Source organism: Musca autumnalis, unplaced genomic scaffold (assembly GCF_047663935.1).
Source record: "Musca autumnalis isolate F117 unplaced genomic scaffold, ASM4766393v1 scaffold_1, whole genome shotgun sequence".
Classification (NCBI taxonomy): domain Eukaryota; kingdom Metazoa; phylum Arthropoda; class Insecta; order Diptera; family Muscidae; genus Musca; species Musca autumnalis.
The window spans coordinates 329,966,909-330,038,997 of NW_027411644.1; the positions used below are offsets into that span (position 1 = coordinate 329,966,909).

The following is a 72,089-nucleotide window of genomic DNA, read 5'->3' on the forward strand; positions in this document are numbered from 1 at the left end:
ACCTTGACATTAGACACCGGTGCAACAAAGTCCATTATTAGACCGGATTTGGTAAAAGGGAAGGTATTGCCGTTAAATGGAGTCAAGTTGCGGACGGCCACAGGCGAGACTACAACGGTGCATGGAAAGGCCTACCAAAGGCTGAGTATGGGTAGGAAATCGGTAAATTTCGATTTTATAGTGGCCGATATTGTGGACGAAGTTATACTTGGTGTAGACTTCATGATTGCCTTCGATATCAACCTGGACATAAAGCACCGTGTGATGACTTGGTCCAATGTAGAAATACCGATAAGTGTGGGCTACAACGAGAAAAGCAAACATCGCCCAAAGGCAGAATCCGGCGAGATCGATGTCCGTACGCTGAAGGTGGAAGCCGCCGACAAATGGCCCGTAGGAAAGTGGAAAAATCTCGCAACGAGGAGGAAAAAGCGAAGATGTACGTCGAGGAAAGGTCCATCGAAAAGCGGCCGTACAACAAGGAAGGACAAGTCCGATGAAGACCAGGTGGCACTTAGGAAGGTGACCACAAAGAAAGAAGGTATAACGTCAAGATTCCTGGAGAGAAAGCAACGTCGTTCAGAAGAGCAAAAGTCCAAAGCTGACGCAGTAGAGGGTACATCTAAATCGGTTGCTACCACTACGGAACGAGAACTGCGTCTAGTCAAGAGGAACAGGCTTAAGCGGGAGGCAGTGTGTTACCAATGCCCATACCACAGAGAGGGAACTGTGCCTATTCGGGACGAACAGGCTTAAGCGGGAGGCAATGTTACGAATGTAACTGATAGTTTTAAGTTAGTTTAGTTTAATTTCCGTTAATTTAAAAATTTGAATTGTAACGTAAAGTTTTATTACGCAGTTACTTTATTTAAGCAACAACAACTACCATGTAGAACTCTCTTCATTATTCTAGATGTTACTTTACCTTTCATTAATGTGCTTTTATTTTGTTTTGCCATAATCATGTAATTATCGTTTAGTTTCTACTTCTCGTATTTCGTGTATTTGTTTGTTGTTGTAATTACGTCATTACTGTGCTGGTCTACTTGTATGTATGTGAGTATGGTTGTTCGCTTAGTGCGAATGTGCGTCTGTGTGTTCGATGCACAGATTCGAGAAGTTGCCAGATTACTGGATAATTCTAGACCAAGGAGATTTTGGATATAAATAGCGGTAGGAACGGCAACATGAGTTGAGTTGTGTTTTAAGCGTTGAACTGAACAAATCGGTTAAAGAAGTGCTGCGTGCTAACTAGAGACTTGCTGTGTGCTTAGTAATTAAAGTCGGTTCCGAATAAGTGTAATAAAGTAAATAAAGCATTGTAGAAACGTAATCTAAAACGAACGAAAAGTACCCTGTTACAACATGTCCCAATACATAGGAAAAATACTCAAAAACATCATCTCAATGGACTATATTATAAAAAACTCTATGGAACTCAAAGAAAAATTAAACGAAATAAGTTTGGATAAAGACGACATACTTGTATCATTCGACGTAGTATCATTGTTTACGAATATACCGATACATTTAGGCCGCCATCAGACCATCTGCTTTTTCACATGTATGGGATCAGCTGTTCTGTATATTAGTATACCCAAAGTGACTACATACATGTGAAAAAGCAGATGGTCTGATGGCGGCCTTAGCGATTAAGAACATACTTGACAAGTGGGAAATCCTACAAAAACACACGACAATTCCTAAACGAAGATTCTTGGGGCTCTTGCAATTTTGTCTAATAGACAACAACTACTTTAAGTACGACGAAACTATATATACTCAAACATATGGTATGCCAATGGGCAATCCACTATCGCCAACAATTGCCGACATTGTTTTAGACACTCTATTGGATGAAGTATTAAAGGAATTAAGACAAAAAAACATACAAATAAAACTTATATCAAAATACGTTGACGATATATTTGCCATAATAGACAGAAAATACATGGAAACAACATTAAAACTTCTCAACTCTTATCATAATAAACTGCAATTCACTGTAGAAATGGAGATTAACAATAAATTACCATATCTAGATATGACAATCATCAGAGACAAAGACCAAATTAAAACAAACTGGTACAGCAAACCAACTTCTTCCGGCCGAATGATCAATTACAACTCAACCCAGCCGAAATCAATGAAAATAAATACAGCTAATAACCTAATAAATAAAATATTTTTCCTTAGCAATGAGGAATACGAAAATATTAATAAAAACAGAATCACAGAGATATTACTGAAAAACAATTATCCGAAACATACAATAAACAAATTAATAGATAAAAAATTGAAAAGCCTAAAATACCATCAACAAAAAAGCAATTACAAAGAATCCACACATTTTTACAGTCTCCCATTCATACCGAAATTGACAGATAGAAATGCATTAAGAACAATAACAACAACAAACGAAAGCCAAGCCACCATAGCATACAAATCAAATGACACTTTACATAGACTATTTTCAAAACGAAACAGAAGCGACAAATTAAAACAGTGCAATGTTGTTTACGAAATAACTTGCAATGGAAAAGAAGGAGAGCCATGTAATAAAGTGTACGTGGGTACAACAAAAAGAACGCTAAACACAAGAATAAATGAACATGAAGCAGATGTGAGGAAAGGAAAAGAAAGCACAGCACTATCACAACATATTAAAGAATTTGGACACAACGCTAATTTCTCAAATGTCAAAATACTGGACAGAGAACAAAGAGAAAATAAAAGATATACTCTTGAAAGTTTACGTATTCAAGAGAGAATATATAAGTCCATCAACACCAAAGAGGACAAAGACAATACTAAATTGCAATATTCTGTTGCAATCATTTAAGTTCATACGGTTCTGTGATTTAGGTTAAGGATTTGCTGCAATATTTTTTATACATTATTAGTAATTATTTTTTTTTAAATTATACAAAATCTGTGTTGTGAAGTCCCGTTTTTTATATAACAAGAATAATAATTATTGGAAATGCTATAAAAACTAATTGTAAGTAAATTAAACCAATGATCAAAAAGCTGTATAAAACAAACATTGTATTTTTGTCAATAGGATTTTCTAATAAAAACTCCTGAAGAAGTTGGAAAGTCGCCAACGAAACGTTGAGTAGATAATGAAATAAATTAGTTTTATTTATTCCATCACATAACTGACCAAATCAGCCCAGTGAAAACCACTTTATATTAATAAATAAACACGGTCATAATATCCACAGAACCCTGTTTTATTTGGTACAAATCGTACTGGGGAATAAAACAACGTCTACAAGGAGATTAGTTAAATCTAATTCCGTAACAATACTTATTTTATGTTTCTTCTTTAAACCGACAACAAATACAGTTAGTCAACTAAATTATTGCAAACGATGAATTTTTAAAAATTTAGATATTTAATTAGGAATTACTACAAGTAATTCTTTCAATAATGTTGGACAATTATGATTTACTTGATAATGACAACATCAAGCCAATAAATGCAGAAATCGGTCGGAAATAACAAAAACAACGGACAAAATGGATAGGTACCTGGTACCATGTCAACTAAATAATTGCAAAATGAATGAATGTCCAATAAAATCGTGGGATTTTCCCCGCGATTTTTTCCAATTAAGGATTTTTATGACTTTTATGTTATGTGGACATGTAGATCCATAATTTTTGATCATAAATAAATTTTTGTGTGTGTAACATAGACAGTATATTCATATTCCATATTATGGAAGATATATGTATTTCTAACCGATTTTTGTACTTCTTGGTTATATTTTGGATTGTTTTAGTGAATATCATTATCCCTAAATTAAATTTCGGTTAAATAATTCTCTTTTAAGATCTAATTGTGGTCCTTGGAGGTCCAATATACGGTTATTAAGACCTGGTACATTTTTAGTCGATCTGGCAACCCTCCTGATCGAGTTCTGCTGTAGGAAATATTCATTGTATGGGTCTATCTTGTATTGCCACTAAACTTGAGTTGCGTTGTCAGTTGTCTGCGCGACTGAGACGAAATGTTGTACCATTAATGTCAACTCAACTGGGTGGTCGATAAACATGTTATCGATCAGTGTTTTTTCAAACATGTGACCTCTATTCGCCAAAAAAAATAAAAACATTTTAAAAATAATTGCGCTTTGGATAACTCTTTTGTGTATTCTGGTCAATATTTTAATATTTTGGCTGAGTTTTCGAGCAAATTTGGAAAACAACCCAAGATTGGAATATAACCTGCCCATTGAATCTTCGGATCGTCAAGTTTTACAAAAAATGATAAGTTCGGTGGAATTATTTTTTGATGATGAAGAAAATGTACAGGACATTGCATCTATTAGAAGAAATTTGAGGAACAAGTCGAATCCATTGGAATTGCCATCTGCACTGTAAGCTGATGATCATGTGGAAAGATCTGTATAATCAGTAAATTATTTCAGGTTTAAGGCGTATTTTTGATTGCCAAAGGATGCCGTAGTTTACGTTGTGGAAACGTTAAAGGATGACTTCAAATTAAGTTACAGATCAACAGCAATACCCCCACTTTTAAAGGTGTGCGCAGCGTTGCGATTCTTTGAGGACGGAAGTTTCCAAAAGTCCCATGGAGGACAAATTGTGTGTTTCGAAGTTGACAGAGGAGGAAAAAAGGCAAAAAAAAAACATTTTTATTCAAAAACGAAATGTAGGAGGATGTTCGTCATTTGTACTTAAACTGAACCTACTGTATTTGTCACCAAATTAATTTGCAAAAGATTTGCTGCTGTCCGCTCCAAAGGCGATAAATTCACTTATTGTGATGGACCACCACCAGTGTCGTTGAAGTTTATTTTATTTTGAGGCATTTCTTTTTCAACTTTGCTTTAAAGTGAATCCAGACTCTGCCACTCTTCAGGTGTTCGTGTTGGAGGTTCATGGCTGTTCAAACTGTCCGAAATGGACCTCCACGCTTCATCCGCTGTGGCTTTGGTTTCACCAAAACTCCTGAACTCCTCGGGCTAAGTTTGGATTTTCACTCAGTTTATCAATTAATATTTCGAACTGCTGCTTTGTCGTTATTTTCACCATATTGATACACAAAATTAATTAATGATGCAAAGAATCAATAATTGTTAACAAATTCTTTATTTTTCCTTCTATTTTACTTCTTGTTTCTTCGAAAATGTTTACTGCAACTGAAAATTTGTGGTTGCTGAAAAACAGCCGCTTCGTCAACTGAGATTCGCAACTTCAGTTGAGAGTTGCCATACGTAGATCAATTGTGACAACTGGCAACGCCACTCAACGATAATTGTTATCGATGATCGACCCCGTAATTGATGTCATACCATCTTGGTAAACCAACTATAGGACGTTGTTTACATGCAATATGATCTGATACCCCTTTATCCATATGGTAACCCTCTTAGTGAGGATATCCCATGCCTAATATTGCTGATACTTGTTAGCAACTAATCCTTGTTAAGAATGAAATTCATAAAATGTCATGATTTTTAAGCATTTACCGAAAACATGGGGTATTTTGGAACCTAAATTACATTTTGAAAACATTTTCTTGGCACCTTGCATTACATGCCATAACGCATTAATTTTTCAACGGCTTTTCTTGGTTTTTCCCATTTTGGAAAGCCAACTAAATTTCCTACTTGCTAACTGTATATAATTGTAATGTTAGGTGTCATTTACGCAGCCTAGAGCACAAGGAAAAACATTTTACTGTTTTTTAATGCGTTTTTGTCACACTTAAACCACTATTACATAGCCATTTGTTAACCGATTTTAAAAATCTATGGCTTGTTCGAAAGGCATTAATCTCCCCTTTACAGTGTTATTCTTTTGGTTATTATTGTTGAACTAAGCGGGTTAATTTTTTATTTATCCATTCATTTTGGTCTTAAATAAGTCGACCAACTAATTTTTGCAAAAAACCCGACATTTTTATCACAACTATTTGTAATTTTTTAGCAATTAATGTATGAAGAAAAGTGTTCGTTTTCTCAGTTTGAAAACAATTACTTGTCAAACTGTAACTAGACCCATGAAGTCGGGAGTACCGTTATGTGGAGGCTACTCCAAAACCTGGGCCTAGTCGACAATTTGTCTGTGGGGGTTATCATGAATGAAATTTCCCCGTGAGTTTCGTCTTTCCGCCGTTGCTACTTAAGGGAGAAAGTGAAAAAATTCACGGGGAATTGCCGTTCATGATAACCCCCTGTATCATTGGGGTTCATAATTTTGTTCTTATAATATTTTTGTTAAGAAGTTACAACATATCTAAAAAATGATGTCTAAACAGAACGTCATTGTCATTTACCATCATACTTCTTCCGTAAATATCAAAATTATGCGAAAAGGGACGTTAAGTAACTTAAGTAAACCTTACCTGCTAGTATGTATTTTTATAATACGAAAACGAAAAACTTACTCCATTTAACTTACTCCAATGCAATTACATTTTGTCTTTAACATGATTCAATGTTTTATTTGTGTATTTTTGCATATAGTTTTTTCTGTAAGTATTTAACTTAATCTGTTTTTTCTCTCTCTTTTTATATTTATTTATTTATTATTTAATAACATTACCAACAAAAATAACTCTTTGTGTTTAATAATATAATTTACGTCTAACCCTTTTCCTCTGCATCATCAACGTTTTCATCTTCTCAATTTTCGTTTAATAATATTATTATCAATTTAATCATTTTGAAAAGTTCAAAGAAATAAAATAATATACGATAATATAACTATTAAATATTTCACATCTTAAATACATATTCTCTTCATTAATAATGTACGGTTAAAAAAAGAGTTTTTTGTTTTCTTTGTATAATCTATTTATTATTTACTGCTTTTAAAAATGTTTAGTTTTTTTCATTTAAAACGGATAACGGGCACTGGTGACACACAGTTTGTAATTATCCATTTCATAACCTTGTGAACGAATGGATTTTGTGTGTTGTTGTACAGGTGGTGGAGGAGTAGTCATTGGGAAATATTGGGGCATAGAATTTTGCTAGATTTTAACAACTAAAACATGCTTGGAGGACATTTTAATTTTTATTTCTGCTACCATTTCAGTTTTAATACTTGAATCCGCTTCGTTTCGTACCATTACAAATTTCGCTCTGATTTTGTTTTCATTTGCTCCCTTGTATAATGAATTTGTATCCAATAAAAATTATATGTATATCTTTTTAAGTAATTCGTACATGGGGTTCTGTTGTGGCTTCTATTTTTCTTTTGGGGTTCTTTAAAAGAATTTTTGTATTTTTGTTTCTGGTTTTCCTATAACTTCTTTCAATAATTTTTAAATAATGCATTTAATGTTGTTATCTTTTCTTTAAGAGTTTAGTTAACTATTTCAAAAAATTCACTACGAAAAATTTCATTTAATTTTGTTTATATATCAAATATATTAATTGTATCTTCAATATACTTATCTATGCAAAATGTGTTTGAAGTGTGGTTACTTATTGACTCCAGCCGACATATTCCCTCTTTGTTTACTCCTCGTCCGAATCGCCATCGCTAGAATAACCTATTTGCTGGTGTCTGCGTACAAAAGGAGCTGTGATAACTTGACTAGAGAAAAAAGAGAAGTCACACAAATGATCGTACATTCATATTTGTATTCTTACTTACGCTATTCTACGATAATGATTTAACCACTCTTCCAGCATTTGGGCAACTAGTAGAGGACGCTTGCGTAGTTTTTGCTGGGCCACCAATAATCCGCCGTCGGTAACACAAACATCAAGCCATTGGCGCATTATAGCTTCTTCTCGACCCATCTATACGAGATAAATGACAAATTTCCATAAGTGATCGGAAGATAGAAGCTCTAAAGAATGGTGACAACAATGAAGAACTGTTTTTTTTTTTTAATTTCTTATTTTTTGTAAGATTAACAACATCAACCGAAACAAAATGAGCACTTTGAATGAAGGCCATGTCTTATAAACAAACGCGACAGAAGTACTTTCCATCAACATATAAATTGTATTTTGATAGAATGAAACCATTTTGGCCTTTGGTGGCAATTTTCTAAATTTTTACAGAGTATTTAAATGAAATACTTACTTCAGATTGCTTGAGAAAATGTATTGGCAATAGTTTCGATTCACAATCCATTAATGGTAAATAAGTAACATCCTCCGGTTCATCGCGACGCAAATCAATTCGCGCATATGGTTCCATTGGTACCAATGCACTAAAATGTCCCCTGGTATAACCTAAAGCAATTGGCGATTTTATGCAGAAGTTTTGATCCCAAAATAACGGTAAATATAAACCTGAAATGTAGTTTAGTTTTACTCACAAGTTCAATACATATGGAAAACACATGAGTTTTTTATTAAAAGACGAAACCCACTCACCTTCGAATCTAGCAAATCCTATGTCTTCTCCTCGAAAACTTTTCACATACTTAACACCATAAACTATGATGGGCCTTCTTAAAATATGGGCCAAAGCAAAAATATGCAATTGTTCCAATGATGCTCCTGGCTGGCTAGCTAGCGACAGCAATGTGGACCAGTCTTCTTGCCATTGGGCCTCTTCTAATGTAAAATGTAACATAGATGCCTGCACCATTTCATACTCTTTCCAGCGAGAATAAAATCTGAGGTAGTAATAAGAAACCTAATGAGGATACAGCGAGATATGATATCCAATACACTTACATGGGTGCACATTGATGTAAACTATCTGCTAATGCCCTGCGTAATATATTATCTCTATCAAAGACTCCCCAAGTGGCCTGCATAGCAGAATCTAAGAGACAGTCGCCGGCACTACGATTCCACAATACCATTAGGCGCGATCCCAGGCGTGCTGTTATCTCCAAAGACCAATTTAAGGCCGGCGGTGGATTCTCCAATTGTTTTTGGGCATCACGATCTAAAAGTTCATCATACAGCTGCTCTTGAATGGGTAAGGGCAATTCTTCAATTTCAGCTGGTAATACAAATGTGGCATGTTCCTGAACATAGGTACAGGGAAACATAGATTTTCGCATGCGCAACATATTGGCAAAATGTCGGCGAATATCGGAGGCAAGGTCGGGTGCAACATACGATGGTACTCGTTTAATACCCGGACCAGAACCTGAAATTTGTGCTAATAACATGGGCAGCATTTCTTCCCGATGAAATCGTATAGCCAGGTGGATTAACGTATGTCCCACATCGAATGCGGAGTTACGGTTGAGAGCTGCAATTTCAGTGCTGGTTAAGGATCGGGCCGGATTGCCGCCACATGAAAGATACGCTTCGACAGCACTGTAGTTATTCTCCACCACGCCTAGTGAAAATATAATAATTTATTTCAAACTTTGGATTCTAATCAGTTGAATATCTCGAATTACCTAAACAAGCATTCAACCATTGCCAGTCAACTTGACGTCTTATTTGTCGTATTCGACGTTCCTGGCGTTCTTGCATTGTATCACAGTTATTTATAGTATCAGAACCTGTAAATAGTAAAACATGTAGTGACTATCTCCAGTTTAAACCTATTTTCGGCACCGCTGCGTTCTTACCAAGTTGGTAAATATTTTGTTGTTTGTTAAAGGAATTATTCGATGAGACGGTATCATTCATTTTATCACTACTACAGGTTATATTATTTTGATTATTACTACTATTTCCAAGGACTCCTCCACCGCCACCGGCTGCACTGGCATTATTTTCAATGCTATTATTGGCAGTGGCAGAACATGCACTGTTATTATCACGAGGATTGCCACACATGGAACATTTGAGACTTTTTGGGAAATTTTCATAAGTACAAGTCTGAAAAGAAAAGAATGGTTAATACAAGAGCAATTACTGAAAAACGTTGTAACATACATTGCAGGCCCATTTTTTGGTGTAACTTGTTGCTAGTTGTGTATTTGCGGAGGTGGATGATAAGCAGGTGGTGGTGGATTGTGTCTGAACTGAAGTGTTATTGGCGAGATTATTGAGATGTATAGTCGACGATCCCTCGATTGGACTTAAACGTTGAGCGGCTGCTGCCGCACCCGCAGCACTGGCCGCACTATTGCTGGCATTCATTTCTGATTCAATATTTGTTGCTATTTGCATTTTGCTAAGCCTCTCTTGTAGGTGATGCTGGTTGTTACTCGCCTCTACTGGGGAGTAAGAGTCTATGAATGATTTTGTATCTATAATGTCGCGTTCCATTGCACTATGTGCCATTATGGGCGAAGAACGCTGACTTGACACTGAAGTGGCTCCAATTTCTCGCGAGGGACTTGTGTCTGTTGTTGTAGCTCCTTTCTTGGTATAACATTGAACACAACGTATACTGCGGGGCCAATTCATATAAGTACACATTTTACACGACCACTTGCAATCGGTATCAGTTTTAGTCACCACATCGTCAGACACATTATGGGTATCCTGACGTGAACAAGCAATCAAACCCACTGGCTGGGAATCAATAACTTCCGCTACGGCACCATGAGCCTCCCCTTCGCCAATATAGGATGTTTGGGGTGGGCTTAGTCTAAAAGAAATAAAAAAAAAACGATTACTATTACTCGGTAATTGACATAGATGGGCGTTTAAATACATACCGAAATATATCCTCATTAACCATAGGTTTTACGCCTTTACACATGGTACATTTTATGGCGGAGGGGAAGTTTTCATAGGTGCAATAGTCGCAAGTCCATTTCTGTTTCTTCAAATCGGGGTCGCACATGTTCAAATGTAAGCTCTCTTTATTCTTCCTTCAGTGGAAAGGACTTTCCAACAACCGTCTTTCAGACAACAGCAACGGCTTTTTGAAAGCAGTGGCTGTGCCTACGGATATTTTTATAGACTTTTTATACCAATGTGAAGTCTGTGTTTCAACGATTCAAACTTCGACAGCTTTTAAATGTCGTCTACACAACTTCCTTTTAGTAATGTTCCCAAAACTTAATAAAACTTTTGGGATGAATCGTTGACAAAGAGCTAAAATATAGAAAGAATTGAATTAAATGTCTATATTGCTTAATATTGTATACTATCTAGTAAAAGAAATTAATTCTCTATCATGGGATTACTGTGAGGCGTCCCTTTTTTACAATATACTATACATTTTATTTATCAATGTTTTGATGCAATGCAAGCAAACATTTACTTTCCCTATCCACTGTTTTTGTTGGCAAGAACTAGACAAATGATAGACTGTCCTTGTTCTATTTAAAACAGACAAGCTCTAGAAAGGAAAATGATTACGTCACAGTTTATCTTTTGACATTGCCTTGCCGCCTTGCCATTTAACAGATTGTTTATTTCACTTTTACTTTGATTTAGTTTTCATAATATATTGAGCGTGTGTTTTCTTTTTTAATTGTCCCATCTTTAGATAAAAACATTAGCTGGTAAAAATGAATGTAGTATGTTCAACAAGTATTTTGGTAGGCTCCCTAACACGTAAATGCTTTAGCATTCATTTTTATTGTGATGCAAAGTGACGTGAATGCTATAGCATGCTGGTCGGTCAATTTTTATTCGTGTACCTGAAGTTTTCGATTAATATACCTAATATAATAAATAAAAACACAATAATTACAATAAAACTAATTTCGAAAATAACTGGGTCCATTTTGGTCACCTCTCTGAATTAGTTTGCGTCAATTCAATGGCTGAATGCACAATTTTGTTATGTTGTTAATGACTTATTAACAAATTGTGGTTAGTTTTGGCAATTGATACAAATAAGTTATACAAGGACAAATGAGACTTCTCTCTTGGGTCCCACCGTGGCGCCTTGCACACTGAAGGTCTTGGGTTCGATTCCCTGGCCAGGCAAAGTCAAATTTTCAACGGTGGCAACAAAATACGCCTCAGTAATGTTGGGTGCAACCGTGGTGCAATGGTATGCACACCCGCCTTGCACGCTAAATGTCGTGGGTTCGATTCCCAGGCCAGTCAACATCAAACACTTTTCAGTAATGTTGGCGACATTTTCTGAGTATTTCAGCCTTGTATAACATCTCTACAAGTGGTGTCTTAGACACGCCGTTCGACTCGGCGATAAACTGTAGGTCCCATATCATTGAGCTAATATGAATCGGGGTGCACTCATTGATATGAGAGAAGTCTCCCCTGTCCCGCCTGGGATGTTTGTGGAACAATTATTATTATTATGTTGGCGACATTTTCTGAGTATTTCAGCTATTCGACTCGGCGACAAACCATATGATAGAGCTAATATGAATCGGGGTGCACTCATTGATATGTGAGAATTCTCCCTTGTTCTTACATTAAGGAATATTAAAATTATCATCTTATGATTTCATTGAGAATATATGACATGTAACTTATGACATTATCTGAATGTTGACTGTGTATTAATTGTATTTTGAACAGCTTTAATAATATTTTAGCCAGAAAAGACTTTTGATTCAATTTGCTATTAAACCATGACTATCTTTAGTACTATCATCGATTCTATAAAACATAAGGTATTGAATTGTGCAGATCCCGCCTAGAACTGAACTTCAACCATTATATCTCAATTTGCCAAGTAGTCAGATCGACAAATTGAGAAATTTGTAGAAGCAGAAGCAATTAACATTCATTGCTATTAATTAAATCTTCCATAATGTTCCATTTTATAAAGCCAATGTCTCCATATTTTTAATTATACGCAAGTAGAGCAGTCTCATCGGGGAAATAAGAACATTTCAAAGTTCAAAGAATTGGCTTTTAACAAAACGTCACAATTGACCTTCATAAAAGCATTGTGATTCTGCATTGACTGACAGGAATCAGAGCATCCCAATGACAACACAACGGCATGGTACCATTATATTAAGGTATTGGTTGAACAAATAACTTCCTGGTCAATTGTCGTCTTTGTTTCGAGCAAATGATTTGGATTCGAAATACGCATCTCTTCATTTATATTACTACACAAACCATTCAAACGCACTTATGACAAATCTGTTTTGTTTATAAATAAAAACACTTCCACTAAAATGGCAAAAATTAAAACGACAAGTTTGGTGTAGGCGTCTCTGTGTATATTTTGTTTTCATGTTGTTCAATTGCTTCATTCCATGTTTTGTTTTTTGGTGTGTACTTTTTGAGACTCTCATCTTTTTTTTTAATCGACAATTGGAGGTGCCCTCCGCCTTCACTTGTAAGGTAGGCAATGAATTTGAATTTGCACTTACATTTTTGCAAATTATTTGCCATTCATTCCCGTCTTCGCGTCTCAGCCTTCTAACCAAGTATTTACACTAGTCACTCACACCAATTCTCGTCTTACTTTTCGCTTCTTCTTCCTTCTCTCTGTACTCCGACCGAAACAAACTACTGCCAATAATAATATGATGAAATGTTATTTTTACTTGATTTAACAATTAATTTTACACATCATTCCTTTTAATTTGAACCAAACACAAACAAAGAGGCCAAATTCGCTATAAAAAGAAAAACACTTCAACTTTCACTTTGTACTTTGTTATTATTAGTTGGTACAAAATTTTTTTCCACTTCTTTCTTCCATTATTTTTCTTATTTACATTGCTGAAAAGATGATGTGTTACAACATTTCCCCTGTTCACGATCTTCACCATTGGATTCCTAATGAATTCACAATATTTACCCCTTCTGTGACGACAATTTTAATTATTTCATGATTGAATTTGATGTTTTGTAAAAAAAATTGGACTCGCACTCGCGTATTTGTTTTTTCCTGCCTAGTTTTTTTTCTCATTCAAAGCTTCTTCTTCTTACTAATGCAAGGTGACACGATAGCCCCTCTTCATACTGCCATAAATACAACAAGATAAGACATTTTTTGTCATCATTCTTCAGTGAATGGCTTTTTAATTTAACATAATGTTATTTTACGATATGGTGAAATAAAATTTTTTTCTTTTATACATTTTTACGTATTTAACCGAATTTACCGATCCAATTGACATGGAATTATTCTTGAATAGATCCTTGAACTCATAAATTTCGTTTCTGATACCATTAAGGGGAGTACACACCATCAGTCAAAACTGACAGTCAACGAACTTTTGCTACAATTTTCTGGCAAATAAAAACTTTTGTTTAGCTAATATTGCTTGATATACAATATGTAAAGTATTATTTAGAGATTAGGAAAGTAATTATTCAGCTAGACTTTGACATTAACAAAATAGACCTCGATGACTGTCAGTTTTGTTGGCCGGTGTGTACACTTTACATGAAATGTTCCTCCTTGGTTGCGATTTTGAATTAGCTGCAACCTGTTAATGTCATGTTCACACGAGCGTTTCAATTACGTTGTTTGCCTCTCGAACGACGTACACGAATTAACCCGTTTCCACGACATTAACAAAAACATAAACAAAATTTCCTTCATTTTTGTTTCCTTGTTTTCACGGAAATTTTAACCGAAACCACATAAAATATACATTAAATGAATAGGAAAAGCAATAGACTTTCCTTCAAATGTATCTTCTATATTTAACTACACACATTTCATACATTTTTCCATAAATTCTGAATAATTTTGCATTTTCAATATATTTTTTACAGCTGTGTTCCTTTACTTACCTGAGGTTACCATTTGTTACCATTTTTAACCTGCAAAGCGTTCCTTAACCCCGAAAAGTGACAAAACTGGAAGCAATTTTTAAGAGAGTGAGAGGCGAGAGAGAGCGAAAATGGCTTTCTCTTCTACCACAGGCTACCAGCAAAATTTCTGCAGGTAGAAAATGGCAGAACTGATTTTTCGACTTTTGTTTGACGATTATTTCACAAAATGGACGAAAAATCGAAGAAAAAGTCGAACACTGACAACACTAAATTAAAAATTGTGGAATAAAAGACGAAAATTGATTTTTTATGTTTTTTTCTGACATTGCTGCCGGATCTACCATTTTTCCGTTCCTTTACTTTTCTGGTAAAAATGTTCATGAGAGAGCAATTTTGAACAATTTTGACACTTTTCTCTTTTACCACTCTTACCATTAAAAAAGTAAAGGAACAAAGCTTATATGTTTCTATTTTTAAAATTAAAGAGAGAGACACATGTCAAAACAATGTTTATGTATACAGACTTTCAGTTATTTGTTTCCTTTTTGTTTCTGATTTTCTACGCGATTTTGAACTAATGGACAAGAAATGTGTGTGGAATTAAGAAGGAAATACATCCATCTTCCTTCTGCATCAATATAACATGTTTAGTTCATTCATTTCCATTCATCTTTTTCCTTTTTTCTAAAAATTTTTGTGTTTTCTACAAATTTTTTAATTTTGAATTTAGACATGTCATAATTATTTTTTTCGATAAATTCTCTCATTTGTTAGGGATGGGACATACTTTTTCGTCGTTCAGAGAGTATTTCTAATCGAACAACGTAGAAAAATCGTCGTTCGTTCATAGAATTTTGTGTGGGGAAATAAGTAATTTATTCGTAGTTATGGGTCGAACAACGAATAGAGAACGAACGACGTACCGTGGAAACGGGCTATTAGGGTAATGTTTCTATACATAGTTTCGTTGCATACATTAGGTCTGTACGATAACTCAAAAGTTTGTACAAATTTGTACAAACTTTTACAAAATGCTGTTCGATAACAAACTTGTTCAGTATAAGAGAACTGGGAAGTCTTGCAAGTAGTTGCAAGAACTTGCAAATACTTTTTACTTGCAAAGTTATCGAACAGGCCTATTTTGTCTAGTCTTATTTGTTCTATGTCTTTGCAATATGGCAACGCCGCCATAATTATCACTTCTCTTTTTGCAGAATAGATTGTAGTTTTTAAAAGTCTTATCTTGTTGTATTTATGTCGTTGGTCTTTGGTACTGCCAAAGACATAGAAAACATTTCGAAGAATTATTTATAAAATAAAGAAATAACAACTTAAGTTGCGAACATTTTTGCGGAAATTCACAAGACGGAAATTTTTAGTGTAGTGGAGTTGGAGTCCATGTCGAAAGCTGAACTAGTGATGGAAGATAACATAAAAAACTTTAGGATGATGAAAGAAAATCAGACTATGTGGTTTCGAGTCCTTGGCTTTCCTTTTTCACTTGCAAATAATTTCAGATCATCAAGCTTAACTCTAAACGAGAAAATTAATAAAAACAAGTAAAAAAGTATCAGTCGGCTTTGCCGACAGAGATATACCTTCAGCCTGAATATATTGAAACTTTTTTTTCCCAAAACACGTATGTATTTAGGGGGTTTTAAAAATTTTGGGCGTTTGAACAGACAAAAATGTTGATTAGGATTAAAGATCAAACGTTTTGCGGAGAAGATACAAAAAGGAATGGATCGACATTGACCATTATGGAAGTGGATCTCCAGCCACTACATATGGTGCCATAGGGGGTTTTTACACCCGTCGGGCTGTTTGCTCAAGAAGTATGGACTTGCCCCTGAAACAACTTTTACCATCGCAATTGAGGCAGCGAATGCAAGCTGCTTCAACAAAAATCAAAGTGATTCGAAAGCAGGTCTAAAAGTGAACATGTATCCGAAATTTTGTGTGGGAGGTACCGGATGGAGTGGACAAATATAGTCCATATTTGAACCTGATCTATATCTGGTAGATATATTAGGATGTGTAAAGTATGGTCCAATTCGGCCACTCTCTTCAAGAGTTATCGTACGCACAATTTTTCCGAACATTTTTGAACTTTTGTGGGGGAGGTACCTGAAGGAGTGGACCGATATGGCTTATCTTCGAACTTAAACTATGTTTGGACAAAATATTACTAAGGCCAAACTTTGGACCGAATCGGCAGACCTGTTCGAGAGTTATTTTGCCCTCCAACCTCCTCACACGGTGTCACAGGGGTTTTTTTGCAACTTTCAGGCTATTTTCTCAGGAAGTATGGACTTGCCCCTGATGAAACTTATACCGTCGTATGGAGGGCAGTGAATACAAGTAGCTAAAGCAAAAATCAAAGCGATTCGAGAGATGGTCCTAAACTGAACTTTTCCAAATTTTTGTGTGGGAGGTACCCGACGGAGTGGACCGATTGAGTCCATATTAAAACCTGATCTAAGTCTGGTACACGCTCCACGATGGGCAAAGTATGTACCAAATCGGTTACTCCCTTCAAGAGTTATCGTGCGCACAAATTTTCCGAACATTTCCGAACTTTTGTGGGGGAGGTACCGGAAGGAGTGGACCGATATAGCTCATCTTCGAACTTAAACTAAGTTTGGGCAAAATATTACGAAAGCCAAAATTTGAACCGAATCGGTTCATCCGTTCGAGAGTTATCGTGCGCTCCAGCCAGCCAGACAGACAGACAGACGGACGGACATTGCTCAATCGACTCCAAATTGTCTGAAACACATTTCGTCCAAACATACTTGGGGTCTAAAACCATTATTTCAATGAGGCACATTTTGCCCGTATGAAAGTGTATATGAGGAAAAGTCAAAATTTTTTAGTTTCCATGAAGCCAAGGTTTGCACTATTATAATACGCGAACTATTGTAGTTTGCCAGTAACTATGACTATTACTGGATTAATTTAGATGTTTTTGTACAAAGCTCAAAAATTTAGCAAAAAAATTTAATTTACGTGGTAGTTACGACCGCGTAAAGGAAAAACCATAGGTAAAAACACGTTGAATCTAAACAGGTTTTTTACATTGCTATTCGATTTCTGATTAAACCATTCAAATGACGGACATCTGTCCAAAGTAAAAGTTGGAGAATACAAAATGAAGATTACACTTCTAATGTATCACTTTCCAAAATTTCCACTGCATCCACCTTTTATGGATGCTGACATTTTGAAGCCGGATTTCAGGTGTTTTTTGTATTTTTTATGTAACTGGGACGCGCATTCGGATATTTCGAAAAACCAATTATAGGACTAAAGAACTCGCGATTTCGCATAATCTGATATGTATATTAATTATGTAGCCCACACAGCAGCAGAGTAATCTACTGCCAAAGGCCAAAATTTAGTGCGATATTTTTTCTAAAAAACCTATTTTTTGGGTACAGTATTTACAATATCGTTTTGAGTGTGTTCTAATATAAATTAGCATTTGACTTGTGTCCCTTATATCAGTGCTTTCATCAAAGCAAACAGATACATACATATACCGCATTTCGAATCCTCTCCTTTGTTTATATACATTTTTTATTGTTGCATTGCAGACGAGGCATTCTGCGTCATTAAAAATATTAATACAAAACAAAAAGTCATTTTCAAATTCTTCCCTCCACATATTTGCTGTACAACTGCAAAATCTTTTCAGTGTACCCAAAATTCAGTACAAGACTGAAGTAAAAAAATCAAAACATTTGCTCTCTTACTTTGCGTTCGGGTCGCGTGTGTGTGATTTGCCGAAAAACTTCGTAACCATATCAATACCTACGAACGGGTTTGCTTTAGACGGATTAAAAATGCAATCCGAAGAATGCATATAAATTCAATCCGAAGCACTACATCTTAAGCCGTGATTTGGATCGGAAATGGAGTGCATCCTAGCTGTGTGCTGTGGAAGCAAAATGGAGAGCATTCTAGCCGCGCGCTCTCTTGTAAAATTCATAAGTGAATTCATAGGAAAAGATGTACTCCAACAGCACTTGTACTGAACACTTTTAGTGATTCAACTGCATCCGCGGATGCAAACTTTTTGCTGGGATAAAGGAATGCCATAGCCTCCTAAGGGAGAACGCAGGCGGATTTGCAAAGAGGCGCTGGCATTACTTTATAATTTGATATTTGGGGAAGCAAGCGACGATTGATTCTGTTCTGGCCTTTACCTGTTCTGGCCCAAAATTTGTACAAATTCATACAAATTTTACTGAATGCTGTTCGATAACAAAATTATCCAGCAAAAGAGAGCGAGTTTGGAGAGATTTTTGGAGAGTTTTGTGACTGAGAACTTGCAAATTTTTGCTGGGAAAATTTGTCCCGTAAAATTTGTAAACAACTTGAAATGTTAACACTTTTGACATCGAAAATTTCAAAATTTCACTTTTTTAGATTTTAAAGCGTTGTCATATGCAATTTTAAAATTTGTGTTTTTGTTCTATTTGGTTTAAAATATGAAAAGAAACAAAAACAATTTTCACACATTTTCGGAAACAGCTGACTTTCTTGAAAGTTTTTGCAAAATGTTGTTCGATAACTTTCTGGAATTTTTCTTGCTTGAGAGAGTGAAATTCTCTGAGAGAGAGGTTGCTGGAACTGACTGAGTAATTATTGCAGGGAAAGTTATCGTACAGACCTATTGTCAACATATGGCGCTATTCCAAAAGTCGATTCGATTTTTAAAAGTCGATGGAAAAGAGGGAGATAGAAAGAATGACAAAGAAACAGCAAGAACTCAAAAGACAGTCTCGATCAACAAAATTAAACAATAGAAACAAAAGAAATTGATCATCTCCACAACAACAAAATATATTTAAATAAATTCTTGTATTGTGCTGCTTTAAACTTGAAAATTCGCTGAATTGTTACATAAAAACACTGATCAATAGTTTTTATTTGTAAACAACAAAACAAAAGATCGCTTTTATAAACAAATAACATATAAACACGAAAATCCAAAATGTGCATCAAAACAAATGAAAGAAAGAAAGTAGAGATGTGAATTGTAAATTTCTTTATACGGCTTCTGGAACATATCAACAAAAAACATTGAATTGATTTGAAACATTATAATTGAATCATCACGTATTAATTAATTCGGACATATTAGAAGCCTGAAATTTTTGTTGTGAAGACACAAATTAAGTTAAGGAAATTATCGAAATTATCATCAAATATCGTGCATGTTGTCTGAGTCTTTTGCTCTCCTTCTATTCATCGCATTTCATCCGTAAAATAACAAAGACCTTTATTGTTATTATTGTTGGCAGAGGGCTGTCAACCTCACAACACAGCTATTATCTTGCTTGCGACACCCAAAATGAGTCTAAGAACTCGTTATTTAATATTTTCAACTTTCTTTGGAAGTTGTATTGCGATCGGTTTAATTCTGGGTAGTTTAACGACTGATAGTTGGGTACGGGCAACGCCAAAGCGGGGAAATTCGTCGGTAAGTGTATGATTTGAAGATATTTAGTTAATAGTGTTTTTGTACTTTTCTGTTTTATTATTACACACAAACAAATGCTGTGGAAATTGAAACTTGTTTTAAGTAAAATTATAGCAATAAATTTGTCGACATATTCCCATGCCTTATATAAAAAGCACACATTATGGAAACACAATGGTTGGTCATTTTTCTTGTACGCCATCGAATACGGGTGGACCTCGATTATTCGGAAAAAAAATGTGTCAGGTCGCTATGGACTCATCCGATTGAGGTTGCTTCCTTCCTGAACCCGATTAAGACAAATCGAAGAACAACAACAACAACTTTTTCGAACATTTTGCATACAAATTAAAATATGGGTTCAGCAACATTTCTTTTTAAATGTTTTAAGATGCTTCTGAGTTTATGTTCCGTTTCCGTAGTTTTAAAGCGATATGTATTTGTCTTTGTTATGACCTCTTTGACATTTTTACCAAAAATTGGAGATATCCACACTTTCCGAGATATGGAAGTACTACAAGTAAAAAATTATCAGTCGGATTATCAGCCGACAGTGATACATGCTGATTCTTTGCAAATGGCTGCAAATGTCTGAATTATTGTGTTTGATAACGCCGTAATACTTAACAAATGCGAATCTATGTATTTGAAAATGGCATAATTGCGCATTTTAATGCAGGTAAAAAGCAAACTTTTGTATATCATTTTAATTTCTGATGCATTTAGTTGCATTTTCGAGGAACAATGTATGAGTGTGCAACTAAAATATTTTGACGAAGTTTAAAAACTATAAGGCATCTGACGATACGGAAGTCAGCCATACCGTCAGCCTGTATAGGATGCGAACTCTGTTTGACAAATTCATCATAAAAAGGAGAAAATGGAAGAGGGTATGGCACACGTTGAGGAAAAATAAGAAAAATAAGAAAAGAAGATGTCTTGTGAAGGAATTAGAATCCAACGGAAAATCATGAAGTAACCCCAACTTTAAGGGCCATTATTATATGTGTTCTTTTACTATCTGACGGATTTGAAATTAATTATCAGATGAAAAAACACGTACAAAATTTCTTTTTTATATTTCTTCATATAAAATCTAAATATTCTTCATATGAAATCTAAAATAATTTTCCAACTATTTTTTTTTTAGGAATCAGCTGGTGAAGTTAATTTTGGATTATTTTATGGCAGTAAAGTTTTAAATTCTGGATTTGGAGAGCGCATTACACCAGTTGAAGGTATGAAGAACTATTGTTGCTTTTTATTAATTTTCAATTTTAATATTTTACCGAATTTCTTGCAGTCTACACTTTCATACAAACCGAACCGGATTCTATGAACTTTTGGCTTTGGCTTTTCACAGCCTTAGGAGCCGGGCTTGGGCTATTAGGTTGCGCTATTTCAGCCATAGCTGCAGTTTTCAAATCGGCATCTGCCGCCAAAGGGCCCCTTAATCTGGTTGTTCTGATTGCATCAAATATATCCTCAGCTGTTACGCAAGTCGTTGCCTTTATCTGCTGGCTTGTGCAATTCATGCAATATCTACAGCATAATGTTCTGACGGTAGCAGATCATAAAAATCACTGGTATAGCAAAGGCTTAGCCTCGCTGGGCTATAGTTTTTATATGGTTGTACTATCAACTCTAGTCGTTATAATAAACATCATTATACTATTATACGCCCGACACTGCGATCGAAGAGATCGCCAACGTTTGGAGCCGCCAAGTGAAGAGAAGAATCAATGTGCTATAATGTTGTACTAGAACCATGACACGCACATCACTCTATAAATAACAACAACAACGCTTACTCGAATAATGAAAAAAAAAAATTAAGCAACAATGAGATTTATTGTTAATCATCCAAGTCCATATACACTTTTGAACATTATTCTTTACTTACTTACCCACACATCTACATGGGGTTCAACTCTGTAACATTCCTCACAAGAAAACAATTCAACAAAAAGACTTTTGTTTGCCTTTATTGCCGTAATATACACAATTACTTATCTCTATATACATAGCTAGTTACATATACGAATCTCACTATGGTTTTACATTGAAAATTCATATCTATTTTTTTAATTTTAAGCTTTGTGGTATTTATTCAGAAATATTTTCTCAAGCCTTTATTTATGCATTTATATTTAACCTTTGTATGTATTATCGCCCTTAAACTTTATCTAAGAAATACCATTTCAAAAATCTACATTGAATTAAAAGACTTTTTTTACTTAATGTATGCGAGTTTTCTAAACGGTATTTAAGTCATCTTAAACTGTTAAGTTTATTTTTTTAATATGTAATTTTTAATATATAAGAATAAAATACGAATAAATGAATTTGTTAAATGGCGTGTTTTCATTCAATCGGTCCCCCGACAAACTTCAAAGGTACTATTGATGATGTAACTACAGATGGGCTGACTTCCGAAAAGTCAGTTGCTTTGTATTCGAGCATGAAACTAGGGGTTCTTAGATTGAGTTCCATACTAGAATACTTTTATGAAAGAAATTGCAGTAGTGGGGAACACGATCTAAGAACCCCTAGTTTCATGCACGAATACAAAGCAACAGACGTTGCTCAAAGGTACTGAAAAGTATGAATGTGATATTGGAAGATATGGGGACAACTCTGCGCTTAAGGGCTTTTCGAGGATTATTTTGAATTCTATGTGATTCTTATTGCAATGATATAATTTTTGTCGCGGGCAAGTCAATGTTCCCTAGATCTAAATAATCCTACAGTGACCAACTAAAATCGCTGGTTAGTGAGATAACTTTGGAAAGGAATGACTGCCAACATTAGATCAACTTCCAAAATGGACTGTGCCAGTTCATTCCTTCAGGTACCACTTCCGCAAAAGTTCAACAATTTTGGTCTTTATTTCATGTTCCATACATATACAATGGTTCTATATTTCTGTCGGCAAGTTCATACGTCCAGTTCTGTTTGAATTTACCAAAAACAATAAAAATCCACAATGTTTATAATTTTGTACTATTTTTATCAACCGTGTAAAAGTGGAATATTGGGGAAAAGAGACAAACTTTGGTATCACCAAAGTATTAGTTTTGTGGTTTCCCCAAAAAATGTCTTATTGAAGGTAATGTTTGAAAAATGAAGTTTTTTTTGTCTAAAATGTAATTAAAACACATACATAAAAACTGTGGATCATCTTCGGTCATATCAAGTGGAATTTCACAATCGTCTTCTCCTACCTTGTAATGTATGTACAGGTTATGTAGAGCGCAACACACATTACCCCCCGTTTACACATGCAAGTGACAGTTCGAAAAATACCAATACACTCACACAAATTCACTGCCACACCAACTAACAACCTCACTGCCGACAAAATTTCCTTGTCAGTAATAAATGTAAGTGCTTTGAAAGTGACTTCAATTTTTTCCGAACGTTTACACATGCAAGTGTGAGTTCGAAAAAATTGAAGTTTCGACTATATTATGTATACACAACTGTCTGCAAGTTACTTGCATGTGTAATCATTGGGTTAATAACATTTGCGTCCTTCCATAGGTTGTAGTGGAGTTTTCTTGCACAAAGGAGACAGCGCCAACGGTTCTTCAATATATTCAATATTAGCATGTTGGAAATTTGATGGCAAGGTGGTTGTTGTCAATGATGATGATGATCGTGGTGGCCACAAGGATAATGATCGTTGTGGCCACAAGGATGATGATCGTGGTGGCCACAAGAATAATGATCGTGGTGGCCACAAGGATGTTGGGACAACATTCCAATTTTATCAAATATGACCCCAAGCACATATCACACATTTTTCGAGAATGGATACCATATAATTGTCCAAAAAAGATTCAAAAACCTGCACGATCCACGGATTTGAATCCTATGTGCAATTTATGGAGTATTTTGGAGATAAATATAAGAAGTCATAACATCTAAAATATAGGAACCCTGAAAAATGCTTTTTTGTGATGTGTATAGTTTTTACATACAAAATTTTAAATCCTTTATTTAGGTATTTACCTAATGTAAAACAAGTAAAAACGGCCACCATGAAGTATTCTGAACTAATATGGAATAGATAATTTTCTTTCCCACAATTTTAGGCGAATTGGTTTGACCACTTCGTAAACCAATTACTTACCATCTAACCTTATCTGGTCATCTAAAGTTTTGTGCAATGCTTGAAATTGGGCGGTATTGTTGTTTAGGGGCTATATCAAAACGTGGACCTATGTCCACAACTATTGGCGGAGAAGTATTTTGATCACCATGAACCATTAATGTTTAATTGCACCCAATTTATATAGAAAATGAAAATAAAAACAACATAACATAAAAACAGATATGTACATATAGCATACCTAGATAATGTTAATATATGTATGTCTCTGTTTACCTGTTTAACCCATTTCGTACTTGTTGTTCGATTTTTTGAACAGTAAACAAATTTTAAGCAAGTCTTGATATATATTTTAAGCCTCATCTGTCAGAAAATAAAAAAGTCCATCCCTTGAAAACTCCCCCTCCTCCTAGATGGTAGGGGTACATTTTTGAAACCTATATTTTTGCCAATATATGGAACCGTTTCACAATCGAAATTTCGAACACTGGTACTAATCATAAATGTCAGTGGCTATATCACAACGTGGAAATGTACTGACAAATTAGGGGTAAAAGTTATTATATCTCCATATTCTCCATTTTTGTGGGAGAGTACGGCTAAAATCCTAAAAACTCCCAAAATCGCTATAACCTATATAAAACATGGACCAAATTTCTGAAGGGAAGTTTAGCAGTCCCAAAGAAGACTAAATATGTATTAAATGACAACCATTTCTATAGGATAAAGCAGCTAAATCCCTGAAAACCTCGGAAAATCGGGTGGAATCGTTCTATTGTGTGCAATAAAAAACGTGGACCAGTGCTAAAACATTTCCGGGGAAAAGTTTTGTAGGCCCAAAGAAGACTCAATACCACTACCTAATCATTATACCCTCAGCCTTTAGGCTAAGGAGGGTATATACACTTTGATACGATAAAAATGTGCCTCATCGAAATAATGGTTTTAGACACCAAGTATGTTTGGACGAAATGTGTTTCAGACAATTTGGAGTCGATCTAGCCATGTGTGACGACCAGTCCAGGCCGTTGTTAGAAAATTCCCTGCCACAAGACGAATTCATAATTTTTTGTTACACCTTTTTCGTTTATGCTACTATTAAATGAAAATGTAAACAAAAATAAAAAAATAATTAGGGATCACGCGCTTGTTTTTGACACTTTTAATTTTTTTCTGGGCGTATTTACACAACTATGGATAAATAGTATGTGGTCTTTTAAATAGATGGCACTGAATGTTATTTAATCATCTTTATGTTTGACGCAACAGAAAAAAAGACCAACATTTTAATCATCTACGTCAATGATTAAAGCCCAATTGCTAACAATATGCAAAATTTGCACTTTGCACTTTGGTAAAACTTGAAGATTCTTGCACGTAAAGGAACAGAGCTTTTGATTCAATTTATACATGCATGCCATCTGCCGAGTCGCTCAACATCATCGTCATTAACACCACCCACGCTTGCAAATAATGTTAGTTCACACCATTTCATTACAAACATGTGATACTTCATCTTCACGATGTCACATTGAATTACTCTGCCATTTTTGAAAAAGTAATTCAACACGTAAGATAAGATTTAACAAGATCACCCATAACCTTAAGATAATTTAAAGGTGATTTTTTTCTTAAAACAAGTTATCATTACAAGTGAAATGTTGTGTCTAAAATATTCTAAAATTAAATTTTTTTATAGAATTAGCTTGTTAAGCCAAATTGACACATTCGCAAATTGACACATTCTACAACGAAATACATTTATATTGTTCACTCGGGTAAGAACTTTTCCAACTTGAAAGTACAGTCGATTCATTCTTGTAACAAGTGAATCAACATTATTTTTCTTTTTACCAGAATCTCGTGGTAAGGTCATAAATAGACCATAGAAAGGCCATCCTATTGAGGATTTGGCGATTTTTACAAACCGCGGTAGTCGCCAAATACCAATTATACGCATAAAAGCCGTAGGATACCACAGATTCCGAGCCTGGACTTGTGGTAAAGGAAAGAAGTCATCTATATAATAGGACCTTAAACCAAGTTACCATAAAATACCACAGGTCTGAACAATATTAAAGAGTGAGTACACCAACCAATATGAATAAGTGAAAAGTGTCATCTTTTATAATGTAAAGTAATTACAAGAACAATTGTGACAAAGAGAAAGTACCATCTACAGATCATTTTGGTCTTTACAAAAAAATGTAGCTTAAGAAAAGAGCCCCACCTTCTGTGATAACATAACCTTCATATTTTCACATGTGGCTGATTCACAATGATTTGTCACCTAATTAAGTAAAACTGGATAATTAAAAAAGAAAGCATAATTTTAGGCATAAATAAAAGAATTATATTATGAAAACGTAACTTTGCATATTAAAATCCAAAAAAAAGAGAAAATAATATAAATGTTAAAAAAAATAGATAAAATTCATATTAAATTACCTAAAATGATATAACCTAAAATTAACCTAACCTAATAATGAAGTGCACATGGATATCATTATCAACCTGTAGACTACATAGAAAAGTACATTCATTATAAATTGGGAAACATATATATATATATATGAAGCACTTTAATAGAAAAAAAGGAACAAACATAAATATATTAAGTTATATATATAAAAATTTCTCTATAATTTTTAATAAACAAAAATTAGATATATATAATTTTATACATTTATACATATGTACATATAACAATTTCAAACCAAAATATACAAAAAAAAAAATACAAATTATTAAATATTGCATGTTTATAAACAAATATTTATTAAAATTAATCATTTTTTTTTAATATTTTGTTGTTGAAATTGTTGTAAAAGGAATTATTATCTATTATCACATTAGCGCTAAAATAATATTAAACAAAAATACATCTATTTTTTTAGTAATATAAAAATAAGTATAAAATTTTTGTCTAAACGTTATAAAATGAACGAAAAGTTCCAATTTAATGAATATAATTTGATTGTAAATTAAAATATTAGAAATGTTTTGATTTTTGAATTCAAAATGGGTTGAATATTTGTTAGGTTTGTGGTAAGTTTCATTATAGGCCGTTTATATATAACAAGGTTAACCCAGTGGGTCTGGGTTTCAAATGTCATTTCCATTGTATATACTTCAAACAAATCCTCATAAAGAAGGTTAACCCTGCAAAAAACTATAATATAAACGCCGTATTAGGGGTATTTTCCAAATATTAGATGGCAGGAATATACCACGGATGACTGTAATATGTCATATGGGGTGGGCAAGAAGCCATCGAGGTTAACATCCAGAACCTCAAATTGGTTGGAAATCTAAACGCTATTCATTTTAAGTTGATTTAAAAAAAAGGTTATTATATTTGATTTACATCCGTTTCCTCTTTGTTTGCTATTATAAATTCAAATTGAGATCCAATTTAAATTCCCGCTATGAACAAAAACATCTATCATGGTACACAAATTTATATGGACAGTTTAGCGGAAAAAGAACCTACCCATTCCGGCGAGCTAAGCCGCAGCCAAAACATAAGTACCATGTCCGCTCAACTAGACTGTCACACATGTCCGTCCGTCTGTCTGTCTGTCTGTCTGTCCTGCTGGCTGGAGCGCACGATAACTCTCGAACGGATGAAACGATTCGGTTCAAATTTTGGCTTTAGTAATATTTTGCCCAAACTTAGTTTAAGTTCGAAGATAAGCTACATCGGTCCACTCCTTCCTGTACCTCCCCCACAAAAGTTCGAAAATGTTCGGAAAGTTTGTGCGCACGATAACTCTTGAAGGGAGTTACCGATTTGATCCATACTTTGTCTAGCGTAAACTTTCTACCAGAGTAATATGAGGTTCCAATATAGTCTCAATAGGTCCACTCCTTCGGGTACCTCCCACACAAAATTTCGGAAAAGTTCAGTTTAGGGCCATCTCTCGAATCGCTATGATTTTTGTTTTAGAAACTTGTATTCACTGCCCTCCATACGACGGTACAAGTTTCATCAGGGGCAAGTCCATACTTCCTGAGAAAATAGCATGAAAACTGCAAAAAAACCCTATGACACCTTGTGAGGTGGTTGGAGCGCGACATAACTCTCGAACAGATCTGCCGATTCGGTCCAAAAAATGGCCTTAGTAATATTTTGTTCAAACTTAGTTTAAGTTTGAAGATAAGCCATATCGGTCCACTCCTTTAGGTACCTCCCCCACAAATGTTCGGAAAAATTGTTCGTACGGTAACTCTTGCAGGGAGGGGCCGAATTGGTCTATACTTTACACATCCTAATATATCTGCCAGATATAGATCAGGTTCAAATATGGACTATGCGTGTCCACTCTATCCGGTACCTCCCACACAAAATTTCGGATAAGTTCACTTTAAGACCTAATATCGACTAACTTTGATTTTTGTTGAAGCAACTTGCATTCGCTGCCTCAATTACGATATTAAAGGTTTTTTTTAGGGGCAAGTCCATACTTCTTGAGCAAACAGCCCGAAGAGTGTAAAAACCCCCTATGACACCATATGTTGTGGCTGGATATCCACTTCCATAACAGTCAATGTCGATCAATTCCTTTTAGTATCTCCTCGCAAAACTTTTGATCTTTAATCCTAATCAAAATTTTTGTCGGTTCAAACGCCCAAATTTTTTAAAACCCCCTAAATACATACGTATTTTGGGAAAAATTGTTTCAATATACACATGCTGAGGGTATATCTCTGTCGGCAAAGCCGACTGATACTTTTTTACTTGTTTTTTTTTTTTCGTTCAAAAATGATCAAATATATCAATAAAACAGCATATAAATCAATTTTTTTACTTCTACACATATAGTATTAGCGCCAATTTCGAATACCAAATTTCATTTTACTATGGTAAAATTGATCATCCACAAGAATTGAGATAGGACACTGAAGTTTTGGAAAGACGGAATTATTATTTGGCAATTAGGGTGATCAAATCTGCACCAAAAATTATGGACATAGGTATAGCCCCCATATAACTGTACCGTCCGATTTCAGTTATTTTTAAGATTTCATCTATAAATATACTAGCAGACCCGGGTCCGCGTTCCTGGACCGTCGCATTGTTTTTATACATTTTATACATTGCCAAAGTTTGAGCTCAATCAGAATATGTTAACACGTGCCACTGGGGCCTAAAAGTTTCCAAAATTAAAATCTGACCCGATTTTCAATTTTTTTTGTTGGATTTAAAAAAATCCTACATCGATTTTTCCCTTTGAGTTAAAACCAGTCTAGTAAAATATTTAGTCATATTAAGGAATTGAAAAGAAAGTTCAACGTCAAAAGCTTGATGTCCTGATGGTATGTATGCACATATATATGTTTGAGTGTTTGATAATGATCGGTAATGATCGGTCAATCCGAACAGAAGTTATAAACAAATATTGACTTAGCATAGTACTGAAGTTCAAAAAAATTTCCAAACTTTGAGAGCTTCTCCTGCAAAACTCACTTTTTAGACTTAGCATACTATCATTTGGAGGTGTCGATATAAGAGTTTAGAAATCGCAACCTTATACAAAAAGCATCATCCTTGGTACTTACTAAGTTTATTCGAATTTTCACATAATCCTAACCAAGAATCTATTTCCAATTTCTCCATTTTATTGGCCCGCATTTTTTGATATTTTTGACAACTGCTGCAGTTTATTGCATTGAATTCTTAGGCTTCCTGCTCTGTGTGCAGCGCCAACATTATCATCATCACCAAATTATGTTCATTACTTACGGATTAATAATATTCCAATACAATCCCAATGAACGCCGAAATCTATTTGCTTTTTAATATCCACCAGTAATGAGTACTCCTCCGGAATCACTAACATCATTTATCCTTCGGATATTTTTAATTTTTGCGGTTTATTCCCATTCAGAATCGTTTGAAAAAATTTAAGGACCTGTTTATGTATGTCGATAAGAAAACGAATGCGGAAGAAAAACTACCAAATTTGAGTGTGTATTTCAAATTTGTTTTTTGTTTTGAAGCAAAAGCAAATGAAATAATTGGTATGTTCCGGAACTGCAAGAATCTACTAATTTTTACTATTTTTTCCGATAACATAAAGCCTTTACCTAATTAACTGCGTGTTGCGTGTGCGTTCAAAAAAACAAAAACAAAATACATGTATTTGTTTTTGTTTTCAATTTGAAATACATGTATTTTGTTTTTGTATTTTTGAACGCACGCGCAACACGCAGTTAATTAGGTAAAGGCTTAAAGGAAAAAATGCTATCGTAGTAAAAAATAGTAGCTTCATGCAGGTTCTGGAACAGAGCAAATATTTCAAAAACTAAAGTTTGGGTGTCTTTCATGCGCACACATTTTCGTTTCGAAATACATAAACTGGGGGTTAATCAAATTGATTGGAAATAAATATGTATGTAAATGTCTATAGAACTTTCAAAAATTACAAAAAAAAAAAAATCTGTCAATTGGTAGTGCGCATGCAATTTTTATAGATATAACCTGGATAAATATGTGCAAAATTATGAAATTTCTTCAAAATTTTGTTTGCAAAAATTTCGCGGATTTTCGCGATTCTTTTAGGTTTTATCCTTTTCTGCCATGAGACGATTCCGAATTGGTGAGACTTGTCAAAATTAGTACAGCGGTTCTTGATTTATAAGTTATTAAATTGACTGAAATTTGGCTTTCTAAGTTCAAGGTTGTCAAAAATGGCATTTTTATGCCCTCAGCCTTCAGAATAACGAGCTTATATACACTTTCATACGATCAAAATTTGTCTTATCGACATAATTATTTTAGACCCCAAAACGGCCTAACCCACATGTCCAAAAAAATCCAACAGACTGTAAAGATTTAACTGATACCTTTTGAATCAAATTCTAAAAAATGCATGTTGTATTATTTTAGAAGATGTAATCAATGCAATTTGGAATTGTTTTAATAGTTATTTCAAAAGGTCCAGGTTAGACCTTTATATTCTGCTTGATTTTTGTGGACATGTGGGTTAGGCCGTTTTGGCGCTGAACACCACAATTATGTTTGGACGTAATCTGTTTCAGACAATTTGGAGTCGTTTTGCTATCTCCTTTCCATCTGGCTGACTGCACACACAATAACTCTCGAACGGATCAACCAATTCGGTCCAAAGTTAGGCCTTCGTAATATTTTATCCAAGCTTAGTTTAAGTTCGAAGATGAGCCATATCGGTCCAATTCTTCAGGTACCTCCTCCATAAACATTCGAAATTTTTCGCTAATCACCAAATATGTTGTCAACGCCTGGAACATGTAGAAGAAGAAATTAGTGGAGACAGTCAATCCGGATACATATAACACCAAGCAAATCAATCTCAATATAGTACAAAAACCTCAGAGAGTCAAGTCACTATTAAAAAAATGAGATTTCTCCTAAGAGCTAATGTCCGTCCCCAAAGGAAATGTTTAGTTACAAATCCTCTTTAGATAGTGAAGCCAATGAACAATTGTGTTCCGATGGAATATAGTAATTAAAATATGGGTACTCATTAATACTTAAAACGTACTTTTTATTAATTTTTGTACTTTTCTAATGTATAGAAAATTAAACTGCAATTATAAGATATATATAAATTGTTTGTGTTTTTCCTGCGGAGATTAAGAGGTTTCTCCTTGTAATGTGGAGCGTTGTGATTGGGGTTGACTTCGCTGGGAATGCTCTACCGTCCACTTCAAGGTTGTGCTATTTATTTGAGATGTGTAGTCTTAAAACTGCGTTGTTTCAGTTACTGCTCGTGCATTTTAGAAGAATTTTAAAGTGCACACCGTTGCAAAATCTTCTCTGCGTTTGAAATGCACAACAGCGACATTATGGAATAGGATGCCTAAGAGATTTACAAAGCTACTGATGTTTTGGAAGTTAGCCATAGTATTCCGCATTTTTATACCCTCAGTCTTTACGGGCAAAATGTGCCCATAGAAATTATGGTTTTAAACCCCAGGTATGTTTGGACGAAATTCGTTTCAGACAATTTGGAGTCTATAGTTAGTATAAGTTCGAAGATGGACAATATTGGTCCACACTTTCCGGTAACACGATATATATCTTAAACGAAAAAAGCAAACAATTTGATCCGAACTATGGATAATATATTGTACAAATTGATTCAAACTTCTAAAATGGTCCATATCGGGCTTCTCCTTATTTTACCTCCACCACAAAAGTTCAAAATTTTTGTTTAAGTACAATTTAGGTGCGGAAGGATATTTATACCGACGCTATTCCTTGTGGAGCGATATTAAGTTTATCGTCCATGTTCATTCTTTCTGACATAGTGGTCCAAAAGCACTAATTTATACGTTTACCAACTGAAAGTACAGGGCGCGATATCTTTCGAAAAGAAAGTGGGAAGTGTTGTTTTCCCCGGAAGCAAGAGCATGCAAATGTTTGAAAGAAATATTACGATGTGCAATATCAAATAAACTGCATTTAAGGAAAAATTTTGTGTCGAGGTACTCGAAGGATTGAAACGATATATTCCATACACGATCTAGGTCCGAAAGAAATGCTATTTTTGGACTAAGTCAGTTGATCCGTTCGAGAGTTATCGTGCGCATCACCTAGACGGACGGCCATGGATAATTAAACTCCAAATCGTCTGAACCATTATTTCGATGAGGCACAATTTTGACCTAAGCTTATAGGCTGAGGGTATACACATTTATTTTTTATGTGTAGCTAAAGACCATGTGCTTCAACACCTGTAAAATTATACATCTGCAACCAAATTCATGCATTATGTCACGGAGCAAATGCGAAATTGTTCAATGCTTGGAAAAAATATTTCGAGGATCATCATTTGGACCGCATCGGCTTATCCGTCCGACAGTTATTCTCCAGCCAAATAGACGTATAGGGTTAAATTGACTTCCATCTGCCTGAAAAATACCCAGTTGTTAATAAATAGCAATTGTCTACTTTGACATAGGCATGTAACTAGTTACTTATTGATCCTAGTTACTTTACACCCAAAAATGGCACACAAAATAGCCTATAGCCTACTTTTGTCACTGAAAATTGGCTTCCTTGCTTATCATGTCAATTCACTAGTTACAGGTAATGCGGCGTGTAATATATTGACTATTTTATAGACTACCGATGGATAGTGTAATAGACAATGTTTCTCTCTTGTAATCTCTTTTCAACATGATTTGGTTTTTTTTTTTTAACAAAATAGAAAAAATATTCTGTCATTTTGTTTGTTTATTCATAATTAAAAAACATTTGGTCTGTTCCAGTACTGCAAGAATCGACTATTTCTTACCATTTTTTCGGATAACATAAAGGAAAAAATGTTATCGTAGTAAAAATAGTAGCTTCTTGCAGGTTCTGGAACAGAGCATTTATGATGCGTTTGTTGTGAAAAAATTTAAGATGCAAAAAAGAACGTGTTACCAGCTAAATCATAAGAAGGATGAATAATTTAAGAAGAATATTTATAATATATATGTGGTAAGTATTGATACATATCTTGTCACAATTCATTATCGCGATATTTCATTAAACTTTTATACAATTTATTTCAGGAACTTTTGAATGATCTGAAGGACCCAGGAGAAAAACATTCCAAGGATCAAATAAACATCAGTCGCTGTATCAAGTAGTCATACACTAGTTCCAGAATCAAGGATCAAGATCTGTATGTATACAAGATTATATTGTCCTTTGTAAAATATTTGCACTCCATTTATTAAAATAAAGCGTGGCTAATGCATATATGCATTAACCCATTTATCTGACTTCAAGTTACTAGTGTTTTTGGCTATCATTTCTGATTACCGAATTGACTGGTTACCCGTAATGCACTGAGGAGACAATTGCCTTTCACACGACTATCGAATTGGGTGGTTACTGGTAATGCAGTGAGGGGACAATAGACCCCTTCCTATGACATCCCCATGTTAAATTCCCCAGTCTATAACATTGCGAGTAGATTGGGTGGTAACTAGGGGTGTTTACCAGTAGCCAGCAAAATTGCTAGTTATTCCCTAGTTACCAGAACAACTGGGAAGGGACGGCAAAGTGAATACAACTCTGTGAGTTGTGAGCGTGAGGTTACCTTGTATCATTGTATCATGCAAAAATAAATCATTTAAAGCTGAGTACACATTGCCATTTTTGAATGACAGCTTTGTTGGTGCTTGCTAGTGTGGCCGTTCATTTTTGTCATTCATCATGCAACCACAAAATGTTTCGTGGTTGCTGGACGGTTGGATAGTTATCGATAACTGCGAAATATCGACATTCAAAACTGACAATGTGTACTGCTCTTAACACATTTTGACATCACAAATAATTAAAAGGTGGACCGATATCGCCCTCTTCGAAGTTAAACAAAGTTTGATCGATATACTAATTTGGACCGATTTAAATTTCGACAGACTGACTGACATGACTAGATTGTCTTAGAATTTTATTCCGATCAAAAATATGTATATTTCATAGGGTTGCAAAAAAGTGTTTCAACGCGTCACAAACGGAAAAACCTACTTTATATACCCTCTATACTATGGTGGTGGGTATAAAAATTTCATATCTCATCTATTTTTCAACCGAATTCATTGGTTTTTCCAATTTTCGAAAGTTTACTTGCAAATAATAAATTAACCCCCGTTTACACAAGCAAGTGACAGTTCGAAAAACACCAATACACTCACACATATTCACTGCCACACCAACTAACAACCTCACTGCCGACAAAATGTCCTTGTCAGTAATCAATGTAAGTGCTTTGAACGTAACTTAAATTTTTTTCTGAACGTTTACACATGCAAGTGCCAGTTCGAAAAAATTGAAGTTTCGACTATAATATGTATACACAACTGCCTGAAAGTTACTTGCATGTGTAAACGGGGGGGTAAATATTATAAAATAAGAAATACATTATACAGTTTGGTATCTTCTAAGTAGCCTAGAGCTCGAGGAAAAGCATTTTCACGTTTTTATGCGTTTTTTACACTTCAATCACCATAACTATATACCATAACTATATAACCATAAGCTATATAAAATATAGCTTATTTGAAGGATATTAGTCACGCATTTCCCGTTATAAAATAAAAATAGTACATCAGAACATCTGCAATTTTTTTCAACTTTTGTATAACAGTATAATTTTTCCCTGCCCATAGCTGGCTACGCCCATGTAAATAGTCGTGACAAGTTTCGCCCATTTCCACTGGTTTTGAAATATTCGACATCAGATTCCTTGGAATCTTTGCATTTTAGATATAAAGTGTCTTGGCAATATTACTGACAACAATGCGGGGTATCTTTTTTATGAAAAAATGAACCCCCATGTGAGTCACTAAACGGGCCTGTTTGGTCCCTTTTTTCAAACATGTTTAAAAACTACTTTAAATTGTGATAGTATCAGATCAAAATTTTACTATAGGTCCCCGAATACACCAAAACTCTAAATCGTACCTAAACGCCAGGAATCTGCCAAAAGTAAAATCACGTTTTAGGGTTAATGTTGTATATTATTTAAGTTTATTAAGTTTTGTCCCACAAAACTTTATTCTAGATAGAAGACGTCAAAGACAAAAATATTCTCCATAAATTTATTTATGAAAGAAAAACTGTTCTCATTTACCCATTTATATAATGTTTTAGCATCATTTTTGAAAAGTAGTAAGGTGAACGCAGACTTTCTGGGCTATGTGTAAATACATACGAATTGTAATGCTGCACATACTTTTGATTTATTTATTAATTTAAATGAATTATTATTAGGACGAAATTGTTTTATTTATATACAAAGGCAAAAATTCTAATATGGCGCTAAAAGGGTTCGCAAGGTTCCTTTTTTATTCATGATTGGAGAATTTTTCTATAGAGAAAATCCTATTCTGTGCGAATTGAATTTCCCGAAAATATTCATGATTGGGCTGAATAAAACAAATTACATTTATCTTATACTACTTTTTTCCTTATCTTATCCTTATATTTTAATTTTATAGCGATTCAATCAATTTACAATTAGTAAAACTCCAACCTCGGTTCAGTATCATCAATATTAATATTATTTGTTGCGACATTCGGTTGAGCATCCACAAAATATCTTCGAGCAAACAGCAAAGCAAGATTAATGATGTGCAAGATCATGACAACAATCACCGCATAATAGGCACCACCTAAGCTGGCATATCCTTCCGAAGTAAAATTCAGCTGCTGACGTAATGTGTCTGTAATGGCGATATTGTAACGTAAATGACTGCCAAACATTGCGGCCCACAAAGCCAACGACCAAAAACAACAACCAGCTGCAATGGCATTCCAAATATAAAGTCCAAAAATATTGAATATTCGTTCAACCGGGTGCCATTTCAAGTTGATGCAGGAACACATAAAGGCCATAAGGGAGAATATGAGCTCCAAACTTAAAAACAATATACTGCATAGGTGAATGGACGAAGGTATACAATGAGCGTGTGTTGAGGATTTGTTGGGAACCAGTGCTCTGCTTACATTGTATTGGCGATCATTGCTTTGGAATATTTTCATTGCACTGTTGTATTTACTCTGCTCGCATGGATCCAAGTCTTCACCATTGATGACACGCTTCAATTCGATTTCCCTTCGTTGTACATCGTGCTGGCAACTGTACATGCAAAGATTGATTTTGAAATCGCAGACCACTAGAAAAGACACAATTTCATTAAAGTCTAAAATAAATAAAGAAGGTTTCATCATTTACGAATATCTATTATTATTATAATTATTATAGAAATTATAAACATTGCAATTAAATGTTTTTCTAGCTAGCTAATGAAAAAAAAACTATACGAATACTTGTATCGTTTTTTCTGTGTTGTGAACAGAATATCCCTGAATGCCTGCTCCGGATTCTTTTGGTCCGTACCGGGACGGTGGAAAACGCAGGGCAAATATATTTGTGCTCGGTTTGTCACATCCGCATCTTCATCAAAATCCAATCTTCGTATATATATGCAATATACATATGACGGGAGTGGGACTATGTTGCTGCATGCTGCGTGAACACAGCCCCCAGGGAGTCGTCATCGTCAGATTACGAGACTCCCACTCAGTCTCACCAATAACAATCGCACACGCAGCATTTAATAAAAACAATGGTTGTTCCAATCCCTGAAAATGCATCATTTTTGCTACAAAAACTGCAGCTTTAGCGTTGCGATGGTTACAATGTACTAAAGCCTGGCTCTAATGACCCGTACATGGAATGCTTGGAGGTAGCAGTCAGGTGTGGAACTGCCGAGGTAGAGTTGCTGAACGTATACATCCCGTCGAAAAATAGCTGCACTCCAGGTTATAGGCCTAATATTAGACCGCATTTCGAAGGTCATAACCGTCTGGTCTTGAGGGGACTTTAATGCTCATCGTGAGTTTTGGTATTCGGTCCTCAGAAACGACCAAAGCTAATGCTGGCTGATCAGATTGATAGCTATAAGTTTTGCATAGCCAGTGAGGACACCCTACCAGAATTAGCGGAGAGTGCCACAGTTCGCCAGACATAGCCATTTTGTCACCTGGTCTGACAAATGACGTCACCTGGCAACCCGTCGTTTCTCTTGGATCAGACCTTCTCCCCATAGTTGTATCCATCAGCAGACCGTCCGACTTCATCACCTCTGAATGTCGCACTTTCGTCAATCATGGGAAAGCTAATTGGCCGAGATGCAGAGAGCTCACTAAACACCGCTTCAGAGATCTTTCTGATGTTCGGGTAGCAGAAAGGACGATGCGGGACATCTTCACTGCTGCAGCCGCTCGCCATATACCTGCTGGTCGAATACCCGAAGTGAGACCAAACTTACCAGCAGAGGCTGCCGCACTAGAAATGAGAGTGATGAGCTTCGGGAGTGACAGAGTGAAGAGAAGAGTACAACGTCGCATTAGATTTCTTCCTGCCGAGGATGAACCATCACAATTTACAATAGATGGATGTGACGGGAGTAGAGTATCTCACTAAAGTTCTCAAACGCCCTAGCGACATCCTTCCCGAAGTCTGGATAATGGGTAGGTTACCGCTACCGAAGCCAGACAAGGATGCCACCAAAAGTGAATTGTACAGACCGATTGTAAAGACCCTTGATGCCCTAGTCCTCTCTAGCGTCAGAAATAGCTATCCAGATGCCTATCATCAACATGGATTCCTTATTCCTTATAGCCGCGTGACAGAACAGTGATGGTGGCGCTTGAATTATTAAAAGCCTTTGATACCGTTAAGCACTCCACGCAGTTTGAGGATATTGAGCAGACAACCCTCTGGCCATGTTTGAAAAATTGGATAATCAATTATTTGTGTGGACACCAGTGGAATTCAGGAACAAGGAATCCAAGCCCCATAGAGTGAAACAGGGAGTTCATTTTTTTTTCAGGAACAAGAAATCCAAGCTCCCTAGAGTGAAACAGGGAGTTCCCCAGGGTGGGGTGATGTCTCCGGAACGGTTTTACCTCTATCTGAATTACAACCCCTTCAGACGGCATTAAGATCGTAATATATGTGGATGATTGTACGATCTTGGCGTCTAGTACCTTCCCTGATTACATTTGTGAAAGGCTGAACTCCTATTTGTCTGATCTTACCAACTTTTTCCAAGCGAGGAATACTCAAATATCCACCATCAAATCTACGGCCGCTCTGTTCACCACATGGACGGCACAGGTGAGAAGGGAGTTCAATGGCATGGTCGATGGTAGGTAGCAGAATTCTGACCACAAACTACCCCATTATTTTCTAGCATGTCCACTTCATCCGCGCATGCCACAGCTATCTGCGACAAGCTGAAATGTAGGAACAAGGTCCTCAGGTCACCAGCCGGCAGCACTTGGGGTGTAGATAAAGAATCCTGGTATGCGGCGCCAGTTTGGTCCGCGAAAGTAAGTGCAACGCGATGGAAAGACATTGAAACTTGTTAGAATGCCGTCCTGAGAACAGCAACAGGGTGCCTCCATTTGTCTGAATCCTTATGTATGTCGAGGTGTTTAAATCTGATACTGCTTACGTCCATTTTCAAATTTTATTTTCAAAAATTCAAAGTTTTCTTTCCATTTTTTGGTTCTTCCCTTTTCTTTTTTAATCGGCGAGTTTGTTAAATTGCGAAAAATTCCCAAATTCTTGAAATGTTTGAATGTGTACCTCGTTCTCATCTGCATTTTCTAAGTCGGTTATGTTTATATGGCGTAAGACATCGAACATACTTCGGTTATTTTTACGAAAGTTTTAGTTATTATCATCACTATTTACCTGTTACTGTAAATTTTAACGTCGAGGCCAGTTGTTGCCTTTCGATGGAACCTTTAAATAGACCATAATTCACATGACTCTGCAGACGTTCAGTTAAAACAGCAGTTGCTTCCAACTGAAATAAGTTAATCAATACGTGTAACTAATAACTATTGGAAAACTTGCGATAGACTAACTTGTCCTTACCCAATGTTCACTGGCGAATGAGAATATGGTCAATACAGTGGCACAAAATGAAACAACAGTTATGACCACAATAAATTTATGCTGCCTTGTATTTCTTTTTGTTTGGGCGGGAGGCATTGTCGATTGGTATCTGGTATCTTCCAGCTTCAGAGGTTTTCACGTTAATAATGAAATCTTCCAGTTGTTAGTCATTGCAAAATATTTTGATAAAAAACAGCTATCTTTGGTATTCATTAATATCTTATCGGCAGAGAGCCGTTCATTTCAAATCAATTACATATTAGATAAAATCATTTTCTCTCGGTTGTTCCTTGTATTTCTCTAACAACAAAAATATAAATAATAATATTGTGTCTTGAAACACTTTATTTAATAGTTCCAATGAAGTCGCACCCAGTACCACAATAAGGTTGTCATAGAGATCAAAATCCAAGGGCTCCCTCCCTCAATTTGGATGAAAAAATACAGCTATACGTTTGAAAATAATAGGAAAAACGGAATGGAAAAGGATACAATCGAAAAAAAACTAGTATGTCCTTTAACGTTAGCTATAAATCCGTTCAAAATGTGTGTACAAATGTTATATTAAATATGTATTTCAATTTGAAGACATGATTTAGGTGGGAGCTTTAAATGTTTATATTTCGCATTCGGATCAGCTGGGTTGTTGTTGTTGTAACAGTGTTTTTATTTTATGCCTCTAGTACGTTATTTTTTCTGCTAAATCTGGCTCTGGATCTATCTCCAACTCTACGAATGTAGCTGCTTCGATGGGATGTAACCACAGATCTACTGGACTTAATTTAGTAGGTTTGATAGGGCTGTTGAAAAGTCGCAGTGTGTCGTGCGGGTCTGTGCTGTGTGATGGGGCAGATGTATTGCACAGTGTCATCCATCCTTGCCTTATGGGAATTCAGACGGCTTCACATTCCCGAGCCTAGTTGAGCCAAAACTACTCTGGCTTGTTGTGGCGGCTGACACTCCTCAGCTGCGATGGATGGGGGATGTTCTCCGAGGACCGCATTCACATGATAGTTTTTTTTTACATCAGCGACTGCAGCCGTGTGAATGCTATTTAAACCAGCTTGATAGGCGGCTTGTTGATCTAGAGGTTCTCTCTTGTAATGCTGGACCTCCTGACATGCCTGGGTGGGGGATCCTTTCCACCATATTGTGATTACGATGGCTCTCACGGTAACATCATGGCAAGTACGGTAACAAAAGAATACCATTGTGTTGCAGTACAGGAAGAATCTTTGTTTCCTCCTGAAGATGGTCCACTAAAGACATGAAGAGGCACCCTGTCATAGTTCTCAGGGTGGCATTCTGACAGGTTGCCATATTTTCCCATCGCGTTGCACTTTTATTAGAGGACCATACTGACACTGCATAGCTTACCACAGACCGACCTATCGCGTTGTATGTGGTCAACAAGGTTTCTTTATCTGCACCCCAAGTACTGTCCGCTAAGGACCTGGTTCCAACATCTAAGCTTGTTGCAGATACCTGTGACACACGCGGACGACATAAACTTACTATCGAATGTAAATTTTGGGATAGTTTGTGGTCCGAATTCTGCCGCCATTGACCACGACATTCATCTTTGTTCTCACCTCTTCCGTCCATTTGGTAAACAGAGTGACCGTAGATTTAGTGGCGGATATTTGCATATTTCTCACGTGGAAAAAGGTGGTAAGATAGGTCAAATAGGAGTTCAGCCTTTTCACAAATGACATCACGTACCTGACGCCAAGATCATACAATCATCTACACGTTACGATCTTAATGCCAGCTGGAGGGGTCGGAATGCAGGAGAGGTAGAGTTTAAACAGTTCCGGAGATATCACCCCACCTTCTTATTCCTGAATTTCGACTGGCATACGGACATATAATTGATTATCTAACGTTTCAACTGAGCCGGAGGCTTGTCTGCTTGATGTCCTCAAACATAGTGGAGTGCTTGTCAGTATCAAAGGCTTTTGATAAGTTAAGCGCCACCAACACACGGCTTGGTCTGGCTGAGTCCTCGACTAATATGTGTGGAGGTGGCGTGCAGCGCTGTTGTTGTTACTTACGGAACCCGTGCTGATGATTGGCAACTGGATAGCTATTTCTAATGTTGGGGAGGACTAAAGACTCAAGAGTATTTGCTACGGCCGACAAAAGCCAAATCGGCATGTTCGATTTAATATTGGTGGCATCCTTGCCCTGTTTCAGTAGCGGGACCACTCTGTCCATTTTCCAGACTTCGGGAACGATGTGGGTGGCTATCGACAGGTTGAGAACTTTAGTGACACACTCAACTCTCGGCACATCCAGCTGTTTCAGCATTAGCATGGAGATTCCATCAGGGTCCAACGCTTTGGATTATTTAGCGTTCACGATGACATTCTCAACACCATACGATGTAAATTGTGGTGGTTCATCCTCGGCAGTAAGATATCTAATGCGATGTAGTAACTTTATCTTCAGCCTGTCACTCTCGGGATGCCCGACAAACTGTCGGCTGAAATAACTTGTGCACCTCTCGGATCAGTCAGCATAACGGGCCACCCTCTGCCTACGTCGGTGATCTGCTCCAAGACAAAATAACGGGATGTCAGGTAGCGTCATTTGTCGGACCAGGTGACACAACGGTTATGTCTGGTGAACTGTGACAATTTCAGCTAATTCAGGTAGGGGCGTAATCTATGGCCGTGCAAAACGTAGAGCAATCGATCTGCTCCACCAGCGTTTCCGGGCTCCGAATGCCTCAATTTATGATAAGCATTAAAGTTCCCCAAGAACAGACGGTTATGACCTTCCAAAAGTGAGCTAATGTTGGGCCTAACGTGGAGTACAGTTATTTATCGGCGGGATGTGTAAGTTCAGCACCTCTACGTTGGCAGTTCCACACCAGACATCTACTCCCATACATTCCATGTACGGGTCATTAGAGCCAGGCTCAAGCGAGATAGATATGTATGGAATAGACTGGTGCAATAGGAAAGCTAGTCTCCCACCTCCACTTCTGGTGCGATACTTCCTCAGTACGTTGTAACCATCGCAACGGTATAAGCTGCAGTGGTTTTTGAGCCTGCAGTTGTTGTTGAGTTTACTGCTCTCCCATGACCATCATATTCTACCAACTCATAAAATCCATTTTCCTGGATTGCAACAACAACGGCTGAGGTTAAGTGCTGGGTGTGCGGCTGTTGGGGGGATTGCCGGGGAGTCGCGTAATCTGACGACGACTCTCTAGTGGTTGTGTTCACGCAGCATGCAGCAACATAGTTCCACGGATGGACAAGTCCGGAACAACCCTTAACCACCCACTCCCGGCATCTTTTGCTTGGTTTTAGCGGAAGATGCGGATGTGATAAACCGATAACAAATATAATGGTCCTGGGTTTCCTCCGCCCCGGTACCGACCAAAAGAATGCGGAGAAGGCATTCTGGGATATGCTGCTCCCAACTCAGAAAAACGATACAAATACAAACATGTTTACACTGTGCGCAGTGGAAAAAATACCGATCTAGCGCGCCAAAAATGAAAAAAATGCATACGCCGATTTAGAAATTATTGGTGGAGTGTTGATGTAGGGTGTCCACAGAATCTAACGACAGTTCAAATAATTTGTTTTACATCAAACGTCAACCTGTGCAGACAGTTCTCCGTCGGAATATTTTATACTCCCAACGTAGACGAAATGCCAAGTTTCAACTAATTCGGTTGGATAACGTGGTTATAACCTTCAAAATAACCGAAATCGGCGGAACCGTTCTATGGGGGCTATATAAAAACGTGGACCTATACCGAAAATTCATATAGGAATGTACATATTTATAACCCCAATGGAGACTAAATGGAGACTAAATAAAATAAAGCTAAGCCATTTCGTTGGGATAATGTGGTAGAAATCTTTAAAATACCGAAAATCGGCAGGTACCTTTATATGGGTAAAAATACAAATTTACTAAATATAATAATAAATTAAGTACAATTGCCAATCTAGAGCTGTTCTTATCTTATGGACAAACATACAATACTACATGTCAGTCCGGTATCGAAGAGTCCGCCGCCGTGCGATTGGTATTAGCTGGGTAGTTAGTGCTTGCACACCCCAGCATTTGTTTTGTAATTCTGTACAAGGTACGTATTTTAATTCGAAATTCAAGATCAATATTCGGATTAGATATTCAATTCATTTGCCTATTTAGGGTTGAAATTTTGCAACAAAATGATGATCAATCGATCTACTTCCCAACATTTTAAAGATTTTATGCAATTTTAGGTAAACAATTAGGCAACAAAAATGTCATTATTAATTTAAACTAATTGAAATGTCATTAAAGACTGCGGGTATTCGAAACCCAAATTCTGTGTGAAAGTCTATTGGGTTGCTATCAGTGGGTGGTGGTTGGTCTTTATTTGCGGAAATGATCGATTTATTGCTGCTGCTGTGGTTAACAAAAGCAACTGTAAGACAAAACCAAAACAAATGAATTTTGGGAGACATACAAAGCGATATGGGCTCATGTCACCATGGATTGTTGGTTGGTGGTAGTGGTGGTGAATAATCTCAAACATTTTCTCATAATGTCTTATTTCCCAAAATAAAGATCAAATGATGACATAATTTGTGCTCACAAGATAAACAAAACTGACTGCGAGGTGCAGCCACACAAGTCGAATAGCCAGCCATACACAACTACAAGAGAAACAGGATGACCGGAAGAGAGCACAAAGAGAATAAGGAAGTAAACATCATTGCGGATGACAATAGAATTGCCTACAATCCCTGATTGAGACACACACAAGAAAGTCACCAACCATCCCATATGGATGATGGATGAAGAAATAAATGTCAAAATCTGATACATTTTTTTGTTTCTTCTTCTAATTTTTATCTCTGATCACTTTTCCTTGTACAGGATAATTGATTTGTTTGCAAAATATTTAGTGTTGAACAAAAAAACTGAATCTTTTTTGTAGCTGTTACTTCCTCTCCTGATTTTTTTCGAATTGACTTCCCATGACTGTGAGGCGACATCATCTTGTGAGGTTAATTAGTAACAACAAAAATTTGTTGTTTTCCAATGAATTGATGATTTTATTCTATTGGCCACCTTCACACTCTTTACTGTCACAACAACGGTATTTTTCTAAAAAAATTGTTGTGACATATAAATTTTTTAAGAAAAGTGATTTTTAGTTTTTCATTCACCTCCATGGAAATTGAAAATGATGAATTACTTACAGAAAATTTGAGGCATTAACTGAAGAATCGTAAAGCCATTGCATGCAATGCACATGGGCAGCACATGCTATACACCTATGTACAATAATCACACATATGCAGACATATCGATAGCGATCGATCTTTTTTCATAGAGTGCCACAGTAGAATACATAATAAATATAAGATCAAATAATCAGATCCTAATTGGTCAAAGTGTCCAGCCCCACGATTCTAGTTCTATGAAAATTTGAAATGAAAAATATTTCCTTTATAAAAAACTTCAGTTCACATTTTCATAGAAACAGAAGTGAGCACCAGTACTTATCATGGTTTTCCTTTCATCTCTGGTGCACAGTGACATATCTGTGATGTTACATGTGGACCTACTTTAAAGACTCAATAACTTTTAAAACCAAGTTTAACAATACGCTAAAAATATTAACAATGAACGTTACATTCCCCTCGGCTAATGTTGACAACCCGCACTGAGCACTAGTATATATTTGGAAAGTTCAGGTGACATAACTACACCCAAAAGACAAGAATTTGGTTTAGTTTCATTGTTAGACGATAGATAAAACATCTCGTCTCCAGATAAAAGATTATCAGATTTCCAATCTGATCGCCACTCTACGGGGCTTGAACTTCTTGTTCCTGAATATCGCGTACGACTGGTGTCCGTTAAATTTGGTCGGAGGGTTGTCTGCTCGATGTCCTCAAAAGCTTTTGATAAGTTAAGCGCCACCATCGCTGTTTTATCACACGACTCTGGTCGAGTCCTCGACTAATATGTGTGGAGATGGCACACAGCACTATTTCTGACGCTAGGAAAGGCTGAATCCTCAAGGGTCTTTGCTACGGCCGACAAAAGCGAAATCGGTCACCTTTGCTGGCATTGTTGCCTGGCTTCAGTAGCGGGACCACCCTGTCAACTTTCCAAGCTTCTGGTACAAGGTGGCTAATGATAGATTGAAACACTTATTAAATAGTCAACCCCGGGTTCATCGAGTTGCTTTGGATGATTTAGAGTTTCTGATGACATTCGAAATATCATTGGTGATTCAACCTCTGCCGGAAGAGATCTAATGCGACGTTGTCTGCGTAGTCAGCGTAACGTCTCCAAACGTGACTAAGGTCCTATCTTTCACTAAATGGGGCTTGAACTTCTTGTTCCTGAATTTCACGTAAGACTGGTGTCCACACATATAACGTTTCAAACTTGACCGGAGGGTTGTCTGCTCAATGTCCTCAAACAGCGTGGAGTGCTCGACGTATACAAGGCATTTGATAAGTCAAGGGCTACCAATTTTAAATCACACGGCTTGCTCTGGTTGAGTCCTCGAGTAATATGTGTGGAGATGGCATGTAGCGCTGGTGTCGCGCTGTGCTGCTTACTGAACCCATTGTGATGATCGGTAACTGTACAGCTATTTCTGACGCTAGGGAGGACTTAAGCCTCAATGGTCTTTGCTACGGGTGACAAAAGCGAAATAGGTCTGTACGATTCACCTTTGCTGGCATTCTGGCATGGCTTCAATAGCGGAACCACCCTGTCAACATTCCAGGTTTCTGGTATAATATGGGTGGCTAAAGATAGATTGAGGACACTAAACCCCGGGTGAGATTATCGAGTTGCTTAAGCATTACCATTGAGGTTCCGTGTGCGCGCAACGCTTTTGATGATTTAGCGTTCCTGATAACATTCGCAATATTATCCAATGTAAATTGTGGTGGTTCATCCTCGGTAGGAAGAGATCTAATGTGGCGTAGTACTCTTCCCTTCGCCCTGTCACTCCGGGGTGCTCGACAAAATGTAAATTGAAATAACTTGCGCACCTGTCCGAATCAGTCACCGTAACGTCGGCAAACGTGGCTGACGTCCTATCTTCTCTCCAGGGTTCGAAATTGACTTAACCGTTGCCCACAATTTACTTATTTCGACTCCAATGTTCAACTCTTCAGATGATTTAACCTGTTTAAGCTGTTAAGTTCCAGTGTTAGCTCACTCAGTCTGGGGTCACTAGGGTTGGCACGACGAAGCTCATCACGCTCAGTTGCTAATCCCATGGCCTCCGCTGGGAAGTTTGCAGTGATGATGTTTCGAAACGTGTTTTCCGCTACCCGAACACCAGAAGGATTGGGCAGATCTCTGAGGCTGTGAGTTGTGAACTCTCTGAAACTCGACCAATTAGCATTCCCATGATCGATGAAAGTGCGTGCGGGGATCGGGTAATCTACTGAATGAGACAATAATGGGAAGATAGTCTTATCCAAGAGAAACGACGGGTTGCCGGGTGAAGTCATTTGTCAGATCAGGTGACCTGATGGTTATGTAATGCGAACTGTGATAATCTTCGCTGATTCCCATAGGCTCGTCCTCACTGACCGTGCAAAGCATAGAGCTATCAATCTACTCAGCCAGTACTATACCCCTCTGGTCGTTTTTGAGAACCGAATGCTATAAGTCATGATGAGCATTATAGTTAGACGGTTATGAACTTCAAAAAGCGGGCTAATGTAGCACGGAGTACAGCTATTTATCGCTTGAGACAGGCTAAAGCGAGAGAGGTCTGTATTGAACAGGCTGGTGCAATAGGAAAGCTAGTCCCCCATCTCCACTTCTGGTGCAATACTTCCTCAGTACGTTGTAACCATCGCAATGCTATAAGCTGCAGTTGTTGTTGTGCCTGATTTCCTGCACCCCCGCGACTTTCATATTCTTCCGACTCATAAAATCTACAATTTGGTCGATCTTACATCCAAGTTCATTGCAATTAAATTGCAAAACGGATGCATTTTCAGGGATTGCAACAACAACGGCTGGTGTTATGCGCTGGGTGTGCGGCTGCTGTTTGGGGGGACTGCGGGGGAGTCGGAAGACGACAAATTCGGGGTGTATTCAGGCAGCATAAATGGACTTGTCCTGAACAACCCCTTCCGACATCTATTGCATCTCACCGAAGTTTGAGTGTGGTGGATGTGGTAGTGGGTTTTCCTCCGTCCCGGCACGGACCAACAGAATCCGGGCAGGCATTCCGGGATATGCTGCTCCAAACACAGAAAAACGTTACAAATACAAACATGTGTATACTGAGGTGGCAACCACTGGCCGGAACATGGGTACTGTGTGGTTCCGTGTTAATCCGCTATCGAAAAACTCGCTGCCGTGGCACTGTGGGCGAAATCCAAATCTAGCGGAGCAAAAGTCCGAAAACTGACCTTATGTTATATGGAAATAATTAATGGCATCATGTTCTAAACATCTTGCGGCACCCGAAAACATTAAACAAATATGTATTTTATTGTAGTTGGCTGTTATAGCGGTACATACATTGGGAGTTTTTATTCGTGATTGCTAAATCGACTTTTTGGTATTTGTTCTGATCGTCAAAAATTGTGGGAAAAATTAAAGTAAAGAGTGCATAATTGAATTTTTTCCAACAGTTTGGATGTGCTGATTTAAAAAGAAAGTGATTGCTTAATTATTTACTGTTGTAAATATTCAAAAAATAATCTTTAATTATTAAGACAAAACTTTTCGACTTTAAGTATCTTATATAAAGTACAACTAACCGGGGATAACCGGGGATCACTTCCGAATATTGTTTTTCTTAAAATACATACTCCGAGGTAATTACTCCGAAAATTCCGACTGCTACTATTTGCAACTCTTCATTTTATCGCCATTTTATTTTGAAGTAAAAAAGTCGTTTAGTTTGGATATCATTACATGGAACCTATACCAAAACGTGAAGCTATGCCTCCACTTTTTTTGGGAGAAGTTTTTTTGGCCACTGGTTACCCTAAATGCCAAAAAACAGCTAAGTCGGTCAGAAAAATTTGTTAAAAACTTTAAAAAAAGTAAAATCGGACAATACCTATATATGGAGGCTAAACCAAAACGTGGATCTATGTCCCCAATTTTTGTGGAGAAGTTTTTTTACCTCAGGGAATCCGAAATGTCAAAATACAGTTGATTCGGACAGAAAATTTAGCAAAGTTATTCAAAACGCCGAAAATCGGGCGGTACCGCTATATGGGATCTACACCAAAATGTGGGGTAGTCGATATAATTTCTTCTTGGATAAATCTATGCTTCTAGACATAGTGACCCAAAAGATCAATAAATTCCTACGTTGATCAACTAAAATGACGACAATACTTCCTGAGATATGGGCCCATAGAAATTGATATACATACTTACCATTCGGAATCCCTCAGAAGCGCCTTAAGCGTTTCTCATAAAATTGATTTTAAATATACTAAAATAATTAACTAATTTCCTGAAAATGCATACGTCACCTGTTTTCTCCCTGCTGCATACAGAAACACATTTTCAACTCCTTCCAAATATTTTCCCATAACACTGTGTGTAATTTTTTGAGTCATGTTTTATTAACCATATTCTGACACCGCAGTATGATAGAACACCAAAAATGAGAAGACACGTGTCTCGCCGTTTTTCCCTATCTCATAAACTTTTGCGGTTATAGGCCTCTAAAGATTTGAGGCTTTTATGAAGAAAGGGTCATTTAGTCAGGACTATATCTTCCAAACCGCTAGGAAATTTGAATTTATCTCGGAGGCAAAGTTGTAGCTCTTGTCTTAAAGAACAAAAATTGTGAACACATATAATCCATCAACCTTCAAGGTCAAAATCGCCATGGTCAAATTTCTTTTAATTTTTTTTCTCAAGTTTTGTTATACAGCTTTCAAACTGATCAAATTTGAAGCAAACAACCAACTACAAAAATGTACCTCGGATCTCAATAAACATCTTTCTAGAATATACGAACTCTGTAGAAATGGATCTTAATGGTCAAAATAGCAAAACAGTTTCAATTTTTATCCTCTTTTCTCGGCTTCTGCTCCATAGATACTAAACCGTTCAAAATTCAAGAAGACAATCAACCACAATAGTGTAGCAAAGGCATCAATAAATAACTTTCTGGAACATGCGAAATGTCTATGAACGGTTCTTAATTGTAAAAATAGCAAAAATCGTTTGAAAATATCCAATTTTGTATACTTTTTTCTCCGACTCTGGTCCAAAGATACGCAACCGCCCAAAAATTAAGGATGCCGTCAACCACAAAAATTTACCTAAGATTTCAATAAACAACTTATTAGAACATATGAACATTCTAGGAATGATTCTTAGGGCTGAAATTCACGAACAATTAACATATTTTTTACATTCCCCCTGCTCAGGTTTGGAAATAACAAATTGTTAAAAATTCAAGGAAATTTGAAAGGTTTGTTATTTGCGGACCTGAACAGAGAGAATGATCTAAAATAATCAAATTTTGAGCTTGAAGAATCGTTCCTAGAATCTTCATTTGTTCGAGAAACTTCTTTGTTGAAATCTAAGGTACATTTTTGTATCCTTAATTTTTGGGCGGTTGCGTATCTTTGGACCAGAGTCGGAGAAAAAAGTATAAAAAATTGGATATTTTCAAACGATTTTTGCTATCTTTACCATTAAGAACCGTTCATAGACATTTCGCATATTCCAGAAAGTTGTTTATTGAAGCCTTTGCTACAATATTGTGGTTGACTGTTTTCTTGAATTTTGAGCGGTTTAATATCTGTGGAGCAGAATCCTAGAAAAGAGGAGGAAAATCGAAATTGTTTTGCTATTTTGACCATTAAGATCCGTTTCTACAGAGTTCGTATATTCTAGAAAAATGTTTATTGAGATCCGAGGTACATTTTTGTAGTTGGTTGTTTGCTTCAAATTTGATCGGTTTGAAAGCTGTATAACAAAACTTGAGAAAAAAATTTAAAAGAAATTTGACCATGGCGATTTTGACCTTGCAGATGAAGGTTGATGGATTATATGTGTTCACAATTTTTGTTCTTTAAGACAAGAGCTACAACTTTGCCTCCGAGATAAATTCAAATTTCCTAACGGTTTGGAAGATATAGTCCTGACTAAATGACCCTTTCTACATCAAAGCCTGAAACCTTTGGATGCCTATAACCGCGAAAGTTGATGAGATAGGGAAAAACGGCGAGACACGTATCTTCTCATTTGTGGTGTTCTATCACACTGCGGTGTCAGAATATGGTTAATAATTTTCGTGTTGCACAGTGTAATATTAACCACATGATTCAAATAGATCACTTGTATACAAATGTATGTTTATTTTTGTTTGCCCAATATTTGTAAATAATTTCCCACACTGTTGGAGATTTCGCTAATAGAGATACCAACGGTACACAGATATTTCGCAAATCCTCCCGATGATGTATCAATTTCTTGTTTACTGATATTGGTCAAAATGAATATAAACAAATCTCTAAAGATTCTATTCATTTCCAAGGAGTATCGTATTGCTGTCTTCAATGGAAGACAAAGTCCAAACAAAGTGACATTGTCTGGACCCAGTATGACATGGGCACAACAACGAAGAAACAAGTCATTTGAATTCAACCAATATTCAGTAAAGATCTGAATTGGCCACAATGAAACAAAACAAATCAAAACAAACATCGACTCTTGGTGGTCTCCGGAATGAGGCTCCATTTACAATAGAAAATGAATTGAAATGTAAGGATTCCAGAATGAAGTTTCCAATTTTTGCCAACTAACCAAACGACATAATTACTGGCTAGTAACAAAGACCGACCACACACAATCTGCACTGCGATTCCAAGACAACAGCTCACCTCCTATTTCAGGACAATTTCAATGCAATACGAAGACAATTGCACTTGTCAGCTAGCCAGCCAGCAGCTCTCACTTGGAAGTGAGTTCAAATTGCCCAAAACAATGAAATGCCTGGGGACCGAGAATGGCCAACAATGGTCAGTCCCGCTGTGACATAATTTTTCCTTTAAAATTGAAATCGAAAAGATGTATTAATACAAATATCAAAAATCTTTGACTGCAAAAACAATGCAATTTTGCAGAAATTTTAAGAAAACAAAAACAACAATAAAATATTTTCAATGGCAATCGCTAAGAAAAAAATGGAGAGCAAATGAAAATGGGCACTCTGCATGGGTTTTTATTCACTCGTTTGTATTCCAAGGGATGATTTGAAACAACCAACAATGCAGGCAGGCGGGCACAGTGTTTCAAATTGAGAAAAAACACAAAATACTTATATCGAAAAGAGATTTAAGGACAATGTGTAGTGGAGTATATTCTTCAGGAAGCAGTAATGTGAATGAATAATTTTACGAATGGAAAATAAATATGTTTCAGAAAGGAGTGGATCGGTATAGTCCAAATTCGAACTTGATAAAAGTGTGGGAGAAATATTACGATGTTTAAGAATTGAACCAATATCCATCACTCCTTTCGATATGCCTGGTGAGCATGTCAAGAAGCATGGACTTGCCCATGGAAAATATTGTATAGCTACAAAATTTCAATTTTCGAACAGCTCTTTACTGCATTTAAGCGAAAATTTTGAAGGCACTCGAAAAAAATATTACCATTTGCAAATTATGGACGACATCGGGTACACTCATTTCCAAATTTTTGAACTTTTGTGTGGGAGGTATACGACGGAGTGGTCCAATGCGATGCAACTTTGAACATAATATAAGTTTGGCAAACAAGACGGACGGACACCAGAGCTTAATCGACTCCAAATTATCTGAAACAGATTTCATTATATTAAAGTGGACAAAGGATATGTCCACTTTAATACAAATGGCTGAGGGTATAAAAATATCGAAGCTAAACACTGTGAACAAATTACTCTCTTCGGTGGAAGCAAATATGTATGAGTACATGTGTGTATGTATTCATTCAATATTCAACTCACTCACACAGTGACATAACTCCTAGGGAGTATTTTAGTTTTGCAACGAAAACAAAATACTGCTAGGGTGGTGGTGGTAACATTCACAAATTTCTTGAGCAAAGTGCGCATTCATGAACTCTACAGACACAACAACAGCAACAACAACTTTTACAAGAGAAACGGGAAAACAACCCCCCCAGGATATAACCACTTATCTTCTTATATAACAACAGCAACAACAATAAGTCAAACATTCGCACATCATACCGAGCTCTAAAGAAAGGACATAGTCGTATATTTATTTGTCTTATGAATATGACGATGATGGAGGAGAAGAACAATGGCTCTGCACTCGTAACCGAACAAAGAGACAGCAATACAAATGTCAAGTCCTTTTTAATTGGAAAATTTATTGGTTAAAATTGAATTTTTTATTTTTTGTTTGTTTTTGTTATTGCGAGAATGGAAGATCGTGCAAACGAACCTCTGAGCTATTGTCTGTGCCAGTGATTTGTAGCCCTTCCATGTAGCCACCGTGTCTGGTTAGGTTTGTTGGTGATCATCGTGTTTTCTAGGATAGCGAATTGTGTGGTTGCAGAGAGAGAGTGTGGTCGCTTATTAAGAACACCCATGGCAACTTCGATTTCGTTATAATTGTTAACAAATGAATGGAGTTATTACGTAAAAAAGGTAGACGATGTTTGAATTGTTTAATTCTTGCTAACAACCAGATTAGTCTTGTTTTATTAGCCTCTTTTGGGCACATTTTTGGCTTATAAAAATGTCCATTTAACAAAGGGATATTGATATGTGTGTGGTCTTAACATGCTACACGACCACTATAAGAAATTATTACATGTTGTGGATCTTTAAAAAATAAAATTTTGAATGAAATCATATTTGAGAAAATAGTAAAAATTGGGTTGAGTTCCATCATCACTTATAAAAAATCTCAAAACACCGCTGTCGGAATTGGGTTTATGCTTGTTAAAACCAGGGTTTCGGAGTCAAGCCATTTTTGGTTCGACTCCAGTCCAGTTCATTTCACTCCGGATTCGACTCATAGGTTAATTATACCCTCAGCCTTTATGCTAAAGAGGGCATCGAAAATGTTCGGAAAGTTTGTGCGCACGATAACTCTTGAAGGGAGTGACCGATTTGGTCCATAATTTTTATAGCGTAAACTTTCTACCAGAGTAATATGAGGTTCAAATGTGAACTCAATCGGTCCACCCCTTCGGGTACCTCCCACACAAAATTTCGGAAAAGTTCAGTTTAGGACCTGCTCTCGAATCGCTTTGATTTTTGTTGTAGCAACTTGTATTCACTGCGCCACATACGACGGTACAAGTTTCATCAGGGGCAAGTCCACACTTCCTGAGAAACTAGCCTTAAAGGTGCAAAAAAACCCCTATGACACCGTGGGTAGTGGTTGGAGCGCATGATAACTCTCGACGGATCTACTGAGTCGGTCCAAAATGTGGCCTTCGTAATATTTTGTGCAAACTTATTTTAAGTTCGAAGATAAATCATATCGGTCCACACCTTCATTCAGGTGCCTCCCCCAAAAAAGTTCAAAAATATTTGGAACAATGGTGCGCACGATAACTCTGGATGGGAGTGAGCGATTTGGTCGACACTTTACACATCCTAATATATTTACCAGATATAGATCAGATTCGAATATGGTCTATATTTGTTTTGTTCAGTCCTTCGGGTACCTCCCACACAAAATTTTGGATAAATTCACTTTAAGACCTGTTCTCGAATCACTTTGATTTTTGTTGACGCATCTTGCAGTAAACGTTTTTTCAGGGGAAAGTCCATACTTCTTGAGAAAACAGCCCGAAAGTTGTAAAAACCCCTATGGCACCATATGTAGTGGCTGTAGAGCTCGAACAGAATACTGCGTTCGTTCACACTTTGGAAATCGTAATATTCCTTCGAATATTAGATGAAATTCGATGGTAGTGCTTATAGGTCCACTGCTTCCGGTACCTCTCCCACAAATATTTCAAAATATTTGCTAAATTGATAAGCGCAATATCTCACAAACGTAGCAACCGATTTGGTCCAAATTTTCGATCTCGAAAATTTTTGTCCAATCTTATGTTCAAATTTGGGCCCTATCGGTCCAATACTTGGGGTACCACTCATACAAATGTTCAACACATTTTTGTAGTTGAGGGTTTGTTCGAGGATCCTTTGGACATTTTTTCTGAAGTTTCCCTAGCGGCCCTATATTATGCTTTTCGTAGGCTAGTATGGTACAAAAGCCCTATCTATCGATATCCCCCGCACATTTTTGAGCATTAATCCAATCCATATTTCTGTCGGTTCATACGCCCATACATTTCTTTTTTTGGAAAAAAAGTATTTCAATCCACACAGCTGAGGGTATATCTCTGTCGGCAAAACCGACCGATACTTTTTTACTTGTTTTTTATACAACTCGAAATAAAAAAAAAATGTAGCCATTCACATTCAATATGCCTGATGAGTTGAATTAAACCACAAGCGAAACGATCGTAGCAATTGGTTGGACTTCGCTAGAATTCACCTTTTCAATACAAAACTCCTCATGTCTGATAGCTGGATTAAAATTCAATTAATTAAAAACTTTCTTAAATAATGACATTCGTCCTAATAGGACAACAATAAGTAAAACTTTTCAACTTTTTCCTATATTTTGGACCAGACATGCTAATCGGTAGGACCTTTCATTCGTAGTGTCAGTCACTCACTACAGATCATCGCCCAGACGAAACGGCTGAAGCTAGAAGCTTGAAATTTTGTGTATGTGTTGTTGCCAGAGTGTAGGGTTGAGATAAGGCTGGATTTTTGGAAATTCGAACTAGAAGGATTTGAAATGTAGTACAATTTTTTTACATTTCAAATCCTTCTAGTTCGAATTTCCAAAAATCCAGCCTTATCTCAACCCTACACTCTGGCAAAATATGGTAGCCTTGTGTTAGGCAAAGGGAAAGAGCTAGAATTCTGAAATTTGGAATGAGGGTCATTAATGTAGAGCTAGAAAGATGTACAAAAGCGTTTTTGGAAATTCGACTTATAAGAGTTCGAAAAGTTACTAAATTTAGTACCAATTGTATATGTATATTGAACGGATATATGTAGCTATAATCATGAAATTCGGTATGGAATCAAGGGAAGTGTTGTTGATATAAGGAAATGGTTTTGGAAATTCGTACTCATGTGTACGAGAAGTACTAAATGGTACTGAATTGAGAGAGCTGAAAACTGAGAGCTGGTAACTTGAAAATTGGAATTAAGATTATTTGAGATATTTGTACTTACATATGTATACATAAAGTACTAAATGTTACTAAATTTGGTACAATTTGGAATGTCGGATTGAGGAGTGTCAGATTGAGATATGGAGGTAGTTTTGAAAATTCATATTTACATATGTTGGATGAACGGATAGATGAACGGATAGAATTATGAAATGCGGACTTAAAATTACGCTTGAAGTGTTGGATAAAGATATGGATGTACTTTTGGAATCCGTACTTATGTTTATGAAAAGTAATATAAATGGTATTAAAATTGGGTGAAATAATAGAGCTCGGGCTGGATTCTTGTTCTATTAATATTTGAAATGAAAAACATCTTCTTTATATTTTTTCATTTGAAATGTACTTATTCATAGAAACAGAATTGAGTCCCTGGTATCCTGAAATTTGGAATTAAGTATAGGATTGAGATATGGATGTAGTTTTGGTAATTCGCAATTAAATTGGTATAATATCGATTTAGCTTGAACGGATAGAGATGGAATCTAGAAATTTGGAATTCAGATAACTGTTGGAGTGTTGGAAATTCGTACTTATGTGTATGAAAAGTACTAAACGGTACAAAATTTGGTACACTTTGGATTTAAGGGTACGTAAAGAGGCATATTTCTGAAATTTGGAATTCAGATTACTATTGGAGTGAAGCATTGAGATACAGAGGTAGTTTTGGAAATTGTACTATATGATACTTACTTATCAACTTAGCTGACCCATTACAGAACATTTGTTCCATAGACCGAACTAAGAAAAGATCTCCAATTCTCTCTGTTTATTGCTTCGCTTTCTGGAATACCGCGCCTAGTCATCTCTTGATCCACTTGTTTGCGCCATCTATTCTTTGGTCTGCCAATTCTGCGTGTACCACCACGTGGCCCGAATTTATACGCCGTTTTAGCGGGTTCATCATCGCTCATTCTTATAATATGGCCTAGCCATGCAATAGCTGCATCTTGATACGTTTAACTATATTGATGTCCTTGTATAGCAGATACAGCTCGTGGATCGTACTACGTCGATATTCACCGTCAACGTAGATTGGTCTGTAGATCTTTCGAAGAATTTTTCTCTCAAACACGACAAGCACTACCTTATCTGCTTGAGCAAGTACCCAGGCTTCGGAACCATACATCAGCACGGGTAGTATTATTGTTTTGTAAAGCGTTATTTTTGTTTGACGAGTTGTGGCTTTGTTTTTGAAGTTCTTACTTAAGCCAAAGTAGCATCTGTTGGCCAATACAAATCTTCTTTTTATTTCACAACTGATGTCGGTTGTTGTGTTTACGGCGATGCCGAGGTATACGTAGTCTTTTACTACCTCAAAATTATAGGAACCAACTTCAACAGTTGGTCCGATCTCAATGGACGCATTGCGCGTCGACACCATCAACTTGGTCTTCTCATCGTTTACCGCCAGACCCACTTTAGCAGATTCTCCTTCGACCTTCATAAAGGTATCAGTTACTTCTTTTACTGATCGTCCCATGACGTTTGCCTCTCGTATAACCTTTTCTAGCGGGATGTTGAAAAGATCACACGAAACGCTGTCTCCTTGTCTGAAACCTCTTTTGATACGAAGCTCTTCGGAGAGGTTCTTTCCTATTTTAACTGAAGAGTCATTTTAGAAAGCCGAATGAGCTTTGCGGGGATACCAAATTCAGACATGGCTTGGAATACCTTTGAACGTAACGAGCTGTCGAAAGCTGCTTTATAATCGACAAAAAGGTGGTAGGTGTCGATCTGCATCTCTTGGGTCTTCTCCAGGATTTGCCGCAGGGTAAATATCTGGTCAATGGTAGACTTACCAGGTCTAAAGACGCATTGGTATGGTCCAATTATTTCGTTGACCATGGGCTTTTGTCGTTCGCACAATATCACTGACACTATCTTGTAGGCAATAGGGAGAAGACTTATGCCCCTATAGTTGGAGCATAAAGTCTTATCTCCTTTCTTATGGACGGGACACAGGATGTTCATGTTCCAATCGTCGGGTACGCGTTCTTCCTGCCAGATGGAGCTAACTAGCTGATGCATACACCTTATCAGCGTGTCGCCCACGGTTTTAAACAGCTCGGCTGGTAGGCCATCAGCTCCTGCTGCCTTATTAATCTTTATCTTCTTCATTATTGCTGTCTTTACCTCATCTTGGCCGGGTGGTATACATTCAATACCATCTTCTAGGATTGGATCTGTGGTATCTTCGTCGACTTCGCTACTATTGGATACCAACAGTTTGGAAAAATGTTCTTTCCATATCCTTAGCACACTATCTGTATCAGTTCCCATATTCGTTTGCTGGTCTCTACAGGAGGATGTGCCAGTTCCAAAGCCATCAGTTTGATGTTTCACTCTTTGGTAGAATTTTCGGACTTCATTCTGTCTCCTGTACATCTCGATTTGTTCACACTCTCGCTTTTTCATCACTCTCTATTTCCTGCGGAAAAGAAGTTTCTCCTCTATCATTTTCTCCCGATACCTCTCTCGTGAGATACGCGTTGCTACTGTTTGTAAAGTAGCCCTATATGCCTCATTTTTCTCTTCGGTAGCAGCACGACACTCGTAGTCTTACCATGGATTCCTTGGTGGAGGTCTCTGGTATCCCAGTACTGATTTTGCGGCTGTTTGCATGGAGTGGGCAATGTTTTGCCATTGTCCTGGTATGTTATCGGGACGAGGAGTGCTTTGATTAAGCAGTTGGGCCAGTTGAGTGGAATATGCTATTGTTCTATGAAAATTTGAAATGAAAAATATTTCCTTTATAATGTTTTTCATTTGACAGTTTTTTGCTTTATAATAGTTTCCATTTCACATTTTCATAGAAACGGAATCCTGCACCTGATTTCATAAAAATAATTTAAAAAGAAATTATGTCTGAATTTGTCAGTAGCAGTTCGGAAAAGTTTTACCAAACTATCAATAATTTCAATTTCTCAATTTAGACATATAAACATAATTTTCTTCTTAATTTGGAGTAGTAAGTAGAAAATTGGGGTTTTTTAATCGAGCGTTTAAAGTATTTGCATAAGTTTACAAAAACTTTTTATTTTCCTAAAAGGTGGAAATATTTTTGTAAAAAAATCGAGAGATTAAAAAAAAACAATTATTTTCTTAAATATTAAAACTATTTTTTGTGAAATATCGCGCAATTTTTTTTATACATTGTGGCCTTTTGCTCCTTTTGTTTTCCAGAAAAAATTGCATATATTTACAAAAACATTTTATTTTCTTAATAGTGAACATTTTTTGTATGAAATCGCGTAATTTTTTCAAAAAATACCTTTGCTAGCGGTGCTTTCCTTCCTTAATTTCAAAATTATTTTTTGCTTAATTTTAATATTTATATTTATTATACCCTCAGCCTTTAGGCTAAGGAGGGTATATACACTTTGATACGATGAAAATGTGCCTCATCGAAATAATGGTTTTAGACCCCAAGTATGTTTGGACGAAATGTGTTTCAGACAATTTGGAGTCGATCTAGCCATGTCCGTCCGTCTGTCTGTCTGTCCTGCTGGCTGGAGCGCACGATAACTCTCGAACGGATGAACTGATTCGGTTCAAATTTTGGCTTTCGTAATATTTTGCCCAAACTTAGTTTAAGTTCGAAGATGGGCTATATCGGTCCACTCCATCCGGTACCTCCCCCACAAAAGTTCGAAAATGTTCGGAAAGTTTGTGCGCACGATAACTCTTGAAGGGAGTGACCGATTTGGTCCATACTTTGTATAGCGTCAACTTTCTGCAAGGGTAATATGAGGTTCAAATATGGTCTCAATAGGTCCACTCCTTCGGGTACCTCCCACACAAATTTTCGGAAAAGATCAGTTTAGGGCCATCTCTCGAATCGCTTTGATTTTTGTTTTAGAAACTTGTATTCACTGTCCTCCATACGACGGTACAAGTACCATCAGGGGCAAGTCCATACTTCCTGAGAAAGTTGAAAAAGTTGCAAAAAACGCCTATGACACCGTGTGAGGGGTTGGAGCTCAAGATAACTCTCGAACGGATCTGCCGATTCGGTCCAAAATATGGCCTTAGTAATATTTTGTCCAAACATAGTTTAAGTTTGAAGATAAGCCATATCGGTCCACTCCTTCAGGTACCTCCCCCACAAAAGTTCAAAAATGTTCGGAAAAATTGTTCGTACGGTAACTATTGAAGGGAGTGGCCGAATTGGTCTATACTTTACACATCCTAATATATCTACCAGATATGGATCAGGTTCAAATATGGACTATATTTGTCCACTCCATCCGGTACCTCCCACACAAAATTTCGGATAAGTTCACTTTAAGACCTCATATCGAATCAATTTGATTTTTCTTGAAGCAACTTGCATTCGCTGCCTCAATTACTATGGTTAAAGGTTTTTTAGGGGCAAGTCCATACTTCTTGATCAAACAGCCCGAAGAGTGTAAAAACCCCCTATGGCACCATATGTTGTGGCTGCCATTCCTCTTGGTATCTCCTTCGCATAACTTTTGATCTTTAATCCTAATCAACATTTTTGTCGGTTCAAACGCCCAAAATTTTTAAACCCCCTAAATACACACATATTTTTGGGAAAAAATTGTTTCCATACACACAGGCTGAGGGTATATCTCTGTCGGCAAAGCCGACTGATACTTTTTTACTTGTTTTCTATTGATCTGGCAAAGATAGGTCCGCAAACTAAGGCGTTGGGAGTAATGTCACGGCACCATTTCCAAAAAATTGTTGGATATTAAGAATTTTTCAATTTTGTCAAATTTCAAAAGATTTGTGATTTTTGTAATGAACGATGAATATGTACCCATCATACCAGTTGCTGATATTTTTCAAATGTTTGCCACAAGTTTCGAAAAATATATCATTTTCGAACGTTAGGCAAATATTTTTTTTTATTTTTGTTCCCCAAAAGTTCGAAGACGATATCATTTTGGAACATTTGTCGAAAGTTTTCTCTTCACAAGAAAAATTCTTTCGAGAAACATTTTTTACTATGGATTTTTTTTTTGTTTCAAAAAATAATTTTATGTTATTTGTATAAAATTCCAATTTGCTTTTTTCAAATAATTTCGATATATCGTCTGCTCCGTCGGAAAAGGTCGTAAGTCCACTTTTTTTGGAAATCGCGTTTTTGTTACAGAATGATAGTACAAGTTAAAACACGTCGTATGATACAAAGAAAATGGTAGTATGTGGCGTTTTTCTATTTGTTTTGCCCTTGTCGGAAAAGGTCGTAAGTCCACAAAACGTACAAATTTGAGTACGAAAAGGTCGTAAGTCCACAGGAAAATGTATACTTTAAAAGAATACTACAGCTAATGTAGTTCAGATATTATGTTTAACGTCATCCATGGTTGGGGTACAATGTAAGGAACTAGCCTACACCTTTGGATGATAATCGGATGATATTTGGCGAAGCCTGTGGGCCAAACTTTTGAACAAAAATGTGATAATTTCTATATTGCAACGAAAATTTACATTTGAAATCTATTTTCCCCTATAAGCGAACTGATTATGAAAGATGGACTTCTGGCCTTTTCATTGATACAAATTGAGATGCTGTATGTGTTCAAATACCGTATATATTGAAAAATTTTTAAAAAATTCACAATTTTTACTGTTTTTACTGTCGTATTTATCAACTGGTAATTTGTGGTTTCTCTAGGGACATTTATTCACATAACGGGATTAGTTTGTATTCTGAATTCAATAAAGTAATACCTTCTAACGGACAGGTAAGTGCAATGTTTATATTATTAAATGATTCTAAAATAATAATTGATTGAAATGTTATTAAACTAAGAAAACATCATGGTTTTTGCTAAAAAAGAGCAGTATGAATTTGGAATGGAATTAGACGATGGTGTCATGGGTCTAGTTCCCTATGGTTTTCACGGTGATTCTGAAAGCTCTGATGATAAACTTCCTAAACGCAGGAAGACATTACATGCTGAAGATTGTACATGGTTTCAAGACAAAAACAAAAGATGCAGTGAGTTGGGGCAGAAATACTTGGGAAGACAAAAAGGACACTATTTGGGATTACAATGCAGCTAAGAAACTATGTACATTAACGGAATTAATCATGAAATTTAGTTGAAGGAAAAGGTCGTAAGGCAAAAATACAAGGTCGTGAGTACAACGTGTCATGTTTTATATTAAATATTAGCCGAATCGGTCCACGTTGCTGGCCCGTGAAACAGTTTATGTTACCTTTTCTTATGTCAATTAAATTTTTTTGCATCGCAAATTAGTTGGGATATGCAAGTGAATATCAATAACAAGTAAGAACGTCGTCGGCCAGACCGAACTTGTTATACTCTCCACCATGAGTTGTATTGAATTTTATTTCAATTAGTTTCCTTTCGTTTATGAAGTAGACTAAATACCAAATTTCAGCAATTTCGGTAAAACAATGTGGCTAACCTTCAAAATACCGAAATTCGGGAGGCACCGTTCTATGGGGCTATATGAAGGCGTGGACCTATATAGACAAATTTATGGGAGAAAGTTTTATACCCGAAATGAAGAATAAATACCAAATTTCAGCCATTTCGGAGGAATATTGAGGCCACACCTTCAAAATACCGGAAACCGGGAAGGGTACCTATGAGGGCTATATGAAGGCGTCAATACCAAAAATCCTAGAAGTAATAGGATCGGAGATTCAACAACCGTTGCCTCGCAAATTAATTTTCTGACCGATACTTTCATAACTTTTGCAAAAAAGTGTTTTTTAAAAAATAGGGCCTGCTCCCACCCCCTCCGAAATTCTAAAAATATAAAGCCTATTTTCACCTCGGTTGTTCCTTGTATATTCTCTGAAATTTTCAAAAAACATCGGTTTAGCCGTTTTTGAGTCTATGCGGAACATACAAACATACACACATTGCCTTTTATATATTAGATTTCACACAAAAGTTTTGGTCCATTAAACCCGCTAATAATTATCTCATCACCATGTAAAATTGCAAGCTTTTTCTTTGTCTTAAACTCAATTCATTCTTAAAATTTCGCTCCGATCGGAATATTACTGCGATCTACAGGACAGCTACAAAGTCGGGTAAAAATTGTGGGTTTGGTCCATTTCACACCTTTCAATACACACATAGCTAGATCGCTTTATCTCGTCAAGATACGAAAAAATGGCAAGGGGAAGGGGTCTACGACGAATACTTCGCGATGTTACACGAATATTGAACAAAACAAACTTATAATACCCTTTCCAAATTGTTTTGTAAAGTATAAATATTTTATTTTAAAAACGTCCGTAGATTGTAGGAAAAGGTCGTAAGTCGCTACAAAAATACAAAACTGTACAAGGAAAAGGTCGTAAGTCCAAAGACATCCAATTATCTCCCAAACGCGACGGAATTTTATCAAACAAAGTACAGGTATTGAAGCGGAATAAATAAACGAAAAATACTGCCTTTACCACCATAATAAAATCTTTAACAAAGAAAGCGCTGGAATGTTTTTTCTTCCTCCTGAAAAATTTATTGAGAGGGACTTACGACCTTTTCCGACGGAGCAGACGATATGTAAATGCTACGTATAATATAAACAATAAGTGTTGATAAAGATAACATATGGGTATGTTACCAAATTTATGACAAGAATGTTTATAAACAGTTACATATCGAATAGCAAAGCTAACAAATAGAGACGAAAAAAATGGCACTTAACAGAAACATCAGGAAACTCCATTAAAAATGTTTTTCGCCACTATAGTATAAACTATCGTCATTCATTCGCTAATAATATTATTATCGATATTCGAAATCGAAGGTTTTCCTGCCACAAACTGAGAGACGAATTCTCGTGTGTCGTTCTCGAACAAAATATCCGCGAAACTATCGAGAAACATTCGAAACAATATCGTTTTCGATAGCAATGGTATGGTGGGTATGTATAAAATATTTATGTATGCATGTATGTATCAAATATTTAACATTAGCTCATCATAGCTCTGTTCCTTTACGTGCAAGAATCTTCAAGTTTTACAACTTTTTACTCGAAAAGCGTTCCTTTACTTCAGACACCATACAATTCATATTGAAGCAGATTACAACTTTTGCTACTTTTGCAGGTTTTACCACTTTCAAAAGTAAAGGAACAGACCACATATCATCTGACAAATATGTACATATGTATATACATACATATATTATCATTGCATTCAACCATTTTATTTGCACATTATTCGACCCACTTGAATGTTCATAGTTGTATATGGGTTGCACACGTAATATTATCCAACTTTAAGAAATCAATCTTTTCTACGAAATTTCCGAATCCAGGGAAATACATATTTCAGGAAAGGAGAAAAAAAAAATCAGAAAAGAAAACAAACAACGGAAAAATAAGCTAAGCGGTTTCAATATGTAAATCTTGTGGTTTGGTTACAGCCCATGCTTTGGTGGAAAAGTGGGTATGTCCAGGAAACCGCTAAATGATGTCATTATCTCCGTAAACACTCTTTTAAATGCGGTTAAGTTCATTGTCTCGGCATTTAATCTTAGAATGAGATAAAAACTAAAATTCCAGACTTATGGAATGTTGAATGTTTTCCGTCCGTCCGTCCGTCTGTCTGACTGACCACAGCGCATTACACAATCTAATGTTTGTGAGTTTTTTCCCTGTTTCGATGGCTAATGAGTTATTTATCCCTATTTATGAGTGTATGTATGTGCGTTATGAGTGTATAAGTGTGCGTATGTTTATCCTTTTAATCCTGACGCCAGTCATATTTTCCAGATATGAATACGCAACAGCATGCAACCAAACCAAACGAAAACAAACTAAACAGACACTTACAACGCTACTTCCATCCCTGTCCCACCATCCATATGTCTGACACCATCACATAGCACGGATTTGTTGCCAACAAGAACAACAACAACCACACGGACGACAGGACAGAGTTTGTATAATTTGTGGTTTTGGGAGTATTTCTAGAGCTCAATTATCTCGTAGATCCCTTTCACATATGGAGAGGATGGATAGATGGACGACGTGTAGATTGAATTGTAATGGACAATTGCTGATGGATATTAGCTGCGAAGTGAAAATATGGGTTGGTTTTTAGACCACAATAATCTTAATACCTTTTCAAAACATTCGCAGGCCATAAATGTACAAATCTACTTAGCGGATGTTGTAATAAGGACAAAAACAAAACACAGAGGACAGAACCCGAAGCAATTGCATCACATGTGACATCATAACAATTACAAAATAATCAAATTAATTCCGAACAATAACAAAGGGCATAGAGAGAACGTGGTAAATTGTATTTCCATATGTATGCAAGATTTGTTTTTTTTTGAAGCATTTTATAGTTTATTTCTTGTTTTTTTGATGTATTAGTCGCAAGAAAACTTTTCACAGTAAGAGAAAAGTAAGGCCTGAAATCGTCTTCTGTTTCACCTTGGAAAATTTGCCTTGAACTGAACTGAATAAGGGTTGAGTCCAACATTTGTCTGAAATCGAGAAAAACTCTTACTTCGGGAAACTTATCAAAGAAATATATATTTTGTTTTAATTAAATCATGATAAGGATACAAATATTTAATTGGTGGAATATACATATAAGAAAAAATTGAATTCTGTAAAAACTCATAGACATAAATACAACTAAGACTAGACAAAATGCATGCAACAAAAAAATGTTTACGAAACTTTGTGTAGAAACATTACCCATAACAGGTTGCAGTTAATTCAAAATCGCAACCAAGGAGGAACATTTCATGTAAGTCCCGATCCAAACTAGCGTGAATTTCATTACAAAATTTCATGAAATTAGGCGTTCTTAAATCGAATTCCTCACTACAGCAATTTTATGATTTTACTCTACTATGGAAGTCGATCTAGAGACGCATAATTTCATGCAATTTTTTCAATGAAATCACTCTAGTGTGGACCGGGACTAATGGTATCACAAACGAAATTTATGAATTCAAGGATCTATTCAAGAATAATTCTATGTCAATTGGATCGGTAAATTCGGTTAAATACGTAAAAATGTATAAAAGAAAAAATGTTATATCACCATATCGTGATATAACATTATGTTAAATTCAAAAGCCATTCACTGAATGATAGCAAAAAAAGTCTTATCTTGTTGTATTTATGTCTTTGAAAAACTATATGCAAAGAAATACTAATAACTTCTTTAATATTGGTCCAATTTGAAAAAAACAATGTTTGTTGTTTTATCAGCTATTTAATAAAAATTAGAAAAATAGTTTGCACAGTGGGCTTGGAAGAAATTTTCGCAATTTAATATTTAAAATAAATTTTTAACAATGAACAATGGAACTCGATTTCATTTATCCGATATTTTTCTTTATAGCGATTTACACTAAAGCGGAGTCGACTGTATACTCTTCAATTTTCTTGAATTTGTTTGTATTAAACTACGATCAATTACAATAAAAAATGTGGATAAGGATTGAAGTTCAAACGTGTTACGGAAGAGGTACTTGGAGGAATGGACCGACATAGTCCATTATGGAAGTGGGTCTTATCATGGGAATCATATCTTTTCGATAGATATCGCGCCCACTAGCCATTTCAGTTGGTCATCATATAACTTTTGGACCAGTACGCCAGGAAGCATGGGCTTGACCACGGAAAACATAATATCGCTGTAAACAGAACCACAATGAACAGTTTTATGATATGTTATGGGCGTTTCTTTGGATATAGTTTTTACAGAATTATAATTTTTTAAGGAACTGTTAGTAAAAAACTGAAAATATACTGAAAAGTTTTGCCTATGAGCAGCATCACCACAGCAAAAACTAAAGGAAATCAAAATCCTCATTTTGAAAAAGTGTCAGATTTCACTAAGAAATCCACTGGTGGCCAATATATTTGCAACAAAATTTCACGTTTTAGAACATTTTCTGTAAAATATGTTTTTGAAAGACAAATTAGGTATTTTTTTGCAATTATTTATAATTCAATGCTTCAAGTATAAGAAAATAGAAATTTTGACCATGATCCAAATAGAAAGTCATCCAATACGACAAGCTGATACCTCCATTTCCTATAGCGAATAAAATATTTGTCTACAATTATCTTTGTGTTTTGTGGCGTTTATTGTGGTGTGATATAAAAGAAATCAAAAATAAATAAACATTTTTAATAATACAAAATCAAGGCAAAATAATTTGTATTCGCAGCAACAACAACTTTTGACAACAAAATAGTTGTATTTTTTGGTGAATTTGCCGATTGGATGACCTTCTTTATTGGGCCATGGTTTTGACACAATATCCAAAATGAATAATGAAAAAAAAAATTAAAACAAGTAAAAAAGTGTCAGTCGGCTTTGCCGACAGATATATACCCTCAGACAATTGAACTTGCCGATAAAAATGTAGATTAGGAATTAAGTGCACTAAGACACAAATGTTGAACTTTTGTGGGGGAGGTACCCTTAGAAGTTAAACTAAATTTTGACAAAATATTAGGATTCGAGAGCATGTCTTAAAGTGAACATATCCGAAATTTTGTGTGAGAAGTGCCAGAAGGAGGAGACACATATAGTCCAAATTCGAACCTGATCTATATCTGGTAGGATGTGCAAAGTATGGATTGTGGGGGAGGTACCTGAAGGAGTGGACCGATATGGCTTGTCTTCGAATTTAAACTATATTTGGACAAAATATTACGAAGGCCAAATTTTGGACCGAATCTGCAGATCTGTTCGAGAGTTATCTTGCGCTCCAACCACTACACACGGTGTCATAGGGGCTCTTTGCAACTTTTAGGCTATTTTCTCAGGAAGTATGGACTTGCCCCTGATAAGACTTGTACCGTCTTATGGGGGGCAGTGAGTACAAGTTGTTGCAATAAAAATCAAAGCGATTCGAGAGCAGGTCCTAAACTGAACTTTTCCAAAATTTTGTGTGGGAGGTGCCCGAAGGCGTTGATCGCTTGAGTCCATATTGAAACCTCATCTAAGTTTGAGATAAATATCACGATGTGCAAAGTATGGACCATGTCGGTTATTCCCTTCAAGAGTTACAAATTTGCCGAACATTTTCGAACTTTTGTAGGGTAGGTACCGGAAGGAGTGGACCGATATAACCCATCTTCGAACATAAACTAAGTTTGGACAAAATATTGCGATAGCCAACTTTTGGACCAAATCGGTTCATCCGTTCGAGAGTTATCGTGCGCACCAACCAGCCAGAAAGACAGACGGACATTGCTCAACCGACTCCAAATTGTCTGCAACACATTTCGTCCAAACATACTTGGGGTCTAAAACCAATATTTAGATGAGGCACATTTTGCCCGTATGAAACTGTATATACCCTCTTTAGCATAAATGCTGAGGGTATAAATATATATATAAACAAGTGAGCCAAGGCTATAGTCGGGTCGGGGCCGACTATGTGATACCCTACACCACTACCCCTGTTCATAAGCTTTTGACTAATAAAATTCAAAATATTAAAATTGGGATAGCTTATCGCTTTTGCTCTGAATGTCTTCATTAACACAGGTCAATTTTTTTGAAACGCATTTAGGTCCATTGTGTTCTTCTTTGGCACGGCGGTGCCGAAGTTATTCGGCAATTTACACACATACGACCCGAATGCATAGAAAGAGCGTACGAAAGAGAGATAATGTTTTGATTTGTAGCGTGGGTGCATTAAAACACACTAACACACAGTCATAAGCTGCCAATAGTTTGACTACATTCATATTTTGGGCTGTTCTCTTCTTGGTCACGCATGATTTAGGTGCATCGACAGTATAACCCAAATAAAAAATGGAAAAGTGGGATGTATGCCAAACATCAATAGGCTTCTTTCTGTGTTAGACCCCCATCAACCCCCAAAATTTCGTGAGGATCCGATCAAAATTTCGTAGTGTGATTGCGCAAAAATGGAAAAAGGGATGCATTACCGACTATTGCGATATCTCTGTTGTTTGACCACCTATGACAACCTACTTCACATCGTTATAAAGGTGATATTTTCCACTTTTCTTGCCAGGGTTTGCTTTCGATATACCTCCTACAGAAGGGAGATATTAACTTTGAAATAAAACGTTGGCCTTTTTCCAAATATTTTTTTTGTCACATTCCGACCCCTGAATAATATCCGACCATTATCAAAAATCAAAAGGTTTTTTCCTCTGTGGGACCCCCAATAACACCCAAAATTTCGTGACGATCCAATTAAAATTGCGACCTGTAGCGTGATTTCCAAAAAAGTGGAAAAATGGGATGTCTTACCGACTATTGCGATATCTCCGTTATCTGGATACCTACGCCAACCTGCTTTACATCATTGTAATGATGGGATTTTTTATTTTCATTGTCAGACTTTGCTTTTGGAAGGTCCCGAACCAAAGCTGTGATATTCGTCATTATTATTAAAATCGCAAAAATGAAAAGTTGTGTTCTATTAGCGGCTTTTGCGATACCTTCGTTGTTTGACCACCTACGACAACCTAGGTAACATCGTTGCAAAGGTGATATTTTCTACTTTCATCACCTTTTAGAAGCAGAGATATTCGCTTTGAAATAAAACGTTGACTTTTTCTTCAAACAAGTTTTTTGCCCATTCCGACCTCTGAATATTATCCGACCATCACCAAAATCAATAGGCTTCTTTCTGTGTAGGATCCCCATTCGTGACGATCCGATTAAAATTGCGACCTGTAGCGTGATTAAAAAAATGAAAAAATGGGATGTATTATCGACTATTGCGATATCTCCGTTATTTGGTCACCTACGCCGACCTAGTTTACATCATTGTAAAGATTGGATCTTCTACTTTCACAGCCAGGCTTTGCTTTTGGAAAGTCCTCAACAAAAGCTGTGATATTCGTCATTATAATTAAAATTGCAAAAATGAAAATTTGGGTTTTATTTGCGACTATTGTGATATCTTCGTTGTTTGATCACCTACGAAAACCTACTTTACATTGTTAGAAAGGCGATATTTTCTACTTTCATTGTCAAGTTTTGCTTTTGGTATACCCCGTATAGGAGCTGAGATATTCGCTTTGGAAAAAAACGTTGTCTTTTTATCCGCATAAGTTTTTTGCCCATTCCGACCCCTAAATATTATCCGACCATCACCAAAATCAATAGGCTTCTTCCCCTCCGGGACCCCCATCAACATCCAAAATTTCGTGACGATCCGATCAAAATTGCGACCTGTAGCGTGATTACAAGGTTTAGATGGACAGACGGACGGACTGACGGACGGACACACATAGCCAGATCGACTCAGCTCGTCGAAACATTCACTTTAAAACTTCCCAAAACAAAAAGCAAATAACTTGAATCATATTAAAAACAAGTAAGAACAGACTATAGTCGGACGGGGCCGACCATGTGATACCCTATACCACTAAACGCGTCTTCTTGGGATAAAGTTATAAGATGTGCATTAGAAATTTTACCAATTTTCACACAAAAGTTTTGATCAATTTAACCCGCTAAATATTATCCGATCATACCGTTGACTTGCACGCTACTTCTTCATCTCAAACCAAAACTACGTTTAAAATTTCGCGCCGATCGGACTATTATTGCGACCTACAGAGCGGCTACAAAATCGAGCAAAAATTTTGTTTTTGGTCCATTTCATCCCTTTAACATTTCACAATCATCGCCAAAAACTAATCAGTTCTATTCTGGTCCAAACCCGACCTCCATACTAAATTTCGTGACAATCGGTCCATAATTGCGGCCTCTAGCTTGATTACAATTTTTAATGGACGGACAGACGGACGGACGGACGGACGGACACACATCGCTAAATCGCTTTATCTCGTCGAGATATGAAGTTTGGTATACCACATGAGGGGTCTACGACGAATATTTCGCGGCGTTACATGAATTTTTGGGAAAACAAACTTATTATACCCTTTTCCACATTGTGGTATAGGGTATAATGATATTTTACAAAATATTGAAGATTTTTGTATGTGATTTGGTTCAGTTACATATGTATGTTTTGACCATTTAATTTTATGGTGTTTAATGTATTTTCATATTTTTTCATAACTTTTTTTGGATATCGTGCCAAAACTTTTTTATTTTCTTAGGCCATGTTTATATTATAGCCTTTTGGAGGGTTAACCTTCTTTATGAGGATTTATTTGAATTATAAGCAATGAAATTGACATTTGAAACCCAGTGGGTTTGTTTAATCCGGTTATATATAAACGTACTATATACTTGAAGCATTGAACTATAAATAATTGCAAAAAATACCTAATTTTACTTGCAAAAAAATATTTTACAGAGAATGTTCTAAAACGTGCAATTTTTTTGCAAATGTATTGACCACCACTGTATGTATATGTACTCCTAAAGTGATCTTAATTTCAAATGTGAGGATTCCAGATCTATCAATTCACCTAAATACAAATTGTACAAAACTTAGTATCATTTAGTACTTTTCGTACACATAAATACGATTTCTCAAACCTACACTCCAACAGTAATCTTTATTCCAAATTTCAGTTTTCCAGGCCTATACGTCCACCCAAACCAAAGTGAACCAAATTTAGTACATAAGTACAATTTTCAAAACTACCCCCATATTTCAATCCTTCATTCCAATAGTAATATTTTTTTTTTCCAAATTTTAGGTTTCCGGCTCTATCCGTTCACTTAAATCCAAGCTGTACAATATTTAGTACCATTTAGTATTTTTCGTAAACATAAGTACGAGCTTCTAAAACTACCCCCATATCTCAATCCTATGCTTGGTTTACATTTTCGAAATCCTCTCGATTTCAACCGTCAATTCCATTGCATAAACCTCAAATGAAATCCAATGGATTTCGGATGAGTTTTCATTTGACGTATGCGCAAAGGAATTGACAGTTGAAATCGAGTGGATTTCATAAATTTAAACGTATTACTACATATCAACAGTAATCTTAATTCCAAATTTCAGGATGCCAGCGCTATCCGCTCACCCAAATCCAATTGTACCAAATTTAGTGCAATTTAGGTACGAATTTCCAAAACTACTCCCATATCTCAATCCTACACTCCATCAGCAATCTTAATTCCAAATTTCAGGTTTCCTCTTTCCGTTCACCCAAATCAAAGTAGTACTAAATTTAGTACCCTTTAGTACTTTTCATACATTTATGTGTATGAAAAGTACTAATTCAAAACCATTTCCTTACATCAATATCACTTCCCAACCTTTATTCCCATACCAAATTTCAAGATTCTATCTATA

General features: G+C 36.3%; 3 protein-coding genes and 2 long non-coding RNA genes across 13 annotated transcripts; 3 read left to right on the forward strand and 2 right to left on the reverse strand.

Annotated features, from left to right (window-relative positions):
- The first annotated feature begins 4,074 nt into the window (after window positions 1-4,074).
- LOC141390449 (uncharacterized) lies at window positions 4,075-7,425 on the forward strand. The gene is made up of 2 exons (XR_012409359.1): window positions 4,075-4,388; window positions 4,440-7,425. It is a non-coding gene; the product is annotated as an uncharacterized lncRNA (long non-coding RNA).
- trbd (ubiquitin thioesterase trabid) lies at window positions 6,451-13,785 on the reverse strand. Of its 9 annotated transcripts, none has more exons than XM_073963393.1 (11): window positions 13,606-13,742; window positions 13,172-13,310; window positions 10,577-10,958; window positions 9,846-10,506; window positions 9,536-9,788; window positions 9,362-9,466; window positions 8,679-9,297; window positions 8,373-8,617; window positions 8,077-8,288; window positions 7,639-7,787; window positions 6,451-7,578 (listed from the first exon to the last, which is right to left on the reverse strand). In XM_073963393.1, exons 3-11 carry the CDS (start codon window positions 10,702-10,704, stop codon window positions 7,500-7,502), a joined length of 2,451 nt encoding a protein of 816 aa, XP_073819494.1. In that variant the 5' UTR covers window positions 10,705-10,958; window positions 13,172-13,310; window positions 13,606-13,742; the 3' UTR covers window positions 6,451-7,499. The 9 variants fall into 9 exon arrangements, with proteins under 9 accessions (XP_073819494.1, XP_073819491.1, XP_073819489.1 ...); XM_073963390.1 differs by having other exon boundaries at window positions 13,172-13,313; XM_073963388.1 differs by having other exon boundaries at window positions 13,172-13,420.
- A 5,483-nt stretch (window positions 13,786-19,268) lies between these two features.
- LOC141390448 (uncharacterized) lies at window positions 19,269-22,373 on the forward strand. Its single transcript, XM_073963399.1, has 3 exons — window positions 19,269-20,019; window positions 21,170-21,257; window positions 21,323-22,373. Exons 1-3 carry the CDS (start codon window positions 19,891-19,893, stop codon window positions 21,781-21,783), a joined length of 678 nt encoding a protein of 225 aa, XP_073819500.1. The 5' UTR covers window positions 19,269-19,890; the 3' UTR covers window positions 21,784-22,373.
- A 3,265-nt stretch (window positions 22,374-25,638) lies between these two features.
- On the forward strand, window positions 25,639-26,026 carry LOC141391534 (uncharacterized). Its single transcript, XR_012409674.1, has 3 exons — window positions 25,639-25,752; window positions 25,833-25,911; window positions 25,991-26,026. It is a non-coding gene; the product is annotated as an uncharacterized lncRNA (long non-coding RNA).
- Window positions 26,027-36,134: 10,108 nt separating this feature from the next.
- LOC141393694 (uncharacterized) lies at window positions 36,135-39,733 on the reverse strand. Its single transcript, XM_073967054.1, has 3 exons — window positions 39,571-39,733; window positions 39,385-39,499; window positions 36,135-36,793 (listed from the first exon to the last, which is right to left on the reverse strand). Exons 1-3 carry the CDS (start codon window positions 39,685-39,687, stop codon window positions 36,135-36,137), a joined length of 891 nt encoding a protein of 296 aa, XP_073823155.1. The 5' UTR covers window positions 39,688-39,733.
- Window positions 39,734-72,089: the final 32,356 nt, after the last annotated feature.

What these genes read in the sequence shown, in the direction of transcription:
- trbd (XM_073963387.1), bottom strand. Translation starts at nt 10,704, where the DNA reads ATGTGCGACCCCGATTTGAAGAAACAGAAATGGACTTGCGACTATTGC. An exon ending in AGGATTTGCTAGATTCGAAG is followed by an intron (nt 8,289 to 8,372) that starts GTGAGTGGGTTT and finishes ACTACATTTCAG; the next exon opens with GTTTATATTTACCGTTATTT. An exon ending in ATTTTCTCAAGCAATCTGAA is followed by an intron (nt 7,788 to 8,076) that starts GTAAGTATTTCA and finishes TATCTCGTATAG; the next exon opens with ATGGGTCGAGAAGAAGCTAT.
- LOC141390448 (XM_073963399.1), top strand. Translation starts at nt 19,891, where the DNA reads ATGAGTCTAAGAACTCGTTATTTAATATTTTCAACTTTCTTTGGAAGT. An exon ending in CAAAGCGGGGAAATTCGTCG is followed by an intron (nt 20,020 to 21,169) that starts GTAAGTGTATGA and finishes TTTTTTTTTTAG; the next exon opens with GAATCAGCTGGTGAAGTTAA. An exon ending in GCGCATTACACCAGTTGAAG is followed by an intron (nt 21,258 to 21,322) that starts GTATGAAGAACT and finishes AATTTCTTGCAG; the next exon opens with TCTACACTTTCATACAAACC.
- LOC141393694 (XM_073967054.1), bottom strand. Translation starts at nt 39,687, where the DNA reads ATGCCTCCCGCCCAAACAAAAAGAAATACAAGGCAGCATAAATTTATT. An exon ending in CATTCGCCAGTGAACATTGG is followed by an intron (nt 39,500 to 39,570) that starts GTAAGGACAAGT and finishes AACTTATTTCAG; the next exon opens with TTGGAAGCAACTGCTGTTTT. An exon ending in GTTAAAATTTACAGTAACAG is followed by an intron (nt 36,794 to 39,384) that starts GTAAATAGTGAT and finishes TGTCTTTTCTAG; the next exon opens with TGGTCTGCGATTTCAAAATC.